The following is a 72,089-nucleotide window of genomic DNA, read 5'->3' on the forward strand; positions in this document are numbered from 1 at the left end:
GTGCAATGCTAAAAATTGAATATAATTGGTATCCCTCTTGGAAAACGTTAAAGTCAAAAATGCACAGAGTATGTCTTATTTAATGAAGCTTACAGGGAATATGGCACCGAAAGGGAGTTGGGGAGCGTTTGGGGAACATCTGTAACGGTTCCCGTTACAATTAGCACTAGTTATCCGTGTGTTCCTAACATTTTTTCACCGTTTCCACACCAAAACATTCCTTATAATTGTTGTCAATAGCCCTCCTGGCCCTAAAATTAAGATCAGAGAAAATTTCGTCTATTTATTATACTGCCATTTTGGTTTGCAAAATAATTCGGTCCAAAAGGCTTCGTGCAGATGTCACCTACGAGAGTACTTGATAGAGGAGTAAGGAATTGTTTGAAATCTATAGCTTTTTTGCGATTGAGATAAGAATTTTATATCATTAATCCTGAACTAAGCGCAACTTTTTGTGCGCAATTGTACAGTTTTTTTTTTCAATGGGTTGCACTGTAGCTCTCCGGTTTATAAATATATTTTTTTCGGCGAGCTTCAGTTCTGCAGCTACAGTCTGTGAAACATATACTATATATGAGGTATACAAATTACACGTGTACAACATTTTTCGTACTTGAACAACTTTCTTCATATACACGAAGGCTGAAGTTATTGTAGGATATTAATTCTTGCTGTACCACGAAGTGTACATTTTCCTGGTAACTATGAAATCCTCCACGAAGACAGCAATTTATTGTTTAAATAAAAGCACATGTTAATTAAAAATCCAGTGAAAAAAACTGACTTAGTTTGATTGCATTGTTTTTAGCAAACCTCTCGAAAATTTTTCACTTACATGGAGACGCCACTGCTTGCCGGTAGAGAGCTACATATGTTCTATACTCGACACACAGGGAAATTGACCAGTGAGGGATCTTTTTCGTGCAGAAACCTGTGCTGCGACAAGGGACATTGGTTTATCCGGTCTCCACGTCCAGCAGTGGGATTCGAACCCGTTATTTTAGTATCAACTCCATACTTCCCGACTTAAGAGCAGACGCTCTAACCACTGCCCCTAGCGGGCGACAATAAGAAAACAAGCTAATTCAGAGAATTCGGGTCCCCCGCTTAGGGAAAAAGTCGGCTCCCCCTGACTGAATTTGTAGAATTATTAAATGTATACATGTATACTGAAGGAAATAAAATACATGTATGTCAATATGCATATAAAGATTTGATAGCTTATTCTTTATTATGTGTATAGAAGATTTTTTTATATGGAATATTTATCACACTGTAATGATGATTTTATAACCTCATAAATTTTTCATTTCACATGCTGAATACTATCATTTAGTTAAAAAAAAAAAGTATTTAAAAAAAAGAAAAAAGAAAGGTTCGACCGAGATTCGATCCTGGAACCTCTCACACTTGAAGCGAGAACCATAACCACTACACCACGGAGTCGCTTTACATGAAGGGAAGTATATGCAGAACTGAAGTCACATACATATATATATTCATGTTTTCATGTTCGGTATTCTCAAAATTTTACACAATCCATGGTGTTTGATTTATTTAGCCTTTATTAAACAGTTCTAATAGATGTAATAAGAACATAAAGTCCGCCGAGAACCTGTTTTATACGCAATAACTCTCCTCATGCCCCTGGGCTAAAAATAGCGACATGTAATACTATAAATACTAATAAAACAAACGGGGCGGGGCACTTTGAGAGGGGCGAGAGACGTCCTAGGGAGTTTTGGTATAAAATTACATTGCATAAGCTCAAAATCTTCTTGAAATATCGCCCGGAAATGATAGTGTTACACACAGACAGAATGTATAAATTTACGACCTTGAACTTTGACCTTTTGACCTCAAAATCAATAGGGGTCTTCTTTAGGCCACAGGGAGTTGTTATGTAAAATTTCATTGCGATAGCTCAAATGGTTCTAGAGATATCGTGTGGAAACGAAAGTGTTTTAACAGACAGAATTTGCTTATTTATGACCTTGACCTTTGACCTTTTGACCTCAAAATCAATAGGGGTCTTCTTTAGTCCATAGGGAGTTGCTATGCTAAATTTCATAGCAAAAGCTCAAAGGGTTCTCGAGAAATCGTGTGGAAACGAAAGCGTTACAGACAGACAGAAAGACGGACGGACGGACGGACAGACGGACGGACGGACGGACGGACAAACCCAAATTAATATCCCCCACTTTTCAAGCGGGGGACAACAAGTAAAACTGATGCTAAGCATCAAATACGCTGCAAACAAAATGAAAGTATTTCAAAATGTACTTTCACAATTTTAAAATGATCCATAGAAAGACAGCACAAGAGTAGATATTCAAAGCTGAAATACTAGTAGTTATCATTTCTATTTCAAGCTGACTTCAAAGCAAAATAAATGAGTTAGACTTGTCCATGTTATTAATTTAATGATAAATAATTAGATTTTTTGTCGTGAAAATGAAGATGCAGGCCTCTCAAAGTGAATCTTTGTAACGTGAAAATACCCCTTAGGCTACAATCGGCAATCCTCGGCTGACTGTGTGCGAGGTACATGTACGAACCCCCCCCCCCCCCCCCCCCCCCCCGAGGATCTCTGAGTGGCTAGGCTATTTTCACGATGCAATTTTACTGTATTGAAAGATTTTTCTAAATTCTTATATTAAGTTAATATTTAATGTTTTAAAATAACTCTTTCTAAATTTTGGAGCTTAACAAATTATCTTCTGTATTGAATTTACGATTCTTAAATTCCATTGAATTATATTACCGGAGATTTCAGGTAATGCAAAGTGATTTTAAACACGTCGTCGGAGTTTGTCTTGGAACTGTTCAATAAGACTCAAAGCTAGGAAGGAATGCAATCTTTGGAATCTTCGGACAGGATCGCCAGAAAAGCTGGCAGAATCTTTGGGCATGCAGGATCGTCAGGGAACTCCAAGAGAAGTTCTTCAAGCGAGCAATAAGCCGTGAACGTTTTCTAGCGGTGTCTTATTCTAGCACAGTCCGAGTGTTGATCGGAGTGGTTTACATTAAAAATGTGCTAATTATTGTCATATACAAATTTCAATTGAAAAATTCCAATTTTTGTAGAGGACACTCATGACTATGCTACAAGGTGTGGTGCAAAATGTTGAAAGAAATATATTTGTGTCATTCGCAGATGTAGTCTACAGGTACATTGTATTCAAAAAAAAAGTGGTTGAACAACTTTTAAATTTTTATCACCATTCTATCACGACATTATTGTCCGGAAAATCATAACGATTTCCTTGCACATCTTACTTTCTCCAAGGGAGTACGTTTTGAAAATTCTTTTTGTTTACACATTATTAATCACCAAACCGATAACATCCTCGTCAAATCCTGGGAACCTGACTCTGGGCTGTCTCCGGAACTCTCAAAACATTGTCGGGGGGGGGGGAGGGGGGGGGCATCTAGATTAAGAATCACAAAATGTGCTGATTGATTTCCATCGATGACAATTACATTGTGTAATTTAAAAAAATAACTGTTTTACATGAAAATTTTCGGGTGATAAGTAGTAGAAGAGGGTAATCCTGTGTCTTGTACATAAGCGATTCCCATAAGCTGCAGAACTGTGGCTTTCCGAAAAAAGATATTGGCAGACCTGAGAGCTACAGTACTATTTATTGCGCACAAAAAGTGCGCTCGTTTTTCGGTTAATTCTTCCGATTTCTTACTCCTCTGATTAAGTGAAAATGGAATTTCAAGCAACGCGTTCAAAATATTGATAAAAATCTTATTTAAAAAACCTGTATATATACATCTTTACATGTATCACTAATTATATGGTTAAAGTTAAAAGACTTCAATGCCATTTGATGTCCAAGACATTTGATACACTCAGTATTCAGAAAGTTTATAATTTATTCTTTAAAAATTTTTGATAATTGAATTCTTCAATTCTGCTTTCACTACCTGGAGATTGAAACTTTAAAATCTAATTAAGACTACAAAAATGTCGTAAATAAAAAAAAAATCAGGAAATGGAATGAAGACGGCAGGCTAGCCTTCAATAGCATTTATTAGTGACACACTGAGTAGCTCATGTTCGGATGTAATGTGGATAGTTTAGAAGGACCGGAAACTGCGTCAAACTTGTTCTCTGTAAACTTTCGGTGCACATGTTACCCACAGGGGCCTGTAACATACTGTATTTGATTTTACGCACTCACTATATGTATACAAAAAAAGATTTTTGTATACATATAGTGAATGCGTAAAATCAAATACAGTATGTTACAGTCCCCTGTGATGTTACCCAGCCCCCAGCCCGACCCCCAAAATATATTTTACACACTAGTAATTAGAAATCCCTGTCGTTGCCTTCAATTTGGGATCTACCTGGTAGGTGTCGATGACGTTTTGGTTTAATGGTTTAAAACAAGTCAAAAGTGGCGGTAAATGTTGATGAAACAGCGATGTGAATACGGCACAGATCTGAGAAGATTTTAGTTCGATTGATGAAACAGCTGAGGGAATATTACTTTACCTAGAATGTTGTATTTTGATATAACATGCTGTGGGAAAAATAAAATATATACTTAATTTTTTTCAAAGTGTACATGTCTATGTCTTTGAAAGGAGAGGGGGGTGTGGGGTGTGGGTGAATGACAACAGACTGAGATGGGTATTGAATTATCTTCATTCTAGATACACTACATGTAAATACCGGTAAAAGTATTATATATGAATTCCACTCTAATGTAATATTGTAAAATACCAATGAATTTATGTATTATTATTATCATTATACAGAATTTGTGATCACGTTAGTCCGTCTGTCTGTCCGTTCGTTTGTAAACTTTTTAAAAACATCTTCAACTTCTTTTCAAGAATTACCACTGGGCCAATTTTAAAAACCATTTTGCCACTGGCAGAAAAGTTGAAATTTATGTGGAAGCATCCTGGGGTAGTGTAAATTTTAAATTGTTCAATTCATGACCCTCGGGGATAGGGCGGGGGTACAACAGGGAATCCAAGTTTTACATTTGAATATTTAGGGAAATCTTGAAGATTAATCCTTCAAAAACCACTGGGCCAGAAAAGCTTAAACTTATGTGGAATTAAGGGTTCTTGGGTAGTGTAGCTTTTAATTTTAAAAATCATGACCCCCCCCCCCCCCCCCCCGGGGGGGGGGTATCTTGGGGCGACAACAGGTATTACAAGTGGGGGAATATGGTAAAGATTGACATCACAAAAGTTACTCAGGTGAGCGATGTGGCCGAAGGGCCTCTTGTATACACCATGTATAATGTCAATCTTTGATAAATCATATTTTTAAAATGTCCGACATCAGCACATCATACTTTGTAATAAAATTTTCATTTAGATGTCGATGTGTAAAGTTTCATTAGATATGATGCAATAGAAGTGAACTTTATTCTAAAATGAATATGTTTTGTTACCATGGAATACACGAACCAATAAAATATACACTTTATAATCAGGCAGACGTCTATAAGAGTCTCAGTACTGTAATACTGCATCTTCAAGGGTTCCGGCTGAATTTTGGTATCTTTGAAATCTGCCCTTTGGTATTCATTTGAACACGTTTTTACTGTTAAAATTTGTAATTAAAATAAATCAAGCATTCATAACTTTTAATAGGTAAAGATGATTTACATTGAACACTTCATCTACAGATATTTTGCCCACTTCAATTAATAGTGACTTCTTGTTCATCAGTACATCGTATTGTCTTCGGACATCATTCCTGGGGAGAGACGTATATTATAGAGGTCACTCATGTCAGCAGAAAAAGTTTGTCAGTATTTTTAATTTTTTTAACCAGGTCACTCAATTTTCTCAGGATCCACGACAGGGAAGCAGATATCTTTTTCCATAAAGTTGCATTTATTCTTAGATAAGATTGTATTCATCCGATGGTTTCCTGGAGCTCGCAGATTGAGTATCAAAAGTACCATAACCTTTTACACAAAAAAACGAGTTTCGTTTTGACATACTATAGTATATCTTGTTTTCATCATCTTTTCCGATGATTAATCATGATTGCTTAAAAGGCACGCAAAAGTTATAGATTAGTATAAATATACTGAACGAACATTTGATCACGAAAGGGGGCACCTTACTTGCAATCGGCAATCCTCGGCTGACTCCGCTCCGCTCCATTCAAACCTCGGATGTGATTGGTGGAGGAATACGCAACAGATCCTTACATTTCTCCGCCGGAAACTGCCTTATCACTCATTTCATATTTCGCTCTGCATAACGTTCTTCGAAAATGTTTCTTAATTTATGCAATTCTTTATCGTAAACAGGTTTTGATTACATCCTCATGTTAACAGGCTTTGAAAGCAAGAAAAAACTGTTGAGTGTGCCACAAATTAACTCCGATTTCAAATGTATGACATTTGAAAGAAATTCAAATAAGATCACATGATTGAATCAGCAAGATGGTAGATCACCGTTGACGTCCGAGGTTATGTGCGAGGTACGAGTCATCCGAGGAACTCCGAGTGCCTTACTTGAAATCAGATTATTTATATGTCGTACTCTTTCAAGTCAGAATAATTATATTAATCAAATGACCAGAGATAAATTTCTTATTCTGATTTTTTGAAAAAAAAGTTTCACAAGCAAAAAAAAAAAAAAAAAAAAAAGGTGTGTGTGTGTGTATCTAGCTTTACTCTGAAATTATTTCACTGCAAAGAAGGGGGGTATGGCAGTTATGTCAGTTATACACATATGCAATGTATTTACTTCTAAGGACATTCGCTGTTACGATTACCCCCCCCCCCCCCCGTTGCTACGTGCCTGTCAAGTGCCGAGCACGTGCCAAAGGAACAGTTGCTACCTAATTTGTATAGACTAAGGGTTAGTCGATGCCGAGATTCGAACTCACGACCTCCCGATCACTGAGCGATCGCTCTACCGTGAAAGGTGCCACGTGTTTAGATGTACATGTTCATGTTTAATGCCCTGTCGTTTTTTGACATCAAATGTCCCCTCTATTTACTTTAGTTTTACTACAAAATATAATAGATTGCCTGCAGATTTCAGCAATCTGAACCTGAGAATTCCCAAAAACCTGTTATTTACATACATACAATATCATCAGTTTATCAACAAGTTTCAAAAGAAGGTCATAGGGCCATGGCAAAGAACTACGCACACTAACTTTCGATTCCATCCTACATTTAACACCCCCTGAGTTAAATAAAAATGAGAATTTTACTCCAACATGCGTTCACTATATATACATGAAGTGATTAAATTATTGTATTAAAACGGTGTCAAATTTTTAATTATTTTGAATTACAACTCTTCTTATAAAGGGGCTAGAAGAAATGTACTCGTATATATTGAAATCAAGCTTTTAAACTCCACCAGACTTTAGTACTCAGATTTCAAAACACTTATTATGAATATGGATAGATGATCCTTCCTTTTTTCCTTCACAGGTTTAACTCATATAATATCAAATATATATTTCTCTGCAAAGATACCCCCCCCCGCCCCCCATATTGTGAATCGACAAAAGCTTGGGAATGTATTTGTTGAATAACAATTCACAACAGCTGAAAGGGAGATTTAAAAAAAATATTTTCCGTTGATTTCTGTTGTGAAAAAAAAAAACAAGTTTTACCAAAAATGTAGAGATTCAGTAGGTATTTTTCTCGATACTTTTGATTTAACTTTCATAAACTTATTTCTACAGTTTCAAAAAACGACTTTGATTTCCAATGGTGCATTTTGCTATTTTGGCGCGATCATCTGCTCTGGTAAATTTTTTACATACTCGCTCGGTTTTATTTATTTTTTGTAACAATATAATCAACTCTCTCAGCTTCCTAAATATTCATACTTGTAATCCCGGCTAATCTCTAAAAGACTATTCAATGAGGGAGGTTTTTTATTTATTCCAAATTTTCTAATTTATCAAGTTTGATACACTTGTTTTAACTCATTGAGGACTGACAAAATTTATTTAGATAAATGCATGTAATAGTTCATCAAAATATGTTATAGATGTTATGTTATTCAGACTGTGAACTTACCCCCCCCCCCCCGCACCCTGGGAAAAAAGACCATCGTACAGTAAAAATTTTGCATCGTAATTTAATTACTAGTATAACAACTTAGTTACAGCACATGTATTAATACGAGTGTTCATGACTTAGGAACTTTTTACTGTTCAACAATTAATTGCAAAAGGTGAAGACTGCGACCAGTCATTGACCTAAAAAAATGCATTATTTCTACACCAGGGTAATGTACAGTATCTGATAAATTGCTATTATATTTCATTTAGGAGGATTATGAATTTTAGCAATCTCACCGAATTTTATTTAGGGACGCACCGTGTTAATGCTTTTCTACGGTAAAATAAATACACTTGAAAAATGTTGCTCAGGTGACACACAATACCAGAACAATTCTAGAACAGTACTATCCAAACACGGCCAAAATGTAAGAATCAGCTTCTATTCTAGAGGCAAACAGTGGACTAGGAACCATGGCTTGAGATATGATTTTAAATCACAGTACTGACTTACTTTCACACACCTACAGTTCTTACGATATAAAACAAATTTGCATGCAAGTACATGTATTAATATACTAGTATTTTAATAAATACAAAAGCATTGATTTTAAAACTCTTTATCGTTCTGTAAAAAAAAAATAAATAAACTGTAAAATTCAAGCTGGAATATAATGGGAAAACATTAATTTTAATTTGGGGGGGGGGGGGGGGGGGGGGAAGCCCTGAAAAAACAAAATAAAAAAACGGGTTTCGCAAAAAAAAAAAAAAAAAAAAAAGGCCTGGAAAACGTCAGATTTTTCGGACTACGTGCAACTCAGTGACGACCTCTCTCTCTCTCTGTTTGAAAATACATTTTCCCCTATTTCTTTTATTCAATGTCGCAGTGGAAATGAATTTCTGACGCTTATAGATCTTACATGGACGATAAAAGCTTTGTTCCCCTCTGTGTACATAAAAACTATGGTAAAAGAAAGGGAAATAATTCAAACGAAAATTTCTCGATTTTATTATCGCCTGATTTCCATTGCGTAGGAGGGGTGCCCACTTTTTTTTTTTTTGCAAAAATAGACATTATATAGGCATTCATCTATGCTAGCCAAGGGTTTCTGATATGCTACTCTACTCATGAATGAAAATTGGGATTTACCTTTTTTTGTTGGTTTAGCCCCCCCCCCCCCCCCCCCCCCCCCCCCCACCTTTCAATTTGCTTCCGATGCCCATGAATATGCTTGTATCGGTATTTTTTTAAATTTTAAATGATATGTAAGATGGTAACGATAATATGTAATTATTTGATTAATTGTTCTTAAGTACATGTAGAAATGACACAAAATCGATAGGGATTTCTGAAACGGGTGTGCGCAATCGGGGCACTGAGCAAACGACATTTACTACATGTGCATAATATCTCTCCCAAAGCTATGAAAAAATCATTTATTATGCTAATGACTCAAGTCATGTCGAACATTAACTCTTCTTTATAAATAAGTCATTTAAAAAAAATTAATCTGTTCCAAGTATCAAAAGAATCAGTTCGTCTTACATTGCGTTCTTTCACAATTTCATATGTAACGTCAAATGACGTCATAGAGCATTTTTTGTGTAGATCCAATTTTCAACAACAAATATCTCTATAACGAATGCATGTACCTTAAAAAGTTTGTAATAAAAAATGTAGGGAAGATTCCAAACTTTCGGGTAACGGCATTTTTAAAAATTAAATTTTGTGTTGAAATTTAGTTAAAGGCCACAGAAGATAGCACAACATCAGTCATTTATGCGTAATTTTATAACTTCTTAGTAGGATATGCAACATTGATTTCAAGTTTACGATAATTTCTTAGCATCATATAGAAAAAATTTGTGTAGCAAAAGTGTTCAGTTTCTTCTCTATTTTACGAAAATATCAATTGTTTTGTTGTATCCCAATCATTTACGAAACGCCAGCCGTTAAATGTCCGTGATGCTGAAAAGGCGTCAAATGGCGTCTCTGGGCGTTAAAGGGTTAAAAGCATTTTGAAAATCATTTTAGAACAACAATCACGGTAATAAACTAATATCTGTCTAAACGATGATTTAGGCACCCCAGAAGTACAATTATCACTCACCTTTTGGATTCAGTATGTACAGATAGCAGGTGACGAAAACAATAAACATTATATCTACCATGATATCCTGGCTTACCTGGATTACTCTGCATGTCGCTAAAGTGGACCGGAAGAAATTCCAAACACAAAACTCAAAGATGTATCAAATATGTTTATTTAATGGAACTCTGTGATTTTAATATAAGTTTTACCAGTCATTGTGCCTCTCAAACAAAAGGAAGAGACATGAAGCGTTTTTAATCTGCTGGTGAGAAAGTCAGGAAAGGAGGCATAGGCCTCAGAAGGGGGGGGGGCGGATTTGCAAAGATAGACATTGTATAAGCATTGAAAATGCGGCATAGGTTTACATGTAGGTCCGCCCTTTCCAGTCACGTTGCAGTATTGGTTAAACATGGGGAAAGTGGTAGTGTTGGGGGGGGGTATGGTACTGAAAATAGTTCGAACCTAACCTACCCCCCCCCTCCCCGAAATAGGACTTTCCTGATTTTTCAAAGAGCATATTATCCTTTTTTCGCTTGTCATTCAGTTTTCTTTTAAGGTTTAAAAAAATGTTTCCCCATCACTTACCCCCCCCCCCCTTTCAATATCCTTCCGACGCCAATGTTGGAGATAGAAAAAATGCTAATGTATTATCTTTCAAAAGTCTTTGTGGTTTTGCAATGATATTAGATCTATATATCACAACTCCTTCTGTCCTCAAGACCTCTTTTAATTTGATATCGCAAAACATAAAAGGAAATTTAACTGGCTGAAAATTTGTATCAACCTTAGATTTTGTATTGGGTAAATGCAATAATTTGATGTGATACACGTTTTTTATACGTATATACATGTACCTATAACACAGAATCTTAGATCGTCTAATATCTCCGATATGCTTTGCATACTAGTAATTATGTTCGTGGATTTATGAAGCAGCTGATTAAGGTAAAAAAAATTAATGCGTTATTTTATATTTTAATTAGCAATATGACAACAAATCGTTTTCAGCATGTGCCCTCTCTCTTGAAAAGGGATGGACTAAATTCATTTTTTTAACAGATTAGTCAGATTCCATACCGTTTTCCAATTTGAAAGGTTATCTAAAAAAGTGAGAGGATTTAGAAAGTGTTTAACTTTGATTGTTTTAATTAATTGACATTACCCCTTACGTGTACATGTAAATTTACCTACCTTCATTCATGCAAATCGTAAACGTTACACACATTCATTCAATTTAAATTCAAAACATATTTTATTTATATTATTTATTTTTTATAAATAATTGACCCCATCTGATTTTCTTGTAATATCTTGAATCCTCTGTAGTAAACAGGTCCGTGAGCGTGACGTCACAGAAGCTTGAAAACTTGAGACTTGCACACTAAATATGCACCTCTTAGCGGAGGCCAAGCACGTGGGTGGATCCTGGATCTTCCAATTTTTACAGCTTGTTTTCTGTACTAAAAACTTTTCACTTCTGTTTGCTTTTGTGGTATTTGATTTCTTAGGTAAAAGGGAATTTTTAGCACGAAGAATAATCTGTCTGTATTATTTCATAGCGACATAATACCTTATATTACTTACAATGCTATACCCCATTTTGCTTTAGAAAGTTCGGGAAAACAGAGTACCTGTGACGTCGTATTTTGAAAAGTGACGTCGAACTGCAGCACTGTGTAGGAACATTGGAGGTGTTAACATGGTCGCGTTTTTCTAGCTATTCAATGGATTTAAACGATGTTTAAGCTGTAAAAATATTTGTAAGTGTTTGCAGTGGTGCTAGTGAACATGTATCGGTATGTATTTTCGTTTTTCGTGAGCTATTTCTTTATGAAATCGGTAGTAGGCAAAACTGCTGGGTCATTCAACACAGCGGAGACTCGGATCAGACGCATGCGTAGTATGCGTAGTCCGTGCCCGGCACGACCACGGAACGTAGAACAATTTCAACAAGCACATAAAAGTAGACACATATACCCCAGTACAAAATAAAGAACAATGAAGAATAAAGTTATGAAAATAAATTACTCATACATGTACATGAATGAAACATATTTTATAAACAAAAAGATATGAATTATTCTTCTCCATTATATAGAAAGGGTTCTACGGCTAATTTCAACATAATTTATTCTTCTACTTTATTTAGAAAGGGTTCTACGGCAAATTTCAACATGGTTTATTCTTCTACATTATATAGAAACACTTCTACAGCGAATTTCAACAGGTAGATCTGCTTCTACAATCTACAGATATGTTCTACATTAAAAACCGACATTTTGTTAAATTCTGAAGCATAAAATTATTCCGAGATAAAATAATACCCTGTTATATGCTCAATTTCTTTGAAAAGGAATAGTTTTATATATAAAGATGAACTTCACAGAATATATCTCTTTCAGATATACATTCTGCAAAATTCATTGTGCTTAATTTAAAATTTAACTTTTTTACAGAAATTACAGGTACAATAAAATTTCTAAAATCATTAAATCTTTTCCTCTTGTTACAGAATAGTTGTTTCTCAAAACTGGACAGACACCAGCCCTCTTTGTATAGGAACCAGGGATAGACTGCGTGAACTACAAGTACGAAGTTGTTATGAAAGGCTTCCATTCTTTTGCTACAAAGAGGCTGATGTCTTGAGTTTTCGACTTGGTGAGTTAATTTTTCATTTTCCGACCTTACATGGATTTGAATCCAGATTCTGTTACAATTCTTTTTTTTTTTTTTTTACATAGACAAAAGTCTCCAAATCTCTATTGGGAATACATTTAATAAAGTCGATGAACGTGGGCACTGTTTAATCTAATCTTATAATCCTTTGGTTCTAAAAGCCTCAGTGTAGTCCATTTTTGACGCTTTTTAATTACTGTAGATCTGAAAAATTTTGCTGTAGATAAATTTTTAGCAAATTTGCGAGTTCATTGCATTCGCAAAAATATTTTTCTTTAAAATAAATTACCAATATTAAGAAAATGTAAACAAAGCAGTGGTAATCCGCAAAATTTTGAAACGTAAAAATTAATCAACGCCATTTTGACCTGAATTCGCAAAATAAAATCGAAAATCGAAAATTTCCAGATTTACGGTATATCGTTTTAAAAAGAGAGATCAATATATCTAATAAATGTTTGTTTGTTGATCTTTATTTAAAACAAGATACAATGGATCTGCATTCTTCTTGTTATTTGACCTTTAAGTAAATATGGAATTCTTTGACAGGACTCAATATTTGTCCCTCTGGATGGGTCGGTTCTGCAGATGTGAAGTCGTGCTATCTGATGATGAGCGCAGATTCAGCTGTGTCACAACCAGACGCATTTCAATACTGTAATCAAAATGGCGGCCAACTACTTCAATTAAATTTCCTTACAGATGGGCAATTGGCTGTGAGAATTTTAGGACATTATAGATTAATCAATACATCAGGTACTAAATATTTTTGTCATGGCCTGTAGCATTTCTTCTTATGAGAAGAAAACGTCTACACAAAGTTGAATTAATTCATACACAGAGTCCTCCCGATTTTATCAGACCCTGGCGGAAGTTTGGAAGGAAATAACAAACTTTGAATTTAACACACATGAATTTGTCACTGTGTATTTAACTGAAAGGTGGTCTCTCCAATTATTTCAAGATTGCCTGATGAGATAATTAAAATTTAGAGAAATTAATTTGGAAAAGATAACTTACAGCTGAATTTCTTTCAATGTCCCGCTTCAGGTATATCACTGCCCGAATTTGTATCACAATACCCCGTCCAAACCCCAAGCAAGTACTACTTAAAATATTTTTGAAGACGTGAAACAAATAATAGATATGAAAAACTCGTTTTAATTTATTCAATATTGAAAACAATTACTTAAATTTCCTAAGAAACTGCCAGGGGCCCGTTTCTCAAAAAGGTCTACGACCAGTCGTAAGCTTAGTCCGGACTAAATCAGTGACTAAACCCAAGAATCGGACTAAGTTGCGTTTCACAAAAAGGCGGAGACTTAGTCGAGACTAAATTTGGGTTTAAATCTAGGCCTGCTCATGAGTAGGCGTAAGTTCTTAGTCTGTACACAACTTGGAAAAAAAGGCATGTGTTTTAATCATAAAGAGTTAAAAGAATAACTATTTTATACGTATACGATATACATGTAATACCTATTCATATACATGTACATAATTATATGATAATGCAAAAAAATCGTGAAATATACAATATTGTGTATTATGTAGGAAAATAGAAAGGTAGTTAAATCCATCGAGGATGCAGACTTTTTTCCGTAAACGGTGAGATGAACAAGAAATTTGTAACTAAGAATTTTGAATTCAAGTTGGTTAAGAAGCGCCAAAATAAAAAAAAAAATGCAGGCACGCGTAGTGGCCACTATTGGGTGGGGCTGCAACCCTTCCATTATCTAATGCAGTAGTATGTTTTCTGTTTAAAAAAACTGTATAATTCATGGGCTGATTGCTTTCAGTATTTCTCTTCTCGGCTGAATACTTAGGTTATTCAATTACTTACCCTCCACCCGCCCCACTGATCCCCCATTTACATTTTTAAAACGATGCTAGGCCTCGGATATTTTTTTTTTTTTGAAAAGGATAATGTTTCAATAAAATCCTAAAACAATATTCATTTTTCAAAATATATTTAGATCATGAGAAATATAAGCCCTATGTTAACCAAACTTGCATGGATGATACATCTAAGAACAGGTTAAAGTTTTTGGTGCAGGTTTCATTTCCAAGTATCTGTAAGTCCTATGACCGTAATTTGCCATCAACCAAGTTAATGCATTTCCAAGTATCTGTAAATATATCTAAGGTAATTTGCGGATGCATCACACGGTTGAGTGAACAGGTTAAAAGTTTCATTTTTAATGCATATTTCCCCCTTTAATTGGAAACTTTTTTTCAATGTCAACTTCTTTCAGTACCAATTTTCTTGCATACAATACTACATTTCCCTGATATCAATTGACTGTAGTAAAATGTTGGCGGGGGGGGGGGGCAGCCTTTCAATGAACATTTTCAATAGTAAAAGTAATGTTTGGAAAAAAGTGGGGGGGGGGGCAGCCCCCCTCCCTATTGCTACGTGTCTGTTCTCAGACGAGTTTTGGTTAAAGGGGTCCTTTTGATAGATTTATGAGCAGATAAATAAATCCTATTACATTTGAAACAAAACTATTCAATAATGTGTTGTTGAAAATGCTTTATTGTAAATGAGATTAAGAAAATATCCAAAAAACTATTTACGAGTATGAAAATCACGACTTGTTAATATCTTTAAGTCTAGATTACATCTTCAAGAAACATCCTGCATCTAAAAAAATATTTAATGAAATATTCTCAATAGAAATTGAAAAAGAATGGCGGCTAGATTTAAGGAAAATATGTTGATGTTGAAATTTGTACCTTTTCCTATCTAAATAAATCTGATTTGAAAATATTCAAATAGAAATATTTCAGTAATTTATAAAAATTACTAGATTTCTTGCTGTAATGTAGATAACAAGAATTCGATTTAAAAGTAATGAAACTTTTGCAAGCCATTATTGAGAATGTGTGTGCTATAATGCAAGTGATGTATACGTACATGTATTTCTACATGGACTGATGAGTAAATTATTATATCTAATACATAAATGTAATACTGTATGTCCAAAGTGCAACATTATGAATACAGGTATATTGAAAAAATTGATTGAAAATATAAATTTATGACAACTGATAAATTTTTGAAAAATCTCATCCATGTTTTAATAATCATTATTAGTATGATATAATTTCGAAATTGTTAAATTATTCACAGTAGTTCTCCGTGTGGTCGGGACCTCCGCCCCTTCACTCTAGAGAAAAATTTCCTCTGGATACTGGTTGCCCCCTCCCCTGCCTTTGAAAATTGTTGCTCAACATAACATGTACAAATGCATGTAGAAATACTAGTATCACAATCGTGTACACGTTTATGTTTTTCTAATGTATAGATTTCACGTTTAAAATTTTTCTGACCATATCAAATTACCATTAATTATTTGATATAACACTTGTAGATGTAGAGGCGGGGGGATAGGAGGCCTGTGTCCAAAATAATAACGAAAGATTAACTCAATTTTTGGTGTGGCTGTGGGTCCCTTACCAAACCCTAATCTGTCCCTTTATCCGGTACTATAATGTTAATGCTTTGACCTTGAAAACACAGATGGGTTTGCGTAATACATCTGTTTGAAAACCTTTGAAAACGGAAAACATGCAAGCGCGCTTGTGCTTCCCGTGCTTTATATGCTGTATTTAAGTTTAAGTTTGATATTAATTTGATCAGCCACATGACATTGTAGTCTCTAAACCAAATAAATTACGATCTGCGCATGCTTAGTACCTAGCGGAGAGGTCTTCTTGGGCCCAGTCTTACGCCGCTTTCTGAAACGGGATTTAGGCCCGTCTAAAATTTGGCGTTGCTTTCTTAGTCGGACTAACTTAGGCCCAAATCTACGACTTTTTGAGAAATGAGCCCCAGAACTTACCTTTACTTTCACAGTGAACCACTGATGGAGATCATTCTTTTCTCGTTATCGTGTTGTTTCATGTTGTTGATGATGTCGACATGAGTTCATCTTTTATGATTCCTTGCTTGCTGTTTATTTTTTTTTCATTTTTGTGTTATAGTGTGGTTTGAAGAGACTGCTGGAACTATTTCCTGTTCGAGCTTATATCTCGATGAAAATATGATTCTAACTAGTTCAAGCAACTGTAAACAGACAGCTCGATTCGTCTGTCAAACCAACAGAAAAGATACCAAGTGTAAGTACCTGTAAACAGACAGCTCGAGTCGTCTGTCAAACCAACAGTAAAGATACTTGTAAACAGACAGCTCGAGTCGTCTGTCAAACCAACAGTAAAGATACTTGTAAACAGACAGCTCGAGTCGTCTGTCAAACCAACAGAAAAGATACCAAGTGTAAGTACTTGTAAACAGACAGCTCGAGTCGTCTGTCAAACCAACAGTAAAGATACCAAGTGTAAGTACTTGTATAGTTGCAAACAGCAAATTTCTCTGATGGAATATGCATGCCAAGATATTTTACGTGTTATTATTTTCTTAAGACATCTGAGCATTGCAATTGGCGATTGAAAGAAGATGGTTAATGTACATTTTACTAAGACTTCGTCCTTTACTAATTATTTGAACAAGAATGCTTACTTGTGTCAGAACAATACACGTCAGCATTTTTTTCAAAAAATTGATCATTTGTCTTAGATTCATCTGAGGATGTTCAAATTGCATTCCAAAAACCAAAAGTCTTAATCAATCAGACTCTACCTTATGTTGGAGGCGAAGTATCATGCACATTTCCAAGTCCTCACTTGGAGTTTGACAATTATACTATGTACAAGGGAGGCTACATAGTCAAACAGCTAAATGAATCAGAGTCCAGCTACTCTGTGTCCATCATGAACTGGAATCTAGAAGACAACAGTGATACGTCGTTTTTAGCCTCAGCAGCTAATGATGTAGATATATACCGGTGTGAACTTCAGAGAAAAGGCTCCGCGTATGTAGTTTCCAAGGACGTTTACGCAATTCCAAATGGTAATTTTATTATACTAAATCCATTGTACTCACCAGAGATAGATTGTGATTTGACAATAATTTCAACACGCATAACAACAGATGTATATAACAAAGGATCATTTTTTTTAATATGTAGAAATGTGATCTTTAAAGTAACGTAATCGGGTGTACGTGAACTTTTTTTGTATATAATCAATTACTTATTCTGTTTTTATAATTTTTTTTTCACAGATGACCGAGTGTCCATTTTTCACGCGAGTGTTCGATTATATGTTCCCATGAATACATCGTCCGCTCTACGGGCTACTTACAACTTGGGAGGAAGCTTACAAGATGCTTTACGAAGAGATATTGAAAGCCGATTTTACTTCATCTGGGCTTCCTTATTTCCTTCACGTGACAGTGCTTTAAGACTAATACGAATCAAAAATGTTTCGTGCGTACATGTCATTGTAACATAACAGTTTTTCGAAAAAAAAGTATCATGAGCATAATAACAAAATCAAAATGAAATACTCGTATGCAATTATTTATTAATCTAAGAAATCCAAGCAATTTCTGTATCATTTTACAATTTAGATTGAAGAGTGGAAAAACGGCTAATTTTCTGATATCATTTGTAACTCCGTCAATTGGTTGGAAGACAGCAGAAGGGATAGGAGAACTTTTGAAAAATATCACAAGAGAAGCTTCCACACCAATCCGGGAAAGTAGGCGGAAACGGCAACAGAGATATGTGGACTTTGGGACTTTGGAAATTAGAAGTGAAGGTCAATCTTTTATTAAATTGAATAAAAAAAGGAATACATACTAAGTTTACCAATTTGGAATAGCTTAGCAAAGTTGTTCGCCATTTAAAAGCATCCCTTTTAAAACTTTGTCAAACCCTATAAAAAAGTTAGACTAAGTTCTATATAATTTTTTAATATTCTAATATAATTCAATACACACAATATCTTTTAGAGTTTTGTACCCTTGGATATAGCCCTGACTTTCAATCCACGTTTGCCTTTAAAGCGGTCGGGAATGGATCAACAACTTATTCAGAAAAGCTGTGCATAACTGGTACGTATAGTTTAAATAAATTTTTATTGCAACTTTAACACAATATTAAAAACGGTTTTAAAATTCAAACAAGGAAAGGATATATCTGTATTTACCATTTCTTTTTTCCTAAGGAAAATAAATGCGACACATTGACATGACTATAAAAGATGCCATATTAATATATTTCCCATTTCCTTAATTCAATTTCTCATGTTGATACAACTGTAGTATTAATTTCTTGTTCTATGTTTAGAATCTATCCAAATAGTTTTCATTTGTTGGATTTTACAGTAGATTTCAAACCAGGTATACTTCTATGCCCTATTTTCATGAGAGATTCATGGAAGATGCTTTTAATTAGTATGGTTCATTGTATACCTAACTGCAATGTCTGCTGAATGTCCAGATAAATGCTTTTCCTGCAGATTAAAGCTTTTGGGCAAGTCTCATTTTGAAGTAAAGTCAAGTCCTATATTGACTAAAATTAAACTTGTTAGGGTGCACACTACTCGACTTGTTTTGGAAGCTGGATCTGACCTACATTTTTAGGAAGAGTGACCTGGTTTAAAGGTTTTTGGAACAGGTTAATTCTAAAATGATTACAAGTCCTATACTAACCAACGGTACACTAAACTCTTCAAGATACATTTATTAATGTACACTATCAAAGTTGCTTAAGATGCTGGATTCTTCCTAAATTTTCTGGAAAAGTGAAGTTTTTGAAGATGGATCATTATTAAGAAACTATAAGACTTATATGAAGTTATGAACCAAACTTGCATAGATGTTGTCGAAAATATCCTACGTTTTCCATGTTTTTCTTTTTTTGAACGATTACAATAAAACGTGCCAGAAAAACATCCGAAACGGTGCCATTATGGAAACTGAAAATTTTGGCGTCTCCAATCAGACTTTATTCTCGATTCTTATCAATAGCACAATGCTTTTAGTACTCACCAATATCGATGAGAGAAATCCACAGTTGACACAGACTTGCAAGATTTATTAAAATGCACGACATGAAAACAATTCTCGACGATCTGATGAAATATCTTCACCGGAGTCTATATTTAATTTATAAACGAACAATGAAAATAAAAAGGGATGTACAAAAGTATTGTATTATTTATATACGTTCTGAATTTGACATTCTACATTCGGTTCGCAAATATCGAAAATTAGCTCCGGTTGGAGAGGGCGAAATATCCAGTTTTCATAATGGCGCTGGTTCTTATGTTTTCCTGGCACGTAAAATATCAAAATCGTAAAAATCTTGGAAATCGTCAGGTACTTCGGACTAGCATTAAAGAATGCATTCAAAAATGCTTTTGTTGCTGGATATGAAGTATATTTTTTCCGATGAGTGACCAGGTAAATATTTTTGAAGCAGACTCATTCCAGTGTATGAAATTGAAATCTCTCATCGCATTTGTTCACATTTATAGATTATACGTTCAGTGTTGGACTCTTTCTTAATTTAATTAGCATTGTAATCTTTCTTTACCTATGTTTTCCTCTTAGTTTTTATAGTTGACTACATAATTTCAGACTTTTTTGCTGTTTTTGAACAATATCTTTTTATCTTCATTTCCTTATTGCAGACTCTAAGCCCCTGTTGACGGGACTCTGTTACACTAAGACCGCTGTCCCTGCTGAAATAAGACAAATGACCGTGAATCCTAACTGTAGATTTCTGTTGGATCCGGCATTCTCCGATATGACACCCTTAAAAAATTTATCAGAGGTACTTATATTTTCATTCTGTGATTATTTTTCATATAATTTTACCTTTCAAACACTTACGAAAATGGTTAGTAGCAAAACTTTTGAAAACACTCAAAATACTTTTAAACAAATCTTATCCGCAACTCCTCCTATGTACCACTGAATAAAATTTAATGATACTTCCACAATTTCTTTTTTACAAAATGCCATGGTGCACCTCCTGTTTTGCTTTTTGATCTGACACTTATTTTGGGTCACCCAGAGCAAAACACGGACTTTGCCATTATAATCATATGGGAGGCGGGGATTATAACTTTGTAAGCCCAGCGCGCACAGTACCTCTAGTTTGTTTAAATCTTGATATATTACTGAACTGAATTATGAATAATACTTTTACATAGATTTCATAATACTGGGTTAATTGTATGTAGTGTGAGAGTACTGTTGTGAGCAAATATAAACTTACCTTTTGCCTGTAATATATTTGATACAAACTAGATTTCAGCAAACATAAGCAACTTAGAGAACATAGCTTTAGACGTATCCAATCTAACTGCCAATTCCTCGGCGCTAACTGTCCAAGATGTCGTCTACACATCAATCATACTACAGAACGTAGCCAGCATCCCGACGATATCTCAAAAGGTAATGTTACTACCGTGTTGCTATTCTTAAACTTGAAGAGGAAATACAAATGAAAAGGTTTCGCTCCATCTGAGGTCCGTTTGCACACAAAAACGCAATTTTCAGTAAAACATAGCAAACAACAAGGTTCTGAAAAGACGCATTCTTTGTTAAACAAATGAATTTATACTTGTTTTCATTTTCAGATCATGAATACTGTATTAAACACGTTTTCGAATATATTAGAAGCCCCTGGGGATGTATTAACAGCGGCCCACGACAAAGGAAGTAGCACAACAAGGTAAAAGACTAGGACCAATATAGAAAAAAAACTTTTCATTTTTCTATAAACTTTAATACTGACATCCTAAAAGTAAATCCTCTGTAATAAATACCTGCTTCTCATCCTGCAGAATATTAGAAAGTGTTGAGACCATATTAAGAAATGTCACACTCAATGGAACGATTTATCGGAACTTTCAGAGAGGTTATGCAGTATCTGTGGTGGATATATCAGCTGATGAACCTCCCGTAATAGGTAAACGATCCATGTATCGATACTGTCATAGGTAAACGATGCATATATATACACTGTCATAAATAAAAGATAATGTATATCGATAATGTCATAGGTAAAAGATACATTTTTTGATACTTGTAAGGATTCATCAAATTTTAATAAACTTTGCTTCCTAGAAACTTTAATGACAATTATTTGCATTTCAGGGATTCAGCTAGAAGATACAGATGAAAACACTGCTCTTTCCAATGAAACTGTTGATCTGGTTACCAATCAAACAGATATAGCGGCCAATATAACAAACACAGGGATTGCCCTTCCTGTAGCCGCCATTCAGGGTACAGTAAAAACTTTCTAATCCAACACCTGAATAATCCGACACACTGTGAATTCCGACGTTAAATTTCTTTCCCAGTTTGCTATTTTCCACATTTTTAACACTGTGCAATCAGACACTTTGTCTTATTCCGACACAACATTTGTCTCCCAGTGCTTATCGGATTAGACAGGTTTCGCTGTATATACAATGTATTGGGAATTTCAACAATTATTTTTTTCTTGGGGAATGGGTACTAAGTTTTTGTTTTCGTTAAAAGTTGTCAGCATGTTATAAGTATGAACATTAAATCTGCAATAACGTTAAGATACTGGTCAGTGAACCTGCTATCATTTCTTTTTTGAAAGTCAGTATCTAGTATTTTATCCTTCAAAATGCATATTTTGTTGATATTTGTTAACATAATTTTTTTTACAGGGAAAACAACCAGGGTCGTCTTATCAATCTACGAAAATACAAACCTCTTTCAAGTGAAGGCAGCCAATAGTCGATACCAGTTAAATGGAAAAGTAGCATCAGCAACTCTTATAACAAACGGACAAGTTGTCACAGATCTCGGGGGACGATTTGTCACGTCTGTGTATAAACCTGACAATGTAAATAACAAAACACAGTGATTCATATCCAAGAAGAAAGATTCTGTTGATTCTGAAAATTATTATATTTTATATTTGATTTATAAGTAATCAATCAAATCATGCTATTTTTTTGTATCGTTTTATTCAATAAGAATTGATGTATGCTCTGTATCATAGGATACAGCTGACTCGGTGTGTGGGTTTTGGAACCACTCTTTTTACGATACTTCTGGTGGATGGTCGACAAAAGGCTGTCAGAGAATAGGAGAGAAAAACGGACGAATCGTGTGTCAGTGTGACCACCTCACCAATTTTGCCATTCTTCTGGCAAGTTTTTGATACAACATTGTCTTCGTCGAAAAGAGTTCACAGAAAATTTTGTGATAAATACAATGAAATCATATTTCAAGAATGTCAGTTGAAGATTGAAGGTTAATTCTATTATATTCTGTAGGACGTCAAAGGTCAGTCTGACGTGATTGACAGCGGTAACACACTGGCGCTTTCTGTGATCACTGTCATTGGACTCAGTCTATCAATCTTAGGACTCGGACTGACTGTCTTATCCTTCATCCTGTTCAAGTAGGCATTTATAACCTCTGGTTAATGTAAACTTAGGTTATAGGATTAAAGTTTGATGCCATACTAGTATTCATTTGTTAAATGAGTTGTGATAAATTGTTTCTTTTTAATAAATTAAGGACGCTTCGAAAAGGAAGAGGACAACAGACCTTATTCAACCTGGCTTTGGCTTTACTGTGTTCAATGATCATATTTTTGGTGGGAATGGATCGTACAGAGAGTTACTATGGTTGTATTACTGTAGCGGCGCTGATGCATTATTTCCTGTTGGTGTCCTTTATGTGGATGTTGGTAGAGGGATTCCTTCAGTATCTGAGATTTGTACGTGTGTTAGGTACTTACATACCTAGGTTTATACTGAAGGCAGCCATTCCAGCATGGGGTAAGCCAAGGAAGAATTTAATACGACCATTTGTTGTTGTCATTGCTTTAAGATTTCTTGTATGGTATGATTTGTTCTTTCGCATAAAAACTTGAAATATTATTCAGTATTATTCAGAGGTTGTTTGATTTGTATGATTTTATTTTTTATTTACAGGTTTACCTTTGCTTCCTGTTATCATTGTACTTGCAATTGATTACGATTTATATAAGGGAGGCAACCACTAGTAAGTTTTGAATTTTTAAAATCTATGTCACGCTTCATTTTATATTATATCCAAGACGCTTGGAGTTAATTTTTTCCTTAAAGGTTGCTTACAAATGATGGTTATTTTGTTTGCATCAAGGGAACACAATTTTACCATGTTTTATTTGTAATAGTTTTTCAGCAATATTGGTTGTTCAAGTGAGAATGTAAAATTGTAATTGTTCTTGTTTCTGTTACAACTAAAATTAAGTCTTGATTTTTTAAAATAAGCTTTGTGTGGTTATTTTTTTCCTTGTAACTTGAAGACAATTCATTTTTAATACCCCTGACAGGTGTAAAATCATGAAAACTGTGGTTGCTGCTTCCATTCTTCTTACCATTCTTTCACTAATCTGAAATTCTGTAACTAGCTATTTATTAAAGATGCTTTATCAACACAAAATTACGATAAATATTATGCTTTCCTTGAACATCATATATTTAACGGATTCATTATTAACAAACAAGACCTGAAGTTACGAGTTTGGGGTTACAGTAACAGCACAGTAATATGGCAGGCAGGTGTATAATTGTATTATGGTAAACATATATTTGTTTATTACAGTTGCTGGATGTCGAGGTCCCCATTCTATTTCGCCTTCCTGATTCCAGTAGTTCTAATAATTCTACTGAACTGTATCATTTTTGCTGTGGTTTTGAAAAACCTGCTCAATCGTCCTAAAGGCCTGCAGTCAAATCAGTCTGAATCCAAAATGGCCATGATGAATTTGAGGGCAGCTGTATCAATATTCATTCTTTTAGGTAAGTAGATTTAATTGAAACCAGTCACATCTGCTTAATTATTGTAAAATTATACTGTGAATAAAATAAATACATAATATTATTATCAAGGGTCTTACACGATTTACCAGCAGTTAAAAAGGTATCAAATTAAAGACAAAAAGATCGTAAAACTATAAATGTATAACAATTTAAATTTATTTAAATGTATAATATTTTAAATTTATTCAAATATAAAAAAAATAGATATTCTATTCTTTTTATTTTTTTTCTTCTTTCAGGACTGACCTGGATATTTGGTATTTTGGCAATAGAAGATGCCAGGGTTGTGTTCGCCTACATATTTACAATCTTAACGACTTTTCAGGGATTCTTCATCTTCATTCTGTTTGTTGCCAGGGAGAAACAATTTAGAAATCTGTGGAAAAAAATATGTTGCCAACATTGTATTGAAAACAAGCAAAAGAAATATAAACAAACAAGTTCTAGTGAAGGAACAGGTCATGGTCAAGCACCATTAAAGATCCGGGATGCTAACTACAATAGCCAAACAGAATCCACGGATTTTTCTCTAACATGAAAAAAAGCCCACTAAGAGTTGTTTTCAAGTTTTTGTGACTTGTTAATTATTTGTTCACTTTTTTGATAATTTAGTTGCATTTATTTAGTTGTTTAATTGAATGATTTTTTGTTCACTTTTTTGATAATTTAGTTGCATTTATTTAGTTGTTTAATTGAATGATTTTTTTTTCAGTGTAAATATTTCTCTATTTTTTTTCACGTTCTAATTTTTTTGTGTTCAACATAAGTCGATAGATTTGATAACCTTGTTGTGAATTGGGTTTTATCATTACCTCATTGTCTTGGAGGAAGATTTTTTTCCTGGATAAAAAGGCATACTTGCTATGAAAACTACCTCTCAAAGACCAAAAAAAAAATTCATGAGTTTACGAAGTGTTCTTTAATGCAATAAATCCTTCTAAAAGCATAAAAATCAATGGTTAATTAATTTATTATACATTTTAAAACAATTAAAACACATATAAAGCTTCATACATTTTTTAAAACAAATCAAGGGTATCTCTTCAATTTCGGTTAAGGTCAACCATTCGCAAATTTCATCGCCAGTATCATGCAGACGTTAAATGCAAATACAATAATTCACTGGGTATAGTGTTGACTTAACGTCTTTCGTACAAATTGTTAAGCTATTATTTTCCTTCTGAATTTACCACAGATTTTTCCGTTACACGATCATGACAAACAGTGCAATTTGGGTGTTACAGGTCGACAAGAGAATGCTTACTCCTCACTCCTCCATGGATCCTGATTTGAAGGGTTTGTGCTAAAAATTATATTGTCTCAATAACCACTTGGAACTGATACATATGTCTACATTATATAACTTAGCCAGGTTCAGTTTCTATGAAGATAAGGAATAATATTCAAGCTCAAAAGTTCATTTACATGTAACGTTACAAATTAGTATTAGAGAAAACACGGACCTGTAAAACATCAGAGGTGGGATCAGGTGCCGCCATGAAGGAGTAAGCACCCCTTTCCAACCGGCCACACCCGCCGTGTGCTTCTTGTTATGATCGAGAAATAGCGAAAAAAAAAGCCGTAGACAATTCAGTGTGAAAATAATGGCCTAAAAATTGAATGAAAAAACTCAGCATTTTACTTAATGATAGATTGTATTTGCTGACGTCATTGTTTCGACCATAGAACTTACGATATGATGACTTTAAGAGGAGGCAGCTAATATTCTTGTTTCATCAACTTGTTTGTCAATAATTTACCTCGTTTTAGAAATTGTTCATACTCAGAGTACACTCTTGCATATAGCATCAACTGAGAGATATACATTAATTCCGATAAGGGTATATTGCTGCATAAGTAAGGGAAAGTTGACGATTGAAGATTTTAAGTATTCAAGTACATCATAAAGATCTGTTGTTAGATTACCATTAATATCTTTTTCATGGAAAATATCCAAATATGAAATAGATGTGTCAGACTCTGTGGTATCTTTTATTATAAGCTCAAGACATATTCCTGTATATCCTGTATTGTTAATTGACAAAATATTATCGCTATAACCAGTTGTCGAGTTGAGGGCCACAGCATTCGCATAAAAGATTATTAGTAAACACAATTGTTTTTCTTCCTTCCTTTCTACTTTTGTCCTCATATAGTAAGGTCACCGAGCGATTGTTTACTCTGCGCTCAAAACGAAAGAAGATTGTATATTGGTCGGCTTGGTGTAAAATGTGGAGGATAGATGCTCCAAAATGGAATGTAACAGAGTGCAAAATTGGTCACTAGCTCAAAATGTGGACACTAGCTCGTGTCAGTTTTAACGCATTTTATCTGTCAATCAGATTAAGATCATACGCAACGTAGTTTGAACTTTATTGGGCTCTTCCATGGAGTTGAAGAGTTCTTCTAAATCAAGGACCTGTGTGCAATACTTGTAATGTCTATATATAGATTTGTACATCTCTTCTTAAACAAATTTTGATGGAAAAAAAAATCTGAAATTTATGTTTCGTAATTTTTGTAGATTTTTCTTTGAATAATGCAAAAATTTTCATAATTTGATATCTTCCAAAACATCCTGGTAACACATGCTGATTTTTTTGTCTATGAATATTTGATGGACTATATTCTTAAATTAAGAATATCTTGAAAAATTATCAGTATGTAAGGTACCTTACGTATGTCCTTAAGATCAAAAACCTTATTAAATTTTCCAAGGCTTCGTGGGCTACTATCGGATAGTAGTACGGGACATACTAGTAAATCTAACAAAAGTTTAGGTTTTTCTGTTGCAAACGACATCTCTGATAAACAATCCCCTGTACAGCCCCTTTTTGGTTTTGATAGATAATGGTTTTTGAGGTGGGAAGGGGGGCTCAACGTATTGTTTCTTGAATATTTCGGATTACTTTTAAAAATGACACAATGCAGCGAAGGATAAATTTGATGCTGTTTCCTCTTCAATAAGTCTTTGTTTCCTTTAAAAACTATGTGAAGGTCATAGTTAATTTTACTTTTTCCTGTTTCTTTGTTTCTCGTTATATCATATTTCATGATGCTGCCAAACAGTCCAAACAAAATTGAGTTTTAAGGTAGGATTCTTCTCTGGTTTCTGACTAGATAGAATATGCGAAGTACATTTGTTGATATGTCTTATATATTTAGATGTAAGAGATTTAAAAGACCATATTTTTCTTTCCTCATCACAATTATACAACTTTAAATAGTCCGTCGCTGAGTACACCTTTCCGTAGACAACGAGAAGAATTTTGGATTAGAAAACTAGGGACAGCCTTTCCCTATGGATGTAATGATAATGTCGATAGTGTTTGAAATCTTTCCAGTCCGCAGTGTAATAATGATAATGTGATGGGACTTTTTAACTATACTCAGAGACGTAAGCGTAGTCATGGGCATCGTTCGTACAATAAACCTGCAACAGGTCGGAGAGAATACCCGAAATCGGGTATTGTCCGTGAAATCGCGTATAATACCCGATATTAGGGTATCGTTGAATCCGCGAAATCGAGTATTTCGTGCAACTTTCTATAAAAACAAAAGAACAAAGCAACGGCGCATTATGCCAGTTACTGTTACTTGTACATCAGTATCTTGTGGATTTACTTTTATTAAACCTAATTCATACGGTTGTCAAATAAGTTTAAAATCACACGACAAACACTGCTGGGGTAACAAAGAGGACACAATGGCGTTATAATTTTTCAATATAATTTCTAAAAACAAATAACTACACTCCGTTTGTCTTTATTTCCCATTAAAGTATTCCATATACTTAATTTTCTATTTTTGTGCAATATTCACGAAACTTTAAAGAAATTAAACGACTAACGCCGTTTTATGTATTTTTCCTGAAAAATGTATGGCGTCCCTTTCACGTGAAATATAGATTATTCCTAACAGTTAGAGAGTAAAGTATAAGCGAGTCATAATTGTGTATCTCTGCCATAATAGAATACCAACGTTATTATAAAGAAGAAAATAAAATAAGATCAAATAAATACCCACGGGAAAACAGTTTGAAAATAGCTAACTGAAGGTGAGTATCTTTTTTTATGTCAATTAGCATGGAAATTCATATTCAAAGACAGTAAATTTTTTGGTTGCATTTTAATCGATACAAGATATGCTATTTTACCTTTAGTTTATGCATATGTGTGAAAATTGGGAGCGAGAAGTCATATGAAAAGGGTTTTCTTGTGTGGTTTTTTTTTTTTTTTGGAAGGGGGGGTATAAATAAAAGACAAAAGTGTACATCTTTTTATGAGCTTATAATACATTGAATTTCTCAATATAGATCGAGGCACAGTCATATTGAAATATGAATTACATAGTCAAGTTTTCACATTCCTTATAGTTTTTACGTTTATGAACATGTTAATGAACAAACTGAAATAATGGAGTGTTCAATTGCCTTGGAAACTCTTGTCTTACTTCTTGGGAATATAATTCCTCATCGGACATTAAAATTTCATAAAAATTATAGCCACTTCCTTTTTTATTATACTATTGATAGACAGGGTAAATTCTACCGCTTTACATTCTAGAATTTTTTTTATATCACTATCTTATACCTCATTATAATATGCTAATACAACGCACTATCTGATTGGTTCTAGGCAGTATGTCACAGTTTTCTTTTAGTTATTTTATCTTTGATACTTATTACTCATGGCAATAACTTTTCCTAATATTCATCTATAATGAAAAAATGTGTTAAAAAATAAACATAAATTCTAGTTATTGTAGTCTCATATTGTGTTAGAAAATAACAGATTGTTTTTTGTTTACCTATATGATTTTTATTTGACGAATAAATCTTCCTTACAATTAAAAATATATAACCAAGTTTCACCGACCGTGACATTCAAAGAGAGGTCTCTTGGACACATGTAGAACACAGTCGAGGTTGTTTTGTCCGAGGTGGTCAAGAAGCCTTTAGCCCCCCCCCCTTTTTTTTAAGTCGCCAAGAAATGGTAAAATATTGATGACTTAGCGAAATTAAACGATCAACAGTTATGTTCTCTCATAAGCTGTATTCCTGAAACTATCACTGTCTCTGCTAAAATGTTGAAGACATATTCTGCAAATATGTATGAATGATAAAAGATTTTCAAAAAAAAAAAAAAAAAAAGAGAAAGAGGTTTTTTTTAGCCGAAATTTTAGATACTCAGTATTTTTATCATTACATTGTTTATACATTCATAAACAAATTTGATTTTATGCACAAGATGAATGTGAAAGTAATTAATGACGCATAATTAGATACGATAGACAATCCCTTGTTTATACATGTCATCACATCTTGTGTGTGAAATGTGTTTCCGTATAATTTGATTTATTTACAAATTGTTCACGTTTGTCGTGTTGATGTGGAATTATTATAAATTCCCGAATTCTGATACTTTACCATTCTTTTGTGTTGGGAATGAACATTAGGAAGATGCACATACTTTCAACATTATGAAAAATATAAAGCAAATCGAACGCCTTTTTGTGTGCAGATCATGAAATGTACTGACCTCCACGGGTATTTGTTGTCCTGAGCGCATTAATCTTGACGCCCAAATTCTTACTTGGCTAGTGATACCTTTAGAAAACATGTGTATCTAGATGAAAGTTAACTCGGCAACATGGCGCCATCCCATTGTTTAAGTTTTATTAGGTGATTACACCTCCTATACCCGATTTCGCGGATTCAACGATACCCTAATATCGGTTATTATACGCGATTTCACGGATAATACCCGATTTCGAGTATTCTCTCCGACCTGTGCAATACACGATGTCTCTTTTGATTCATTACTACCTTATGTAAATCAACAGTTAGGTCTACATCATATTCGAACAAAACTTTACTCTGTCCCTTTGAAACTTTTAGATAGTCTTCTTGAAAAGGCCAAGGAACGTCCAAGTTTTGATTCCTCGTCACCTGAATATAGGCTCGAATCTGTGATTATGGATATTGCATATCATAGGCTTTTTAAACCCGCACGTTTCACGGAAGAAAATGCAGCTAAGACAATCCTGCTTTTCCTTAAACTCCAATATGCCAATAAAGGAATTGACGCGGTTAATATAAGTAATATTCTTAATCACAAAAGGGTCCAGTCTTGTATTCCACCATATTTCAAGTTAAAGACTACACCTTGTATTTCCTACAAATATAAATCGACCATTGCTTCCAAACTTTTCAATTACAAAAACACTTTACATGGCCTGGATACCGACTATCTGAAACATAATCCTCATTCGTGTTCATGTTCTTCTTCGCCCTATAACTATAGTCCTGCTGGACACGTTGTTACAGGTGACGTAAATGTAGTTAGTAATGAGGACCTTAGATCACTTATATTAAAAGGTCCTAAATATAGGGAACCCCGATCCTTCAACTGGCGTCGGAATTTCATAAATATTATGGATTCTGTTGAAAATTACGCCAGACGATGGGCCAGATATGAAAAAGAGGACGTTGACACCTTATCAGAATGGATAATATGTATTAGATCTGTGTTGAAGTCGCGTATTAGGAGATTGAGGGGCAAAATGAAAACCATCTATCCTTCTGTGTTCAGTAAACCAGAAGTGAAAAAAGAATTAGATAGATTACATGATCAGTACGTACCTGGTTCCTGCCGATAAAGCAGGTAACAACATTGTCTTCGTTTGTAAGGTTCATTATATAAATTGCATTCTAGAAGAACTTGGATTTAATTCTACAAATGGTAATCCTACTTATACTCATACTTCCCTTTCTAAGGAAGAAATTCTTCAAAATCACGTGTCAGTTTTGAATATTTTTAATATTTCACAGAGCCAAAATGAATTTGAACTACCTTATATATATTGGATTCCGAAACTTCATAAGAATCCTTACAAACAAAGATACATTGCATGTTCCAGTAAATGTTCAACCAAGCCTCTTTCGTTACTCCTCACTAAGATATTGAAAGTAGTGAAGGAAAAACTTCAAGAGTACTGTGCAACTATATATTCAAGAAGTGGTGTGAATCAGATGTGGATACTAAAAAATTCTAAAGAACTCTTGAACAATTTGAAATCACAAGACTTTACAAAAATCACCAGCTTAAAAACTTACGACTTTTCAACTTTATACACAACAATTCCCCACGACAAATTAAAATGCAGGCTTTTTGATATCATTGACAGCTGCTTCTTCAATAAAAATGGAACTCGTAAATTTACTTACCTCGTCATTGGTCATTTGCAAAATTATTTTGTTAAAACAGATTCTGATTGCACACACAAGTACTCTGAAGTTGACATCAAGAAGATGCTTGAGTTTCTGATTGACAATATCTATGTGGTTTTTGGAGACCAGGTATTCCAACAATCAATTGGAATTCCCATGGGTACAAATTGCGCTCCGTTATAAGCAGACTTATTTTTATATTCAGAAGCAGAATTTATGCAAAATCTTATGCGTGAAAAGAAGAAAACACTTGCTGTGGCCTTCAACTCTACATTTAGATATATCGACGACGCATTGTCAATTAACAATGGTAATTTCCATTCCTACGTCGATACGATATATCCTGGTGAGCTTGAGATAAAAGATACCACAGAGTCTGACACTTCTGTTTCATATCTGGATATTTTACTTAAAAAAGACGCTAATGGTAATCTAACAACCAAACTATATGATAAACGTGATGACTAACTTTTCTTTCGTCAACTTCCCTTACTTATGCAGCAATATACCTTCATCACCTGCATAAGGAGGATATACGAGAGTTGTCCGTAAAGTTCGTGGACAACATTGATAATTAAGGACAAACATTGACAAAATATTTGAAACTATTATTTTCATTAAATTCATGTTTCATTTTATAAATATGCAAGTTTTCAACAAAGACAAAGCACAAATAGTTATAATTTTATCAGATACAAAAAAGACACACACTCATACCCGGAGCACTTAAACGAAAATTGTTGACGTTATCGACATCAAAAGCTAAATATGAGCAGTAGTAACTTTTTTCAACATAGTCACCGTTTAATCAATACATTTCTTATGTCGCTTTAACAAGTCATAAAAATGTGCAAAAATGTTCTGGTTTCATACGTAAAATAATATTTAACAATGCCTGTCTCATATCCTGCAATCATCCAACCATTGTCCGTGTAAAGACGATTTCATTTACGGAAATACGCCATGATCACGTTACGAAATTCATATTTTAAAGCACTGCAATCTCGGAATAATGGTTTTCCTTCACGCATGTCATCCTGTAAACTGTTCATTCCGTCCGAAAATATTATATGCCACTTAAATACTAGTGAATGACTTCTTTTACTATGTTTTCCCGATTGTTTACAGAATGTATTGGTCTCTGTAGGTGTTTTTCCGGTGTCAACGCAGAATTTTATCACTGTTCACTGCTCCACCTATTCCGAAAACGTCTCTTTTTTGAACGATTCCGATCCTGTCTTAATAAGTTCTAACGCTGATTGCTCAGCCATTTTGAAACTTTGAACGTTCATATTTTGCAGGGTTGACGTGATAACTTCTGCCAACCTCATGATGTAAAATTCTTTCAGATTTCCCAAGAATTTTTTAAAATACAAATGAAATTTAAAAAGTGATAAATATTTTTTTAATTAAAATTTTGCGGTGCTCCGGGTCTCCATTCCAAGTCTAATTATGAAGCCATAATTGTAATTAAACATTTGAAATTGAATAAATTTTTACATTATTCAATTCACATTAAGTAAAGGATTATAAATATGCCAATAATAAATATCAATGACTCAACTTTTATTGAATTTTTAGGCTTGTCCACGAACTTTACGGACAACCCTCGTATATCTCAGTTTATTCGATACGCAAGAGCATGCTCTACGTATGAACAATTTCTGAAACGAGGTAAATTATTGACAAGCAAGAAGAATATCAGCAGTCTCGTTTAAAGTCATCATTTCGTAAGTTCTATAGTCGATATAATGACCTTGTTAGCAAATACAATTTATCATTGAGTCAAATACTGACTGACGTTTTTCACACCAATTGTTAGTCCATTATTTATACACGGAATTGTCGACGGATTTTTCCCGTTATTTCCTGATCATGACAAGGAGCACACGGCGGGTGTGACCGGTCGGCAGGGGATGCTCACTCCTCCATGGCACCTGATCCCACCTCTGATGTTTTGGGGGTCCGTGTTTGCTCTGCTCTTATTTTATATTTTTTTATGGACTTTGAGATTGAATACTGTTTGTTATCTCCGTATCCTTCATATGGCAAACTGCGTTTGAAAACTAGCAGGGACTATATTTTTGGCGGAATGGTGGCGTATGAAAATATTTTCTTTTCTGCCTCTCAAAATTATTATAGAACATTGAATTTAGTTATAATTTTTACGCAATCGAAGACTAGATGAAGTTAATGTAAGTTAAATTAATAATAAGGGACTAAAGTTTCAAAATATATCAAATAAATAAGATTTTTCACAAATACTAGAACTATGTTGGCTTTTAAATGCTTCAAATCTAAGAATAGATTTGAGCCAAAAAATCCGTAAAAAGTGTTATTTCTCTCTTAGTAAACGATCAAAAGTTTTAGTTTTTGTATCATTTTGTACCTTTATGTGACAACTTTACTATATGTGAAAATTGGAAAAAGTTAAATATAGGAAGCCTATAAAAATATCTAATAAATCCTAAAAAAAAAATTAAGAAAAGTAGAGGAAATTTGGATTAGGAAATATCCATTTTATTTAAATTATCCATGTCAATTTGGTAATATCTTATAGGCCCTATATGGTAGCATCTTTTTATGCAAAAAGAAAAACATTCAATCTTTTGAATTACACGTAGGGATTGCATGTTTGGAAACAGTATTTTTTTTTATTCTTAATGTCCAGGGAAAAGGTAATGACCTTAACCTGACCTTGCCTCTAATATTAAACGGTCAAATTTAATCTCAATGCTGCCATCACTTTGTGATATTGTCCTCTTCATTCATCAAAAATTTAATTAATTTTTAAATACAAGAAATGTGAGAAGAATCCTACCTTAAGACAAAATAGATTCATCCCGTCAACTTGAAAGGTTTGTTTCTTAAAGATATTTCCATCCTCCTGTGATAGCCTGGGGTTTGCAAATACTGTTATTCAACTTCATACGCAATAGAAAAAATATCTTTTGTAAGGTTGCTTTAAAATAAGTTTAATGCAAACAATTATAAAGTAAATAATTATAAAAATGAATAATTTTTTTATTCAATCAATTTTTCAATCTTAAAAAATGTTGCCAGGGGAAATATCTGCTTCTATCTTCATTTAAGCATTTTCTTTATTGTACTTCTAATGAAAAACAGTTTCCCTGACATCCATAATAACATATTTGTGAATAAGCTCTTTCTATGAATCGTTTAGCATCTGAATTATGTATTTAACCAGTTTTTACATATTTTTGAAGTACTAATCACTAAAAAAATTTTTATGCTGATATGCACTTCTGGTTTATATTGTCTTACGTCTTAAACTTTAGCTAACCTATATATTTTTGCAATAACTAGTTAACTTATACTATACTATTAATATTCATTAAAATTAAATGCAGTTTTTTCTGTTTTGAACCATTAAAACTGTGAGGGTGGATTGATTGATTGACTGTATATTGTTTAACGTCCCTCTCGAAATTTTTTCATTCATACATGTATGGATACGCCACCACTTGCCGGTGGAGAGCTGCAAATTTTGTCAAATACTCGACACTCAGAGCCATTGCGTAGTGAGGGATCTTTTACGTGATAACACCTACTGTGACACGGGACTTCGGTTTATACAGTCTCATCCGACGGACCGGTCTCCATGTCCCACAGTCCAGTCGGACTTGAAACCGCGACGTAAGGATCAATTCCTTACTTCGCGACTAACCATTTCACCACGCGAAGAAGAAACACCTTCAATTTTTGGATAATGTGACAAGTATTCTTTAACAAGTTCTCATTAAATACTGGAAATTTAGATTTTCAAATGTAATAAGCAAGAATTAGTGCTTAAATTGCACCAAAATGCTCCACCTGTTGGACCATTAGACTGACTCAGAAGAAGTTCCATCCCTTAAACTTTCTAACACTCCATTTAGATCCTCCAGCCTCCACATTTTACACCAAGCCTTATAGGTCAATTTTACTGGGTCTACTTTGAACGAAAATTCATGCTTTATAAAATCCTCTCTGGAATTGCTTTGGCAGTATTCACTGCTTTTATCATAGAAATGGTGTAAGTATCAAATATATATATATATATATATATATATATATATATATATATATATATATATATATATATATATATATATATATATACATGTATTGCTTTTTGGGTAAGTGGGTATCCATATAAAAAAGTGAATTTCTTTGTGCTCTCTCTCTCTCTCTCTCTCTATATATATATATATATATGATTTCAAAGTAAAATCCTCATATTATTGAAAATTTAATTAAGCACTCTAGTGCAGACGTATCTTGCTTTATTTCAATGCTACCAGTAACAATTTACAATTTTAGAGTACTATTAAGAGAACCTTTTCAGTTTTAGTATTGAATGCATGAAAGTGTCAATTACGCTAATATTAAGTATCAAGACACTTAAATCTTTGATTTTTCCGCAGTTTGTACCTGGACTACCACAAAACCCTGTGGAACCATAGACCAGGGAAATGTCACATTGTGGAAGGAATAGGTAACACAGTAACATAGGATACAACTGAGCTCGCCAGATTTCATTTGCTGCACATATTACAGTAAAACTTGTCTAATCCGGCCACCAATGGTTAAAAAAAATTGGCCGGATAAGATAAGATTCCGGATTACATACGTGTTATATCATTAATTGCTTTGTTTGACATTTTCTCTTATCTCCCTTCGATAGAGTCACCGTATATTATGATTTCTAAAACCTATAACATTTATTTTTTAATTTGTAGACCATGGTTCTGAGGACATGCAGACCACCAAATCAGGCTTGACTTTTATCACCTCTGTAAGTTTTTTTTCAATGAGGCATTAATTTAATTTTTATATAGATATCATATGTTTCTTAACTTATCTATTATTTTGAAGGGGGTAAATGGAGTTTTATCAGGTCGAGTTTATCAGGAATATTACAAGAAGCATAATGTTAGAGGGCGGATCATGTTATTTAACATGGAGAAACCAGAGGAGGGGGTCAAAGAACTGAGGATTACTGGAAACAGGTTCAGTTATGACGACTTCTATCCCCACGGAATCAGTGTGTTAGAGGACGAAGGTAGCTTTATTTAAAATATGTACAGAATAAATCTTGTGGCCAATTCATTTATACAGATATGTTATAGATATTTATTATTGTACTATAAAATATCATTTACTTATTACGAGCATATATTATCACTGTTTGCCACAGATAAGATTTTAAGGTATTTGTTTACATTACATCTACCCTCAGTACATTACTAACACAGCATATTTGCTCTGATAAAGTTCTTTTCTCCTAAAGCGAGACACAGATTGTCTTCTTATCATTTATAAAACATTTTGTAAGAATTCTGCACAATAAAAATGGCAAATATCCTAATACCATACATCAAATAGATGAACTTAAAAAAAACACATTAACATTCTGCATGAACTTGACAGAATAAACAAAATTCCATATAATAATTATCTTAATTAGATTTTATTTTTCCCCCCGAATTCTTTCTTTGTCCATCACTTCAGATAAAGTGTTGTTGTTTGTTGTGGTCCATCGGAATGAACATGATACTGTGGAGAAGTTTGAATTCCTGGAGAAAACCTTAGAACTGAAGCACCTGGAAACTTACACTGGAACCTTAGTTCACACGTATGCACATAAATTACACTCATCGCTACATTATTATTCAAAACTGCTCATTGCAATTTCTTATAAATAATAGCTTCTGGACATCTGGACTATCTTTGATGGGTCTTGAGACAATTTGCATTATTTTTCAGACTCAATGACGTAGTGGCTACAGGACCTGACACGTTTTACACTACAGACTATTTGTATTATCGTGATTCTAGACATATCTTAGAGATCCTTTTTGAGCTTCACTTTGGACATGTCTTGTATTTCAATGGCTCAAACTTTATCATTGCTTCAGAACCAACATATACAGCCAATGGAATTGCTCTCTCCAAAAATGGGAGGTAAGTGTAGATAAAAACCTTTTTTTCTAACTTTAAGAATTTGTTTTCGTTTTGTTTTGTTTGTGAAAAGAGTGAAACCACAGGCTCCTGACGTTACTTATTTTTCTTTTCATAAAAAATATATCACTACCTAATAATAAGCATAGATAAGGGTATATTTTTTTATTAAAAGAAAAATAAGTAACGTCAGGTGCCTGTGAGTGAAAACTTCTGTGTTATTTTTGGCCAATTATAGACTTGTGTATGTCGCTAGTGGAAGTAAGAAAATTATGGTATACAAAAGAGAGCTGAATGACAAACTAACTAAAGTCAATGTAAGTTATCCTTTTTAATAACTTTTGTTTTGTAATGCAAACATGATATTTCACGACCTGGGTTTATCCACCATATTATTAATTCAGCTTTTAAAAAACTGTTTTACATTCATTACAATACTATTAAACAGCTAGTAAACTGCTACAATGTAAAAATGATAAATTCATTTTAAATTTTCATTTTTACCACGTGTTTAGGACATACCACTACATACCGCCCCCGACAACTTAATGGTGGATCCCAAGAGTGGGGATGTCTTGCTGGGCTGCCACCCAATACTATATAAAACTATGAAGCATCTTGATAACCCAGAGGAACCAGCAAGTTCGCAGGTAAGAAGTGGTGATGATAATAATAATTGCGAAAAATAATTATCAAATTTTGATAGAGCGATCAGCCAAAGACATCACCAAAGTAGCTCTAGATGGACACCAGAAGAAAAGAGGAAAGCTGGTCGGCCAAAGAACACCTGGTAAAGGACTGAGGAGAAGGAAATGAGAGACCACAATCTAACATGGGGAGAACTGGAGAGGAATGCTCAAGACAGTGAAAAGTGGAGAAGTCTAGTCCTTGCCCAATGTCCTCCTCGACATAAAAAAAAAGACAAGCGGAAGTTGGGAATGCGATAGCTTCGTGGAAGGTAGTGGATTCAAATCCCGGCTGCGACTGATCTCAGTCGATAAAAAATACAGTAGATAGCAACTGCTCCTTCGACGAGTACATGACACTTTGAAGTGAAAGGTGAAGTGAAGTGAAAGGATGTTGGTCTTTCGGATGAGCCTTTTAAGTTTTTAGTCACGACAGATGTTGGCATAAATAAAGATCCCTGCTAAATGGCGCTGACTGCCGAATTAATTTCTACATTTGCAGTCCTTCACCTTTTTATGATGAAGCCTTTCGAAGTAAAATTCTTTGTACAAGATCTACATGTATCAGATTACATTTGAATTTCTTTATCTCGAACATCGATGTCTCGAATACAAGGAATACAAGCTAAGGGATATGTCGAAGTGATTTGGCAGTCCCAACTGGTTTTTTCTTCTTGTTTTACCATCGTTATCTCGAATTCTTGGAATCTGGGTCCTGCCTTGTTTTGCGGTAGGTAGATATAGTCCTCTTGAGGATGTTTGGACGTACAATTATTTTTAAAATTCGTTTCTGTTTTAACTACATGTACATAGATAAACATATTATTAGGCCACCTAAAGAAAATTGTTTGACTGCCCTCTCCGACTCGGTCTTAAAATATTGGATCGGTAGGTAGGTGAGACTTTTTTTTCAGAAAATGTCAATTCCATTGCTATTTTTAAAAATTCTTTGTTCCAGAGTCGTTAAAAAAAATATTAACTTCTTGTGGGTTACATATAAAAAAAGTTTGAGTCGGGCCAATTTTAGTCGGTCGGGAGAGGGCAGCCAAGCATTAATTTTTAAAGATGGCCTTATCAAATGTATATTAATATATATATTAGTAATTTTATTCATCGAAATTATGGTTTTTAAAACGAGATAATTAATTCTACATATAATTACAGATGCTGTCTTGAGAATACAATTATGTAGTATTCATAATTTTTTAATATAAAACAACTGAAGAAAAGGTCAAAGGTATACTGAAAACGTGTTGCACTTTATAATATTTTCGATAGTCAGACAACCTTCTTAGAATTAATTTAGATGTTCCTTCTCTAGCAATTTAACAATGAAGTGTTGTTTTATTAATTGCTTCATTTCTCACTCATGTTGGGCCTCCATCAAGTGCCACTGGAAAGTTGCAGGTAAAACCTGAACTCATCACTGGGTCTTTTGTGTGCCATCGCTTACTGCGAAACGGGGCCTGGCTATATTTGGCTTCACCTAACGGAACGGCCTCCGTTTAACTATGGATTCTAACCCGAAGATTGCAACAATTAAACAATTTTTAAAGGCAAGCTATTGGCAAACAAGTTGATGAAACAAGATATTAGCGGGTTATTTAAAGTCATTATTTTGCAAGTTCTATGGTCGATACAATGACCTTGTCAGCAAATACAATCTATCATTAATCAATGTTGAGTCATATTAATTATTAAGTCATTACTGTATACAGGGAAATTTCGGGGCGAAAATAACCCTGTATATAGTATTTACACATTGAATTGTATACGAATTTTTTTTTTCATTTTTCTTATCGAGACAAGGTGCATACGACGGAAGAGACCGGTCGGCAATGGATATTTACTCCTCCATATGGCACCTGATCCCACCTCTGATGTCTTTAACAGGTCCAGTCCAAAGACTATTTCTACCTACGTAGCTATTAAAAGCTACGTAGGTACCGTATATACTCGCCTATAAGTCGGTCCGCCTATAAGTCGGTTCTATTTAATAACTAATATATTAGAGGGACTGATCTCATATAATACCATTCATTTTATAGCTCGCCTATAAGTCTGACATGTAGTTTTGGACCAGAGATTAACTCCAAAAAAATCCGACTTATAGGCGAGTATATACGGTATTTAAATCTACCCGAAATAGCTATTTTACCTACTTTCTGCTTTACTTGCATTTTGTGGCCAAACGCAGGAACGGCGCAACATGGCGAGCACTGAATTTTTTGATGCAGTCACACTGATGATGGATATGACAAAAATTTGGTCAAAAAATGATTACTTCGTATATTATCAATTTTGCATAGAAACTAATGTAAAATTGCCGATTCAGAAAGTAATCAATTTTTGGTCAAAATTTTGTCTTATTCATCATCAGTGTGACTGTATGAAAAAAATATGATACTGACCATATGGAACGCCGTCACTGCCTTATAGCAGAACACTACAATTGCATTGTGTCAACTTTCCATTACATTATGTCAACACTTTGTGACATTTAATTACAGTACTATTGCGTTATGTCAACTTTCCATTACACTATGTGAACACTTTGTGACATTTACTTACAGTACTATTGCATTGAGTCAACTTTCCATTACGTTATGTCAACTCTTTATGAGATTTACACACACTACTATTGCGTTATGTCAACTTTCCATTACATTATGTCAACTCTTTATGACATTTACACACACTACTATTGCGTTATGTCAACTTTCCATTACATTATGTTTTAAGTCTTTATGGCATTAACTCGCACTTCAATTACATTGCGCCAATCTTCCATTGCATTATATCAGCTCTTTATGACATTAAGTCAAGACAATTTTACGTGGTGTAAAGATGTTTTTTATATAATTTCAACTCATTATTACTTTATGTGCACTCTCTACTCTATGGTCTAAGTAGTTCATTACATGATGTGAATTAATCTTTAATTCAATATCAAGTCGCTATAACACGATGTCAGAATTTCATTACATGATGTGAAAAAATTGTCACATGTGGCCAATTCTTTACTATATTATGTCATCAATATGCTATATGACAACGGGAATCTATTACATGATGTCAATTTTCCCTTACTTTTTGACAAATCATTATTATGTTATGCCATTGTATCTTTACATTGTGTCTAAAATGCTTAGCCTCTTGTCAGTATATCTTAGAATATTTCAACTCTTTATTGTGTGATGTAAGGTTTAGGTTATTCCTAAAAGTTCGTTTTGTGTTTTCAATATTACATGCACATATGTTAAACATGCAAATAATTTAATTTAAACATATCAAATATTAAATTATACACAAGACTTAATTAATCCTTAATTAAATATCAGGTTAAATTCATAAATAGGATCATATGGAACGCCATCACTGCCTTATAGCATAAAACTATGCATTCATTATGTCAGTCTATCATTACGTGATGTGAACATATCCTTACGTTATGTTAATTTTTTATGAGGTGATGTAAAAATATCTGTACATCATGTCAATGCTGCATTACATGAAGCAAACACATTCTTCCATTATGTCGGCACTTTATAACTTGAAGACCAAAGTTCATTATGTGACGTGAAAATATGTTTACATTGTGTTAAAACTTTATGAATGTTTCTTTATATTATTTCATTTCTTTAATATGTGAGGTCAAAATTGCATTACGTCAAGTTAATTTCGTTTTACATATGTTCTATGAATAAATTTATCATTACATTAAGTCAAAGTCCATTCCCTTTTGTGAGTGTATATTTCTATTATAGCAAAGCATTATTACGTGATGTTAATGTGTCTTTATTTTACGCCGAGGTCATCACAATGTGAGGTGAATACATCTTACCTTTATGTCAGTGCTTTAGGCTGTTTAAAGTTAATTCTACGTTTAACGTCACATCTAAAGTTCAAAACCTACGAGGGAGGGAGGAAAAAAATAAACAAACAAAATTTTCAAACAATTGTGAATTTATTCAAATTAACCTATTCAGTACATTAAAAACATTACAATTAAGTAATAAGAGCATTTAATTGAAATAACACCTAAGATTAATTTCCTTAGCAGAGTTTTTCCTTAGTATGTAAATCAGTTTGAGTCCTATTGTTAGCAAACAATGTAGTCTAAGACTGAATGTGCAGGAAAATGGCTTTTAACTAGGCCTCAGTTGTCCTTTGGATTTATATTGCCACACGTCCATGGTACCCTGGAGGCAAATGCTTCTTCTTGTGGGAAAAGTTGATCAATATCTACAATCAAAATTATTGATGACAATATTTAAAAGTGTTCATGTTGAAATATCCTCAAATTGAATTATGTCATATTTTTTCTTAGTAGTAGATCTACTAGCATTAAGTTTTGAAAGTGTGAATACTAATATTTGGACCATACTGATAGCTGTTAGATTATCTTTAATACCTTGAATTCCACACAAAAGACAGGATTCTTCACATCTTGGAATACCCCAACCACTTTCCTTACTCTCCTTCACTTGAAAGGCCCTATCTTCGGTAAGCTTCTCCCTGCTCAAATGGTTATGACAAGTATATTATCTTTCCCATAAATTGTAGCTATTTGTAGGTACATAAATTATGAAGAAATCAAGTACTTTACTCATTACTGTTCCTTTCGATTTTTACAGAAATATTTTTAATATGAAACATATTAGTAAGATTTAAATGATGCTTTTCACTGTATATAAATCTTGGTTTTTGACACAGTTTCCACTCAGTAAAAAAAGTTTTTCGAATCTCTCCAAAATACAATGAAAAGTTCAGCCAATAGAATCACGAACTGAGAGTCTGTTACTGTCAGTCTGTACATATGATTCGAAGACTGACAAAAAAAATCAACAAACAAGACTTTGTCATTAATATAATCATAAAATAATCTATTTTTTACTTACATTTATGGTCCCAAACTCTTTAATTCTCTAGTTTTCATTAATAAGAGTTAAAGACACCAACTGCCTTAACTGCGGCTATCAAAGCACATTTTCTATCACTACGGGAAGCAGAATTCAGTCGCTAATTGAAGAATCAAACCGGAACGGACATACGGAATTCCGAATTGTTTGTTTTTTTCAAAGACGAATTTCTCATAAACCTACGCGCGCGGGTGACGTTAAACGTAGTTTTAATTTTAAACAGCCTTATTACGTGATGTAAAAAAATTTATAACATAATGTGAATATATATTATGGAGACAGTCCCGGCGTTCCATATTATATCAACACTTTATTACATTATGTCAAAACTCCATTCCTTTATGTGGATATTTAATAAGAATATGTTAACTTTTTCTTATGTGATTTAAAACTATCTTTACATTGCGTTAATTCTTTATCATGTTGATTAAAAATGTTCATTACGTGCTGTAAAATACATTTACATTATGTCAAAGTTGATAACCTTGTTTTCACGACTGGGAAGGGGGGGGGGGGGGGGGGTCCCGATTAATTAGGACGAATTACAGACACATTTTATGGGGGGGGGTCTGACTTCCTCTTTTTTCCGACATAATTTTATCATAGAAAATGTTCATTGAAATTCAGCCCCACTTTTTGCTGAAGTATAAGGGGTAATGAAGTATATTTGGAATTTTTTTTAAGGACTGATCGAAATTGGACTCCCCCCCCCCCCCTTTCACCCGAAATAGGATTTTCGAGTTTGGTTTTAGATTTTTTTTTTCTTTTTCTTGTACGTTATTTTTTTCTGGCTGACAAACCTCCCCCAACTTTCAAAAACGATCTAACGTCACTGGAATTAGTTATTTTTCAGCCATTCCAGGACCAGAATTCTGTTACAAAAATCTACCAGTCCCTCACTTGAATTAATTGACCATGCCTTAGAAAACATGGGCTCATATCAGTGGCGATCTTGGGTTCTTGAAAAGAGTAGGGGATGATATGGTGTCTAAGTTGGGGACCAGGGGGTGAAAGCCCGGAAGCTCTCAGGCTTTAGATTCTTTTATAAGACGTTTCAACTTATTTCAGTTATACTTTATGTAAAACTAATGCAATGTCCTACAAAGTAAAACTAATTGATTAATTTCGTGTATATTTTAGTCACTACAGATGGGACGGCGGGACCCCCCCTCTCCCCACCGACCCACCAGTGCACATATGAAATACGATGTGTTTGCACTTTTTTAAACAAAAAAAAAAAAAAAATGGAGGGTTAAAGACTGATAAAAAGCTTAGGACAGTGTTTTGTAGTTAGATCAGAAGTTTCGGACTTTTCAAAATAATTCAAAATAAAAAGAAAAATATTGCTGCATGACACATACTATTTGATTTGCGATAATTATGAGATTAAACGAACATTGAATTTCGACGTTAAAAAAAATCGTCAATAAAGATTCCATGGGAACATGATCCTATTCATAAACTTAACCTGATATTTAATTAAGGATTAATTAAGTCTTGTGTATAATTTAATATTTGATATGTTTAATTCTAACTATTTGCATGTTTAACATATGTGCATGTAATATTGAAAACACAAAACGAACTTTTAGGCATAACCTAAACCTTACGTCACACAATAAAGAGTTGAAATATTCTAAGATATACTGACAAGAGGCTAAGCATTTTAGACACAATGTAAAGATACAATGGCATAACATAGTAATGATTTGTCAAAAAGTAATGGAAAATTGACATCATGTAATAGATTCCCGTTGTCATGTAGCATATTGATGACATAATATAGTAAAGAATTGGCCACATGTGACAATTTTTTCACATCATGTAATGAAATTCTGACATCGTGTTATAGCGACTTGATATTGAATCAAAGATTAATTCACATCATGTAATGAACTACTTAGACCATATAGTAGAGAGTGCACATAAAGTAATAATGAGTTGAAATTATATAAAAACATCTTTACACCACGTAAAATTGTCTTGACTTAATGTCATAAAGAGCTGATATAATGCAATGGAAGATTGGCGCAATGTAATCTAAGTGCGAGTTAATGCCATAAAGACTTAACATAATGTAATGGAAAGTTGACATAACGCAATAGTAGTGTGTGTAAATGTCATAAAGACTTAACATAATGTAATGGAAAGTTGACATAACGCATTAGTACTGTAAGTAAATGTCATAAAGTTTTGACATAATGTAATGGAAAGTTGACACAATGCAATTGTAGTGTTCTGCTATAAGGCAGTGACGGCGTTCCATAGGATCATGTTCCCATGGAATCTTTATTGACGATTGTTTTTTTTTAACGTCGAAATTCAATGGTCGTTTAATCTCATAATTATCGCAAATCAAATAGTATGTGTCATGCAGCAATATTTTTCTTTTTATTTTGAATTATTTTGAAAAGTCCGAAACTTCTGATCTAACTACAAAACACTGTCCTAGAAGCTTTCTATCAGTCTTTAACCCTCTTTTAAAAAAAAAAGTGTAAACACATCGTATTTCATACGTGCAGTGGTGGGTCGTTGGGAGAGGGGGGATCCCGCCGTCCCATCTGTAGTGACTAAAATATACACGAAATTAATCAATTGGTTTGACTTTGTAGGACATTGCATTAGTTTTACGTAAAGTATAACTGAAATAAGTTGAAACGTCTTATAAAAAAATCTAAAGCCTGAGAGCTTCCGGGCTTTCACCCCCTGGTCCCCAACTTAGACACCATATCGTCCCCCTATAGCTACTCTTTTCAAGAACCCAAGATCGCCACTGATATGAGCCCATGTTTTCTAAGGCATGGTCAATTAATTTAAGTGAGGGACTGGTAGATTTTTGTAACAGAGTTCTGGTCCTGAAATGGTTGAAAAATAACCAATTCCAGTGACGTTGGATCGTTTTTGAAAGTTGGGGGAGGTTTGTCAGCCAGAAAAAAAATAACGTACAAGAAAAAGCAAAAAAAAAAAAAAAAATCCAAAACCAAACTCGAAAATCCTATTTCGGGTGAAAGGGTGAAGGGGGGGGGGTCCAATTTCGATCAGTCCTAAAAAAAATTTCAAATATACTACATTACCCTTATACTTCAGCAAAAAGTGGAGCTGAATTTCAGTGAACATTTTCTATGATAAAGTTATGTCGGAAAAAAGAGGAAGTCAGACCCCCCCCCCCATATAATGTGTCTGTAATTCGTCCTAATTAATCGGGACCCCCCCCTTCCCAGTCGTGAAAACAAGGTTATCAACTTTGACATAATGTAAATGTATTTTACAGCACGTAATGAACATTTTTAATCAACATGATAAAGAATTAACGCAATGTAAAGATAGTTTTAAATCACATAAGAAAGAGTTAACATATTCTTATTAAATATCCACATAAAGGAATGGAGTTTTGACATAATGTAATACAGTGTTGATATAATATGGAACGCCGGGACTGTCTCCATAATATATATTCAAATTATGTTATAATTTTTTTTTACATCACGTAATAAAGCACTGACATAAAGGTAAGATGTATTCACCTCACATTGTGATGACCTCGGCGTAAAATAAAGATACATTAACATCACGTAATAATGCTTTGCTATAATAGAAATATACACACACAAAAGGGAATGGACTTTGACTTAATGTAATGATAAATTTAATCATAGAACACATGTAAAACGAAATTAACTTGACGTAATGCAACTTTGACCTCACATATTAAAGAAATGACACAATATAATATAAAGAAGCATTCACTTCACGTAATAAAGTTTTAACACAATGTAAACATATGTTCACGTCACATAATGAACTTTGGTCTTCAAGTTATAATTAAAGTGCCGACATAATGGAAGAATGTGTTTACTTCATGTAGTGCAGCATTGACATGATGTAAAGATATTTTTACATCACCTCATAAAAAATTGACATAACGTAAAGATATGTTCACATCACGTAATGATAGATTGACATAATGAATGCATAGTTTTATGCTATAAGGCAGTGATGGCGTTCCATATGACCATGTTGCGCAGTTCAGTCTTTTGGCCACAAAATGTAGAAAATAAAAAAAGTAGGTAAAAATAGCTACTTTGGGTAGGTTTAAATACCTACGTAGCTATTGTAAGATAGCTACGTAGGTAGAAAAAATCTTTGGACTGGACCTGTTTAAAGGTCCGTGTTTGCTCCGCTCCCAATATGTATTTTTCCCTGGACTTGGAGCTTAATAAGTCTTCGTTATCTGCATATTTTTTTTCTTTTTTATTCCTCTTATTCCGGACGTCAACAAATATGTTGAAAGTTTCTGGAAAAAAGATTTTCCCACCTACCTACTGACCCAATAATTTTATACTCTGAGTCGGGAGAGGGCACGCAAACATTATCTTAAAGATGGTCCAATCCTTGTGGACTTTTCGGTATAGTAAACTTTTTCTCTGTAGGTGCTGATGTTACACATGGATAGTAGTGGTACTAATACGACAGGTGTTACGGAGCTCTTCTCAGATGACCTTGAACTTTATTCTTCGAGCGTGGCTACTTTGTACAAAAATCGTATGTTAATTGGTACAGTGTGTCACAAAATGATGTACTGTGAAATTAATTCATTATAAAGCATGTGTTTATGTCAAATTCTCCCCTAGTATTGAACAATCTGTGTGCTTTACGAAATACATCTACCTTAAATCTGGAAATTTTTACGTCGATTTTATTTTGCGAATTCGGGTCAAAATGCTGTTGATTAATATTTACGTTTCAAAACTTTGCGAATGACCACTGCTTTCTTTACAGTTTCTTACTGGTGATTTATTTTTAAATATTTTTGCGAATGCAATGAACTCGCAAATGTGCTAAAAATTTATATACAGCAAAAATTTCCAGATTTACGGTATTTACATGCATTCCTATTTGTCAGTGATAGTAATAGAAAGCTTAAGGACATACGCAACATACCTTACCTACTGATTATTTTTCAAGATATTCTTAATTTAAGATAATAGTGCTATCAGATCTTTGTAAACAAAAAATTAGCACGCATTACCAATGATTTTGAAAAGAAATCAATTGATGACAATTCTTGTATAATTCATAGAAATATGTACAAAAATTAAACATGTATTCTCGGTGTTTTGTTTATCAGAACTTGTTTCAAGAGAAGTGAACAATAGGATATATAGACAATAAATTGTAGCACACATTTCCTTCATGTATTGGAACTCTTCGACTCCAAAGGGAAAAAGCAATAAAGTTCACACTATGTTGTGTATATATAAATATAGCTGCAATAATGTAGCCCTCTCCGATTTTTTTTATCTGACATTTAAAAAAAATAGGGAGAGAGCTACATTATTGCAGCTAATGTAAATAGGGATTCCTTAAGTGACAGAGGGCGAGATGATGTCCGTGGCAACGAATACAGACTGGGATGAGCCGTTGCCCGCATTCCTACATGATGAGGGGTCATCTTGGGTTGAGTCTCTGTGTCAACTGGAAAACTTTCATGTATTGTGTTAATCCGAGATTCCTCTGACTCTAACCCCCGCTTTTATATTATGACTTGTGCGGGGGAGAGTCAGAGCGGACGCCATATTGAAAACTGGGAATTCGGCGAAACCAACTGGTGTCGCAACTCTGCCTACCTTTTACAACTTTATTTCGCGGAGCTAACTCCCGAGGCGCGAGAAATCAGTAAAATAATTATTTTCCTACTTGTTAATTGTCTCTAAAAGGATGCTTTCGCCGTTTAAACGGTCCTATCATGCACCGACAAATGAAGCATCACTTGAATTAGGTCGCCTCCTCGCCATTCGACTTCTTTGCGCATGACGTCACACACAAATACGCAAACAAACTATCACGTGAAAAATATTAGCATAGAAGTTGTTTTTGACAGTTGCTTTCCTTATCAATAAATAAATAAAACATCACTATGTTGTTTTATTTGTTTTTTTCACAACACTTTCATATTTTTCCGAAAGCCCCACACGTGTTTTGAGTACGTGTTACTTTCAAACTGAATAGAATTTTGTGTATTTGTGTGCTGACGTCATGCGCAATGAAGTTGAATGGCGAGGAGGCGACCTAATTCAAGTGATGCTTCATTTGTCGGTGATAGGGCCGTTTAAACGGCGAAAGCACCCTTTTAGAGACGATTAACAAGTAGGAAAATAATTATTTTACTGATTTCTCGCGCCTCGGGAGTTAGCTCCGCGAAATAAAGTTGTAAAAGGTAGGCAGAGTTGCGACACCAGTTGGTTTCGCCGAATTCCCAGTTTTCAATATGGCGTCCGCTCTGACTCTCCCCCGCACAAGTCATAATATAAAAGCGGGGGTTAGAGTCAGAGGAATCTCGGATTAGTATTGAGTAAATAAAATTATGTCAAAAGAGTTTCTATACTCAAATATTCACGGTCTACACGCCTGCTAATCGATCAATTGCACAACCAGCAGTTGCGTATAACAATCAAAAGAGATCGATTTCCGGTTGTGCATTAGATGCGAATAATTCCGGCGCACAGGTAGTAAATGGACCCGATTCAGGCAATAATTGATATCTTTATTAAAATATAAGAATGTGATTCCATGAGCAATTTATTTTTCTTTAATTTTACACTCTCATAAAATGCAGTGATTGTCGATTAGCGACTATATTTAATTTGAAGCAAGGGCTTGTAGAGCGAAAACGCTGATTGAAAATAGTATTCGCCGACTAAAATTCGTTTTAATCTCAACAAACCTTGAAAATTCAATGTCCACAGTGAGTATGCTACAAGTGCATCCTATCCACCAAAATTGGGACTTCGATATGTGTATAATTTGACAAATATTCGAGGAAAATAACATTGCTGATGCATGCGATCATTCAGTTGTGAAAGAGATCTCGGGTTATGCATGAGATAAAGGATAAAAAGTTACGAAAGTATTATACAATCTTCATTATTCACCTCTTATACTATTTAATTTTGGTAATTATAAAATTTTAAGTATTGGCTATAATTTGAAAACGTTGCAGGGGCAGATCCAGCTATTTTTGAAAAAAGGGGGGGGGGGTTCCAACCCCAGGAACCACCTTCTAGATCCGCCAATGATTTTCAATCATTTTTGCAAGCACATTTTTCAGCAGCAGCGACCGATCTCTTATATATAGGGAAATGAGACGTTATTTTTCATTAGTTCCTTAAACTAATCTTAAAAACTTGCTTTAAACTGAGCATTTATTGTTGTTGTTTCAATTTCATTGTCATTTCTGATAGGGTAATTAGTAATATATGGTTAAATAGAAAGAGTTTACAATAGGTACTCCCCAACCAGGGAGTGTTCAAGATATGAAAGGAAATCGTCGTGATTTTCCGGATAATAATGAAGTGGTAAAAGTTGCAAGGTGAATAAAAATTGAAAAAGTTTTTCAACAACACTGTATTAAAAACTATTTTGAATGTGCTACAGATGTGACAACAAAAAGATTTTTCTTACATTTTTTCATCATACTACGCGCCTTGATTAGCATACTGCAGAAACCATTGGTATTATCACGTGACGAAGATCCAGGGTTTCAGCATGTGGTTCATCTTGAGAGGTCTACATCTTCATTCATAAATCATTGGCGTCGGAAGCAAATTGAAAGTGGGGGAGGGGGGACTGAGTGATAACAAAAAATTATATCATTAAAAAAAAAACTGACAAGCAAAAAAAAAAGGGGGAGGGGGGGATGCCTATTTCGTGTGTGTGTGTGTGTGTGTGTGTGCGGGGGGGGGGGGGTGTTAGTTCGAACTTCAGTACCAAATTTTTTTTTACAAACACCACAACTTTCCCCATTTTAAACCTATATTGCGACGTGTCTGTGATTAGGTTCGAAGTTTAGTTCCAAAATTTTTTTTTACAAACATCACAACTTTCCCCATTCTTAACCTCTACTGCGACGTGTCTGTGAAAAGGGGGGGGGGGGTTTAACCTACGAAACAATGTTCAATGTCTACACTAAGTATATGTTTGGAAAAAAAGTGGGGGGGGGGGGCTAAGCCCCCCCCCCCCCCGGTTCCGACGTCTGTGCATAAATTCTTATTATTCATCATTGACTTTTTTATTGATTCATTGATGACTCCATTTGAATAATTTTTGAGTAATTTTTGAAATTATAAACTTTGCGGCCGATTTGATGCTTTGCATCAATTTTATTTGGAATGTTTAGTTGTGTTATTTTTTATCGAACGATTTTTTTTTGTTTTTGACGATTTTTTCTCCTATGGTATACATGATGAATAAATGTGATAAATATAATTTGTGAGAAAAAAAGTGTCCATCAAGTCCGGGGGTTGAATATCGGGGGGTGGGGGGGTGGGTCCTGTCCACAAGCACCTGTGATGTGGTGTTGTCATCTTGATCCTTTCCATCTCGATAACAAAATTCAGGATACCCAGCTTCAAAACACCAGGAAATACTTACCCAATAGCAAACACATATCATCGAGAGCCTGCCTCTTATTTTTTTCACAGACAGCACTTTTTACTATAAAATATATATGAAATGAAAGTATGAAAAATTCTGTCTTTCCCTCCACTTTTGTTGCAGTACTGTCAAATAAAGGTAAGGTATGTTTGAGTTTAACAATTTCGTACTGAAAGAAGTTTATTTATATGCTGTTTTTTAATTTTTTTATTTTATTTTATCTCTTTCTTCTTATTTTATTTTATTTTTTTGCATACGGAATAGTCATATTAAAGATGCATTGGATAATTCACTCAAGATTGATGATTTAAATGATACACACATAATTTTTTTTAATGTAATAATATTGATTGTTACTGAAACTTTAACCCCCTCCCCTAACAGATCTACTTCAACAGTTTACTTATCTTATATCTTTTTTCTCACAATTTCAACCTATTTGCAAGAAAATCCTATAATTTTATTTTTTAAATTTTGTAAGACTACGTTATAATTATATAATATTTAATTTTATTCATAAAGTTTGAAACTTTTTGTCCTTCATCTCTTGCATAACCCAAGATCTCTTTCACAACTGAATGGTCGCATGCATCAGCAATGTTATTTTCCTCGAATATTTGTCAAATTATACACATATCGAAGTCCCAATTTTGGTGGATAGTATGCACTTGTAGCATTCTCATGGTGGACAATGAGGTTTGTTGAGATTAAAACGAATTTTAGTCGGTGAATACTATTTTCAATCAGCGTTTTCGCTCTACCAGCCCTTGCTTCAAAATCAATATAGTCGCTAATCGACATTTACTGCATTTTATGAGAGTGTAAAATTAAAGAAAAATAAAATGCTCATGGAATCACATTCTTATATTTTAATAAAGATATCAATTATTGCCTGAATCGGGTCCATTTACTACCTGTGCGCCGGAATTATTCGCATCTAATGCACAACCGGAAATCGATCTCTTTTGATTGTTATACACAACTGCTGGTTGTGCAATTGATCGATTAGCAGGCGTGGGTCTAAGCCTTCCCATATATCCTTGTCAGCTTTCTCTGAGTTCCGTGAATTTGTCGCTCGAATATTCTCAGCTTGAATTGTAGATTCTGGTCCAAGATGATTCACTAATGAGTCCAAGTGCTCTAGTGTTGTTGCACTGATTTCACTTGTGACATTCATGAAACTGTACTTCAATGCGTCAGGTACCTACCCGGATCATCATTCAAGTTCCTGAGTCTCCTTAGCAGTAACTGGTTCTTGGCAACTAATTTTGCTAAGACGTTGGCTTCAGTTGAAGTTTAGGAGCTTAGGGGTAAACGGAACAGCTGTTGGGTTCAGTTCATTTATATTACTGTCCCCCGCTTTCGCGAAAGCGAGGAGACATTAAATCTCATTCGTCTGTCCGTCTGTTAGTCTATCAGTCCGTCCGTCACAAAAACTTTAACCTTGCACATAACTTTTGATTTAGTGGAGCTATATTTCACATATGTAATACTTATGCAAAGACCTTTTATTTGATATAAAGAACTTTGCTTTAACTTGGAGTTTGACCTACGTTTTAAACACTTTAACTTTGGCCATACCTTTTGAACTGTTCAGGCAAGGGCCTTCATACTTCACACATGTTATAGTTGTGGCAAGACATTTCATTGGATTTAAAGAACTTTGACCTTGACCTTAGAGTTTGACCTACTTTTTAAAAAATTGAACCTTGGCCATAGCTTTTTAACAGTCTGGGCAAGGGCACATTGTACATGTAAAATAATGCATTTTCACCATATAATCAATAAAGCCCCACCCGAACACTAGAATCCCCGACTCTGGTGCCATGAAATTGACAATTTTGGAAAAAGCACATGGGCGTCGGAAGCAAATTGAAAGTGGTGGGTGGGGGGCTAATTGAAAGTGGGGGGCTAAACCAACAAAAAAAAGGTAAATCCCCATTTTCAATGCCTATATAATGTCTATTTTGCCGAAAAAGTGGGGGGGGGGCTAAGTCCTTCCTAGCCCCCCCCCCCCCCCCGGTTCCAACGCCTATGGAAGCACCCTTCCTCGTCATGACTATGAAATTAGTTTGTTTAATACCCAGGAGCAGATTAGAAACTAGAAAAAAAAAATTAGACCGGGATCGGAGTATCTCAAATTCTTTCTCTTTGCCCTGGATTTGAAAGGGACGAAAGGTATACAGGGATTTTGTAGCAGACAGAGTTTTAAAAAAAAATATTTCAAAAACATTTTTTTCCTAAAATAATGTCATAAAATAGTATCGACATATCTGATTTGATGATAAGACGCATCGATAGATTATTCTTTTTCGGGATAATGGACGATTGGCTTGGATGGAAAAATTCCAATGTGAGCACGTGGCCGAAGGCAAACACATTTCAGGATTATATATCAATATCATTTTGTGTTTTTTAATTAAATTGGGCATTAATGGTACAGATCTTTATTTAAGATGATTAGTGAGAAGGAGGGGTTGTGAGTAAAGAGGATCAAAACATTATAATCAGGCCTTTCATTATACCCTTAAAAAGCGGGAGGGTGTTTGGGGTGTATGTCTTGCTGTATGTACGTCCGTCCGTCTACTCCTCCTATACCACTGAATGAAATTTAATGAGACTTTCTTGGAATGTTTGTTACATAGTGCCATTGTGACCTCTTATTTTATTTTTTTGATGGGACACATAGTTCTGGTTTCCCACTCCCAGAGCAAAACATGGACTTTGCCATTATGGCAGACGGGGTATCATTTAGTGAGCTAACAGGTGACATATCTTAAGTTTTTCGGACAAGTCCATTACTTGTAACTTGTAACTACAAGCTGTACCTAGACCGAAATTGCATATTTAAGCTTTAAGGATAGGGGGGTTATACTGATTTACCCTTGTGTGTCTGTCAGTCTAGCTGTGTGTATGTAACAAATTTTTGCTCGAAGTTTTCTCAGCAACCATTCATCGCAGATGCTTGAAATTTTAGCACATTCTTTGCTGAGGCATTCATTTGCTATGATTCATTTTTGTTGAAATATGTCAACTTACTGTTTATTCGTGCGGACGCTGTAACATACATGACAGATTTTCGTCGCAGTTTTCTCAGCAACTACTCGTTGCAGATGCTTGAAATTATAGCACACATTGCTGAGGCATGCCATTTGGTGGGATATTTTTGTTTAAATCTAATATAAATTTCTCCCTGTTAAAATGTTTATCCGTACATTTGTCCGTACCATTACATAACAAATTTTCGTCGCAGTTTTCTCAGCAACTACTATAGTACTCGTTGCAGATGCTTGAAATTTTAGCACACTCTTTGCTGAAACATGCCATTTGGTGTATGGAAGGGAATTACCGCCAAAAGTCTATGTATCTTGCTTTTATTCTTATTCTGCCTATTTCTTTATGCTTTGTTATTATTGTAATTTAATATGTCACTTTATTGTTTTCATATTCATCTTTATTACATTTCATTTGACTTTTATCCTTCTTCATTTTGTCCTTACTTCTATGTTGCTTTATTCTTGTAAATTCATTCTACTTTTTTTTTTAAACTTAAACAGTTTCTTAAATAAATTATTCAATCACGCAAACAATGAAGCATATTCAATGAAGACGAATGGAAGTTGTCAAACCGTCAAAATTTAGTGCGGCATTATAACGCTAGGTGGTGTGGTGTTCGCTACGAGTGTTGGTAAAACTAGGTAACCAAACCCGGGTCGGGTTATTTGAGATTCTTCAATACGCCTTAGTACTTTAATTATCAATCGAACTTCTGAAGGCTGGATCCAATAATCCGATCCAACAATGGAAACTTCATATTTATTTTCTCTGGGCACACAGGAATAGCGGCCTCTTTTTTCAGACATAACTTTATACTATACTGTAGCTGCAGATCTGTAGCTCTCCGAAAAATATATATATTGATAGACCGGAGAGCTACAGAGCCAGCCATCGAAAAAACTGTATATTTATTGCGCACAAAAAAAATGCGCTCGGTTCTCGATTTATTTCTCTATGTTTTTAAAGCCCTAATCTCAAAATATTACTAACCGTGTGTTCCTAACATATTCTTTGACTCTTTCCACAACAAAACATTCCTCATAATTGTTGTTAATAGTCCTCCTGGCCCTGATATTGCAATCATCGGACATTTCGCTTATCTATACTGCCATTTTGGTTTCAAAGATAATTCGGTCCAATGTGCTTCGTTCAGATGTCAAATACGAGAGAACTTGATAGAGGAGGGAGTAATTTTTTGAAATCTTCCATTTTTTGCAATTGAGGTAAGACTTTGGAAGAATTAATCAAGAATCGAGCGCACTTTTTTGTGCGCAATAAATATACAGTTTTTTCAATGGGTGGCACTGTAGCTCTCCGGTCTATCAATAATTTTTTTCGGAGAGCTACAGATCTGCAGCTAACTATACTGAATATTTTCATTGAAAGGCCGACCCACTTTTTGTAAGAGTAAGGGTCAAATAAGTTTATGTAGTACGTATAGTAGGAAGAAAATTTAAATTTGATTCTATACAAGAAGTTGAATCTAACCCAAAACTCACCCCGCCTTCGAAATAGGATTTCATTGGCAGTGGAAGCAAATTGAAAGTGGGGGGGGGGGGGCTAAGTGTAAGAATTTTTTAAGACCTTAAAAAAAAACCTGACAAGCAAAAAAAAAAAAAAGAAAGAAAATAAATGTCCATTTTCCGAACTCAAATATTCAATTTCGTCGGGGTGGAGGGTGGGGGGTAGGTTCGAACTCCAGTGCCAAAGTTTTTTTTCCATACAACACCACTTTCCCCATTTTAAACCTATACTGCATCGTGTCCATGGCAAGGTGGGTGGTCTAAACCTATGCAGGAACGTCTGTACTAAGTCTATCTCTGGAAAAAAAAGTGGGGGCTAAGCCCCCCCCCTCCACGGTTCCGACGCCTAGTATGTATTTTCAAGTTTGGACAATTTCCTGGGTTTTTGCGCTTGTCAAGGTGCTTTCAGCCGGGTACTTTACTATTTATTCTCTTGTTGCCCCCTCCCTACTTTCAAAAACGTACAATGCTACGTCACTGTTCTCTCGCCTGAAAACTATAACTCTATTAAAGTTAATTGTTCGATAATTAATTTCCAGTTTAATTGATATAAAAATGTTCAATATTTTGATACTAGTTAACCCTCATAAATTGGGTTGTTTTTCAGAACCTTCCACTGAACTGAACTTCTTTTCACGACAGATAGTAACTGCTCATGTGCGTGATTCTAGGGACATGGCTTTGCAAAGGAGTGAGGAGCGTTAATATGGGTAGGCAGGCGCGGATCCAAAAATTTTTTTCCAGGGGGGGGGGGGTCCACCCCAGTCTAAAAAAAAAAATTCCAATCCCAGAAATTTCTTGACGAGCATAAACAAAACCTAAACTCGCCCAAACGTCAAAATCCTATTTTGTAGGGAGCGTTTAACATTTTTTCCTTGCTTTAGTATATACATTTTTAAACCTTGTAAATTCCAGGGGGTCCTAACACCCCATGCACCCCCCTCTAGATCCGCGCATGGTAGGCGAAGTAGGAACTAGGCATCATGCATCCAGACATACTAGAAACTCCCTGGTCTTATTTTCAGCGTTAATATTTTATATTAAAATAGCACTTAATTTTCAATAAAGAAAGAATTTATATCTTTAGTACGCATCGTATTTGTGATCAGCCAGAAGAGCTAAAAAAATTCTTAGAACTCAAAAATTCTGTTTGGTGGTGGTGAGGGGGGAGGGGTCGTCAACTTTTTTTCAGTACTAAATTTTACTCATGCAAATAAGTACATGACTTTTAATATATAAACTGACTATTAGTACAACAATAAAAAGGGTAAGGGATGGGGGCAAAAAGCCTTTCGCTGAACTTTTCCAGTAGTAAAAAGTTACGTTTAGGAAAATGTTTCGTGGCCACCCACCCCTCTACCGGCGAAACTTACCCCATAGGAGGTCGTCCACCCGGAAGTCAGTATATATATATTGAGACTTTGGTGGTTTGATTGTACATTGTATAATGCCCCTTGCGAGAATTTTTAACTCAAAAGGAGAAGCCACATCTTGCCGGTGGAGAGCTGCAAATTTGTCCTATATACTTGGCACTTATAGCCATTGAGCAGTGAGGGATCTTTTTTCGTGCCAGCACCTACTGCGACACGGGACCTCGGATAACAAGGTCTAGATCTCACCCGATGGATTGAACTCCACGTCCTTCAGTGGGATTCTTACCCACGACGTATTGATCGACTCCTTACTACTGTACTTCGTGACTTTAGACGCCGTAACCACAGTGCCACGCGGGCGACTTAACCCAGGGGGAGGCGGGGGGGGGGGGGTCATTATCCATATGTACTCTTGAAGATTATCTATGTTTAACTATTGGTTAAAATGATTTAATTATAAAGCACTTTTAAAATAATATTATTTAAATATTTATTCATACATGTATCATGTGTATAGGACGGATTACTTTTCTTCAAAAACTGAAAACGTTCGTATATATAAACATCGTTTTACGATTAAAAAAAACTATTCGGGGGAGGGGTTGCTATGAAGTGGGGGCGAATTGCTATATATAGCGAGATTTCCCACGGAAGACTAGCTATACCCCGGGGGAATCCCACTGTATAGTCTTCCGAAGGAAGCATCACTATGTAGTCAGTCTTCCAGGGGAAATCTTACCATCTAGCGAGACTTCCGAGGGAATGGCATGTATCGGGTACATACCTGAACTAATAACAAACATCATTCATTTGAAAATTTAAGTTCGATTGATAAAGTATTAAGGCAGAAAATTGGAAAAAACTCGAATAACCACGGCCCGGTTTGCTTACCTAATTTTACCAACACTCTTAGCGAACACCCCTGCCACCTAGCGTTATAATGCGGCACTAAATTAGGACAACTCGTATTCGTCTTCATTGAATATGCTTCATTGTTTGCGTGATTGAGTTAACGTTCGTAATAGAGATAATCATTTAAGATACTGTATCAATTTAAAAGAAAATAAAATGACTTAACAAGAATAAAGAAACATAGAAGTAAGGACGAAATGAAGATGGATAAAAGTCAAAGTGAAATGTAATAAAGACAAATATGAAAACAATAAAGTGACATATAATTACAATAATAACAAAGCATAAGGAAGTAGGCAGAATAAGAATAAAAGCAAGATACATAGACTTTTGGCGGTAATTCCCTTCCATATTGGTGGGATACATTAATTTTTGTTTAAATCTGATGACAACTTCTTATTTTTTTGGCATTAGCCCGCAACTGAACTTGTGTATATTATTAACACTATACATGTATAAAATTATAGATGTATATTTACTTCAGAGCGGGGGTATTCTTGGTGAGTCTCTTCACATACTTCTTGCTTAATTTTGCATCTAAAGATGTCCCTACTAGATAATTAGTTTAATTCGAGACTTTTACCTTACTAAAGAATAAAGTGTTAAAATAATGTCTGTAATCTCTGCTCACCTATGTTAACATCAATAATCTTATAACTAGTATAAATTTACAGCTGCACTCAGTATTCATCAAGATCAGAATGTAAGAATAAAGAGAAGTATAGATCTCTATTAAAGCTTTCTATACACCTCTTTTATATTAAAATTATTTGAGTTAGAGCAAAATTGTAATTAAGGAAGACTCGTACATATACTTATAAAAAAATCTTTATTTAAAAAAAATTACGTGGACTGTGTTTTGATTTATTCATACCTCCCTCAAGGCTAGATTTTTGTCATTAATATGGATTTAAAGAAAATTTAAGCAATCAAAGAGGAAAAATAAAAATTACATCTGCCAGTTAAGAACAGCATGATCAAGGGGGAAATTGTGATCCCTGTGTCTCTTGTTCTAATCAGACCAATAATGTCAGAAAAATTAAAAGATAAGTATTTCTTAAAATTCATCATTTAAGAAAGTAAAAAAAAAAAAAATTAGATGATCCAGGGAGTACAGAGCCGGGGAAGGGGCACAGAGGCCTGTGATTGATGTTCCACTTTAAAATTAAATTTATTTTCATTTTGATGTAGGTAATAATGGACCATAGACCTAATAATTGAATCCAGTTTAGGTCTATGAATGGACCTACCCTAATAAAGGTTGTTATGTTCACTTTCTAAGAAGCAAAAAGCGAAAGTATCATATTATGCTCCGTTTAATTGCAAAATCAGTTTTCCAAAATCAATGTCTAAACATAAAGACTTTGGAAATTCCGACTTCGAAAATAGAATTGCTTAATAAATACATTGTACATGTATATTAAAATCGCCAGCAAATATGTTATCCAAAATAGTGTTCAATCAGAATATAACACGTTGTCCTAAGGAAGCTATAATACCGGGTATAAAAGCTCTGCCGGGGTAAAGCTATCAGTTGGCATGTCACACTATATTATACATACATTTAATTAGCTTTAAAAGATTGATAATTGGAAAAAAAAAACTCGTACTGTAGTATTTTCTTCAGGTAAAAACATGAAATCTTTGGCTAGAATATTGCTGGTGATGTTGTTCCTTGTGCTTGTGGAGTTTTCATTCACGGAAGGTAAGCACATTTTATCTTAACAAATTTCTTTTTTGCAAAATGAATCTTTTTTATAAATACTTTGGCACTTTGACTCTCTGTTCTATTTATTAAAAATTTAGTTAGCAAAAATTATTAGGTCAATTCCAATATCATACAGGTCAAGGACAATTTCCTACAATTATAAAAATAAAAACAGGGGGTATATCTTTACTAATGTATCCATCATAAATTTGGCACATAAGACTGTATATACATGTAAACATATTGTTGAAAGAGTCAGAGATAGCCATTATCATTATTATTAAATACAAATAAACATGCATGTTAAATCCGTCATTCTCCATTTGAATATTTTTGAAGATCAGATAAAAAAACATTTTATAAAAAAAAAATTTGATTTTATTATTATTACTTCGAAGGGGGGATTTCTTTCCCTTATTTTTATACCCCCTTTGAAGAAAGGAGGGCTTATATTGCTTTGCTGCTGTCTGTCGGTCTGCCATTAGTTTCCATTCATTTTCTTAGCAGAGATTGCACATATTGAAATGGAATTTGGTATACAGGTAAAACATAGAATATCTAGGTCAAGGTCTGTTTTTGGTAACGATCGACCTATTTTTGACGGAATTATGCCCTTTTATTATTTGGGGGAGGGGGGGGGGCATAAGTGTTTTACAAACATCTCGTTTTTTTTTGTTTGTTTGTTTGTTTGTTTTTTTTTTTTGGCAAATATTAGTACATGTAATTATAATGGCGATTAAAAAACAACACTTTGTTAAGGTTCATAAGCTTTGGTCACTCGTATAAAATGTTGCTTGATTCTTAATGATTTTCCAAAAGAGATGTATTTTATAAGTAAAATACAAACAATTATAGCATAGCTTGCGGAGCAAAACTGGACAAAAAGACACTTCAACTTGGCAGATTTAGAAAGGAATAATAGACAATTATGTTATTAAGAGTTATCTCTCTTATCAGAGTATCAATGAACCTTAATCGTGTTTCCTTTTAACAGCTGGCTATGTGTGTCAATTCCTTGTTGGAGGAACTACCTTTGTTGCGGCTTCCTTAGTTGGACCGTGGCTGGGCATTTTCACTGGACCTGCTGGATCAACCTTAGCTGACAAAATTTGCAATTAAACTTAAACTAAAAAAAATGTATAAGGCTATACATTGTATTCTATTTTGTGGGCTCTAAAAAGAATCAGTAGGAATAATACATAAGAAACACATGTTAACATAGTATATATTGGTCTTGAACCACTTTATGATAAATTTAAATAAATTAAAACATGACGGTGCTGAGTTTTGTTTTATTTGTCCATACAACCAACCAAGCTCTAAATGACTCTACAAAATAAATGATATATTTAAGTGTCTCCATGATTAAAAATGCTGTTTCATGGTTGGGTTAGACTTTTCCACTGGGCGAGCAGAGTTTTGACGCTATTTACGGAGATAAACAAGATGTGTTTGTGAAACACTGATGCCCCGTATGGCAACATAGCAACTGTTAAATTTTCTCAAATGCAAATCAAACTTGATGTTACCCAAAGTAAGGCCTTCTCACAAGAAATACAAATGTAAAATATACAAGCAAATTCAAAGAATTGTGGTCCCGCTTTCGATGTCTTTGTGGGTGAGATGTCATTTTTTATGGCATATTTTGTCAAATATGAACGCCCTAGCATATGTCATTTAGAAATTATCACCGAAGTTGATTTCATTTAACAATTAGGTCAATCATGAAGGTCAAGGGGCCAGAATTCATAGCATGCTCGGAAATATCTTGTCACAGGTAATGCACATACCAAAAAAAAAAAGAAAACTCTATCTCTTCTCAGTCAAAAGTTATAAGGAACAAAATGTGTTTGTGATACACTGATGCTCCCGTATGGCAACATAGTGAAGGTTAAACTTTTCTTAAATGCAAATTAAATAAAATTGGTATCCAAGGTAGAGTCTTCTCACAAGAAATACGATTGTGCAGTATGAAAGCCCTAGCACCACCTGTTCAAAAATTATGACCAGGGATAAGTTTTGGAAAGGTAGGTCAAACTATTGCCGAGGTTAAAGTTTTTGTGACGGACGGACAGACGAATGAGATTTAATGTCTCCTCGCTTTCGTGAAAGCGGAGGATAAAAGCCCTAGCACCACCTGTTCAAAAGTTATGGCCTAGGATAACATTGTTTAATGTAGGTCAAACTCCGGGGTCAAATGGTCAAGGTTATTGTCTTCTAAAGAAAGGCCTTGTCACAAAGATTACGTATGGGAAGTACGAAAGCCCTTCCCCTGACATTCAAAAGTTATTGCCAAGGTTAAAGTTTTGTAAAAGTAGGTCAAACTCCAAGGTTAAAAGATCAAAGGTATCCAATGAAAGGCCCTGTCACAAATAATACATATGTAAAGTTTGAAAGTCCTAGCGCCAACAGTTCAAATGTTATAGCCAAAGTAAAAGTTTGGAATTTTGGAGTAAAAGTGTGTTAAACTCCAAGGTCAAGAAGTCAAATTTGATGGTACCCAAAGAAGGTCTTGGTACAAGAAATACACCTGTGAGATATATGAAGCCATAGTCCCACCCAGTCAAAAGTTATGGACAAGGTTAGAGTTTTTGCGGACATACGCAAAAACTTTAACTTTGCCCATAACTTTTGATTTAGTTGAGCTATGACATTCATATTTCACATGTGTATTCTTTGTGACAATACCTTTCTTTGGATACTACTGGGACTATAAATTTTGAATGGTAGATATTACGACTTTCATACTTCACATTCATGGGTTTTCCTGGCTTGTTTTTGGGTCCGTTTAACGGACCCATTCCCAATCAAAAATTCAGCCATATTTTCCCAATTTTGAATCTTTTTTTCCCAATTATGTATCCATGAGAAAAAAAATTGAGAGTTCAGAAAGAAATAAAATATTTGTTTGAATTGTTTCCTTGCAAGACGTCAATAAATCACGACATGATCAACACTGATCGTATCATTGAGCTATAAAAATAAGTGATGCAACACATCTGGTAAATCACCAACTATGTTTAGTGATTAGTTATTTAATCACTTTTGACTTTTTGAGTCATTAAAGTTACCTAAATCCTATAGAGAAAATAAAAAAAAGGATTGCAGTTATCACAAAAGTTGTCAATGTGCAGTTCTTGTATTATCTAAAAATAGCAAGGGTTAGACTAATTTGCCTAAACGCTCAAAATCTTTCATCCAACTTTTTTTTACTTTCTCATTAAAATAGGCCTATTCTGAGAAATATTTTCATTACTTTTTGTTACTATACATAATAAAATCACTGGAAAACAACTTATTCCCAAAATATTATTTCCACAATTGGTTTTTTTTAATTTTGTTTTTTTAACTCCAGTCATGAATGTAAAGTAAATAAAATTATACATTTGTCAATTTTTTCTCTCCCTGTAATTTTTATTATCCATTTTAAAAAAAATATGCTCACAATGATTGGTATAATAATTAAAATAATAATAATTTTATTAATATTTTAATTTTTATTAATATTTTAATTTTTATTAATATTTTAATTTTTATTAATATTTTCCATTATCCAAATAAAAAATATTATTTCCTCTGAAACTTTTTTCTTCACATCATGCAGTCATGAATAAATCTAAATATTTATACCCCCCGCTTGAAAAAAGGGAGGGTATATAGTAATCGGTATTTCCGTCCATCCGTCCGTCTGTTACGCTTTGGGGTACCCATCTCTTATCCGCAACTCCTCTCATACAACTGAAGGAAATTTAATGAAACTTTCACATATTGTTTATTACATATTGCCATTGTGCACCTCCTATTTTACTTTTTGATCTGACGTATATTTTTGATTTTCCAGAGCAAAACATGGACACTGCCATTATATTCATATTGGAGGCGGGGGTATCATTTAGTGAGCTCATTGCTCACAGTACCTCTAGTTTATTATACCCCCCGCTTGAAAAGCGGGAGGGTATATAGTAATCGTTAATTCCGTCCGTCCGTCCGTCTGTACGTCCGTCCGTCTGTCTGTCCGTCCGTCTGTTACGCTTTGGGGTACCCATCTCTTATCCGTAACTCCTCTCATACCACTGAATGAAATTTGATGAAACTTTCACAGAATCTTTATTACATATTGCCATTGTGCACCTCCTATTTTACTTTTTGATCCGACACATATTTTGGGTTTCCCGGCCACAGGAAAACATGGACTTTTTCACCAGTTATAACCATATGGGAGGCGGGGGGTATCATTTAGTAAGCTCATCGCTTACAGTACCTCTAGTTTTCCTTGGAAGTTTTCATTACCCAATTGAAAAATATTATGTCAACTTAATTTTTTTTTTTACATCAGTTTGTCATAGAATTAATTAGGCATATAAAACATTTTTTTTATCATCCAATAATTTATCAATAACTCTGTATATCTATCTACAGTTGTTCATTCTGTTTTAACACAGACATTATTAGTTATCCAGGTTCAATCAAGGGAGTACGGGGATTTACCCCGGGTTTTATTCCATACACCCTTCGGCCTGCGGCCTCAGGGTGTATGGAATAAAACCCGGGGTAAATCCCCGTGCACCCTTGATTGAACCTGGATAACGAATTTATTTCCTTTGTACCAATAAAAAAAGCTTTGTAAACATCAGAGTGTGTCTCAATCTATTGATTAGATAACTACGTACTGAGAATGTATGCATTGTGACGTCACGTTTTATTTACACCCGGCTCAAGTCGGGTGCACGGATATTTACACCCGACTTTGTAACCAATCAAAGCTCGTGTTACAAGCTAGATAGGAAATAAGAGCTTTTGCCCCATTCATTTTCATTTATCTGGAGAAATAAGAAAATTTGACCTTTTTAAAATTTTCCCAATTTGACCATATTTCGCGTCAATTTTCCCAATTCTGCCGGCCCCGGACCCAGTTTAAAAATGGTAGGATACCAACAACTGTGACCTTAACCTGGATACCAACAACTGTGAACTAAACCTAGAGGATTTTCGTACCTATGAAAAAACTTTAACCTTGGCCATAACTTTTGAACGGTAAGGCCTAGGGCTTTCATACTTCTCATATGTAATCCTTGTGAGAAGACTTTCATTGGTTTCCAAGAACCTTGACCGTGGAGTTTGAACTACATTAAAATAACTAAGGGCGAAACGATTACACGTGTAAACGGCGACGTTTCGATTATATGCTCTAAACGTTTACAGATTGAGTAAACGTTTACACGAAGGTCATTATCAATGTCTGTCAGAAATAAAGTTTTACACAAACAAATTGTTTCATTTCATAATTTACAAAAGAAACACCATCTTTGACCATTTGATAAATCTATACCGGAAACATATTGAATAAAAATATTTAAAACCCGATACGGTCTAACATATTTAATTCCGATTTCCGAGTTGCGAATACTAGCGATGTTTTATGACACTTGAAATATAAAACTTGATATATTTTGATTAAATAAATATAATACATTGTCACAGGTCTTTGAAAAGTGTTTCGATACAGTCAGCAGGTCTTGTTTTACTTTTTTCGAGATTAAAAGATCCATCTAATTCTTTAAAAATTCTTTACAATTCTTTTTCTATGTCCGGTATGTAGCAAAAGAAACCAATACAGTTGGGTGACGATGTAGAAAGTGAATGAGTTTAATGCGCCTAAAATTCTTACATCATAATGACAAACAATGGAATTGAAATAACTTATATTATAGAGAAAGAATTGATTATTAAATTCGAGTTTCATAGTAAGTAGCCATAAAAATCCAACATAAAATATCTCCCGTTTAAACGGTACCGTTTCGTTTACTGCTATCCGTTTAAACGTTTACAAAATTCAGTAAACGTTTCACCCTTAAAAATAACAAACCTTGACCATAACTTTTGAATTGTTAGGGCTATGGCTTTCATACTTCACATATTTAATCCTTGTGATAAGACCTTTCATTAATATTAAAAACTTTGACCCTTTGACCTTGATCTTTGAGTTTGACCTAAATCTTAAAAACTTTAACCTTGGCCATAACTTTTGAACGGTTGGAGCAAGGACTTTCGTACTTCATATATATAATCCTTGTGAAAAGACCTTTCTTAAGAAAGCAACAACTTTGACCTTGGAGTTTGACCTACCTTTCAATTACTTATACTTGGCCATAACTTTTGAACAGATGGCGCTAGGGCTTTCATATTTGAAATTCACAATTGTATTTCTTGTGAGAAGACCCTACTTTGAGTACCAATGTATTTAATTTGCATTAAAGAAAAGTTTAATCGTCGCTATGTTACCATACTGGGGCATCAGTGTTTCAAAAACACATCTTCTTTGCTTCAAGGTGTCTCCTTAAATTCTCCTAAAAAGTAAAAAGCAGGTATTTAATCACATGCTTACAGTTTGGTTATCAATTTTCTGCAATAAATTATTCCAGGCGTTCGTTGTCGAGCCTTTTTATTGTAAACAACTCATTTATTCCTCGAATATTGTCTCAACACGTTTTTGTAAATTTATACTTAATTTGGGTTTTTTTAACGATGTTTCGATGTAATTAAAGCCCCCTAATGGATTCTTCGGAGTTCCATTACTTAATTGTTATACCAGCTTCTAAATATTAAATTCAATCAAATTTTTCTCATTTCAATATAAAAAAAAAAAATTATTACTCCCGCTATATGGTTTTATTGAATATTGATTTCTACGAGGAAGATATTTAATGTCATTTACAGATGTAGTATTAACCCAGCCCAGTAGGAATTGAGCAATTTCAGTTTGGAGGCGGGGGGAGGGGGCACAGCCAAATACATGTATATATAAAAAAAAGGTCATCAGACGTTTTAATTGAGAAGGCACGAGCATATAGTAGCAATGCCGCTTCTATAGTATAAAATATTGCTTCTTGTTTCTGTAGGATACTGTATGCTTTCTACAGTATACTATATATAGGCAAAATAAGGGAGCACGCCCCCCTCCCCCTCGATCCGTACCCCTTTCCCAGTTCCTACGGCCATGAACCCACCTTTTAAATTTTGATGAAGGAAAAAGGCTACGTTGATAAGTGAAATTCATGTAAAGAACTGCTACTAAAATAAACGTACACGTATAAAACTTCTTTTTAAATTCACCCCCCCCTCCCTCGCTTTTCCTCTGTGCGTGTGTCAAGTTCTCTTTAATTTGTATTGTAAGAATGTGAATTGGATACTGTTTTTATATCGTTTAACCTATAAATAACCCTGAATTACATTATATTAGGATTACATGTTTATTTAATGAATTCCATGTTACTTATCATTACCAAGTATAAGATGAATTTTATATCCATGTCACATACAGGGATGAGATCATTGGTCGTGGACAAATTACATATTTATATATTCAGCGGGTTCCTATAAATACTAGTAGTACATGCTCGTTAGAATTTTGCGAAGATAATCACGTGTTAAATATGAACATTAAGGTACGAGACATTTTTTTCAGATTTATTAACTAAATATTTTTTCTTAGGAATTTTAGTATACTTTCAAAGTCTTTCTTTTCTAATTATCTTAAATAAATATAATGGTGTTATCACAGAGAAAAAAAGTAATAGAATATTTTTTTTTCATTTTGAACTTAAATTTCAAAGAAGCCAATCGTGTCCAAAATAGTTTTGTTTTCTCAAAAATTCGACATATTCAAATATTTTTTGTGTTTAGAAAAAAAAACTTAAACAATGACTGTATTGATTACATATACATATGTGTTCCCATAAAAACAATAATTTTACGTAAAGAGCATCTGGATATTCCGAGTATATGAATCAGCTATGTAAATGTATAGTCTATAATAAAAAATATTATTTTTGTTTTCTTGGTATGTCTCCACGCAGAGCACCTTAAGGAGTGTCCTATACTTTGCGGTTATAACATGGCTTCCGGTTTACGTCACGGGAGGGGATTATGGTTACAGCGGCTATGGGGGAGTTGGGTTTTCTGGCTACCCAATGCCTCTCATTTATCCAGCCTTGTATCAGCCCTCTGTCAACTACCTGCCCTACCAAACACCGTCCTTTTACAACCATTACGACCCATCCCTCAGTTATTTCCCCTTCTCTCAGCAGTACTACCACAGGAATCCCATTTTTATCCCCACCCAGGATTTGTATGGAGGAGGAATATTTCAGGATAACCTTGTTTTAAACATACTTCTGATATGTAAGTTACCTTTTGTCAGTTTAGTTTTTAAACAAAAGAAAAAAAATACATACATCATACATGTATATATATTACGCTCTGAGAATTGGCTTACTCACTAAAATTCATTTTTCTATATTTTTCTTTTCTTGTTTATGCAGTTTTTCTGTTGGCTGTATTCGCACCTATGTTGATTTCATCTTTGACGATGAGCAACGACATCCTTCAATAAAAACAACCAAGTATGTATTTTGTAATGATTTAAATGTGCGCGAAAAAAATAAGTTTTAATTAAAAAGGAAGAAATTCTTCTCAAAGTTTTATTTAATTTCATTTACATTTACGTATCTTTTTCACTCAAAAGACCTGAGCCCTTGAGTTAGCGTGACTTTGACTTTAAAACCTATTGTGATACAGTGATTGTATGAATGATATCCATTTGTAGTTTCATGGGATGCAGGTCGTGACGATGATGATGATGATGATGATGATGATAAAATGATGACGCTGGTTTTATACAGTACATAACGAATCACCAAGCTGTATTTAAGTTTACTGATCTAAAATAAATATAATTCCTCTTTTCGTCGTGAATTGTCTTTATTAAGAAAAGGTTCCTGGCAATACTGGGGAGACTAGAAACATTGATTAAGTTATTATGTTCCCCAAACGAAGTTGGGGAACATATTGTTTTTACTCTGTTTCTTATTATTATTATTATTATTTTTCTTCTTCCTGGGAAAATCTTTTCCGCGAATGATCTTGTAAACTATACGTCTGACTAAGGTGAAACCTTTTTAGGGTCAGTAGGCATGTTATGTAGATTTGCGGAACGAAGGTCATTTTGCGCGCACGTGCTTGCAAGAGCGCGCACGTGCAACACTTAAAATGACCAAAATAATAGATGTAACCGTAACTTTTCTATTTTTTTATTATATATTTAGATACTCATAATATAAGTATATATAAGTATTTTAGACGTGATGACAAGATCAAACTAGCGAGATCTCACGCGCATGCACGTGCGCTTCGCTCTGATTGGCTGAAACTAAAGTCTCAATATCTCTCTTGTTTAACGTCATAATCCTTTGAAATTTGGAACTTTGTCACACATTATGAAAATCTACAGCATGATATATAATAAATTTTATGAAAGCACGTACATGCGTGTGTGCTGGCAAGAGTGCGCACGTGCAACATGTGAAATTACCAATATAATGGATGAAGCCGTAACTTTTGTATTTCTTGATGGAATTTTTTGGAACTCACAATGCATGAATATATTAGTAGTATAGACAAGATGACATGGTCAAAATTACAAGATCTAACGCGCATACGCGGGCGCTTTGCTCTGATTGGCGGAAACTAAAGTCTCAATATCTTTCTTGTTTTACGTCATAATCCTTTCAAATTTTGAACATAGTCATACATTATGAAGATCTACAGCATGATATATAAGAATTTTCATGAAAGCAAGTACATGCACGTGTGCTGGCAAGAGCGTGCACGTGCAACATGTGAAATTACCAATATAATGGATGAAGCCTTAACTTTTCTATTTCTTGATGGAATTCTTTGAAACTCACAATGCTTGGATAAATAAGTAACTTATCAACAAGATGACATCGTCAAAATAGCAAGATCTTACGCGCATGCACGTGTGCTTCGCTCTGATTGGCTAAAACTAAAGTCTCAATATCTTTCTTGTTTTACGTCATAATCCTTTGAAATTGAACATAGTCAAACATTATGAAGATCTACAGCATGATATATAAGAATTATCATAAAAGCACGTAAATTTACGTGTGCTGCAATCTGATTGGCTGAAACTTTAAATGCCTATAACTTTCTTGTTTCTCAACAGAACAGATTGAAATTTAGAATATGAATAGTGATAATGAATTCCTACATGATACTACTATCAAAATTGAATGCAAGGACGTGCCTGCATGTAGTTGCACAAGCGCAATGCGAAAAATCTACAATGTATTTGGAAAATGGTAACATTAATATTTTTATGACTTTTTATTTGGAATATAAAGATATGTTAATAGCTTAGACAACATGCCATGGTCACCTTGCATGTGCATGCACGTGCGTTTGCGTGCAATGCGTTAAATGACAAAAAGTTGATACCATTGTAGCTTTTAAAATTCTTTTATGAAATCCTGTGATAACTGAATATATTAAAAAAAAGTTTTAAAGGAAATTGGCACTAAAAGGGACTTGGGGAGCGTTTGGGGAACATCTGTAACGGTCCCCGTTACAATTAGAACTAGTTTAAAATGATTCTCACACGATCAAGGAAGCCCTGAACAGTGCACACTAAAGAGCTCTACTTATAGGTAGTTTTATGCATTTAGAGTGATCTACCCTTAGAAGTAGGATTATTAAAATTGTTTACGATTAATAACACGATTTGAATCAAATAAACGATACCGAGGGGAATGCCTTGTAATAAGACTATTTTTATCTCAAGTACCAAGTGTTCAAAAGGTAAAGCCATGGTAAAAGTTTGTCAGAAGAAGGTAAAACTCCAAGGTCAATAGGTCATTTGATATTCAAAGAAAGGCCTTGTCTCGTGAAATACACCAGACCTGTGAAGTACGAAAGCCCTGGCTAAAGTGTTCAAAAGTTATGTCCAAGAATAAAGTTATTTTTAAGCGGGTCAAACTCACAGTCAAGGTCAAAAATATTTATATCAATGGAAAGGTCTTGAACATTTGTACGGAAGCGTATTAGTGCCACTTGGACACTTCACTTTTTTTTAATTTCTACACTTTAATGTGTAAATTTTACACTTTAATGTGTAAATTTTACACTTTAAAGTGTAAATTTTACACTTTAATCTGTAAATTTTACACTTTAATCTGTAAAATTTATACTTTAATCTGTAAAATTTACACTTTAAAGTGTAAATTTTACACTTTAATCTGTAAAATTTACACTTTTATGTGTACATTTCACACTTTAATCTGTAAATTTTACACTTTAAAATGTAAATTTTACACTTTAATCTGTAAAATTTACACTTTAATCTGTAAAATTTACACTTTAATGTGTAAATTTTACACTTTAATCTGTAAATTTTACACTTAAAAGTGTAAATTTTACACCTTCATCTGTAAAATTTACACTTTAATGTGTAAATTTTACACTTTCATCTGTAAAATTTACACTTTAATCTGTAAAATTTACATTTTAATCTGTAAATTTTACACTTTAATCTGTAAATTTTTACTTTAATCTGTAAATTTTACATGTTAATCTTTAAATTTTACACATTAAAGTGTAAATTTTACACATTAATCTGTAAATTTTACACTATAATCTGTAAATTTTACACTTTAATCTGTAAAATTTACATTTTATTTGTTTATTCAGATAGTCAATTTAGCATCTTCACACATCCTCAGTAACACATTTCTAAGACAACAGACCGTGTTTCGTGCATGATAAAATTTAATTCTGATGTTTTATATTAAAGTAAAACTTTTCTTTGAATATAAAGTGAAGAGCATATCAAACATATATGCACATATTCCTGATCACAGGTGCTTGAGGACCCCTCCCCCCAATATGGATTCCAGGGCCTGTTAGACTTTTTTCACAT

At 34.2% G+C, this 72,089-nt stretch overlaps 2 protein-coding genes and 3 long non-coding RNA genes across 5 annotated transcripts; 4 read left to right on the forward strand and 1 right to left on the reverse strand.

The window, feature by feature from the left end:
• Nucleotides 1–12,628: 12,628 nt before the first annotated feature.
• Nucleotides 12,629–25,403, forward strand: LOC134273643 (adhesion G-protein coupled receptor G4-like; the record flags this gene model as incomplete). Its single annotated transcript, XM_062755826.1, has 19 exons — nt 12,629–12,774; nt 13,342–13,548; nt 16,777–16,911; nt 17,369–17,701; nt 17,915–18,119; nt 18,263–18,453; nt 18,647–18,748; nt 20,332–20,474; nt 20,954–21,100; nt 21,286–21,380; nt 21,493–21,617; nt 21,806–21,937; nt 22,354–22,532; nt 22,692–22,841; nt 22,969–23,096; nt 23,216–23,478; nt 23,635–23,704; nt 24,290–24,486; nt 24,747–25,403. Coding segments are annotated over 19 exons (3,247 nt in total), but the record flags the coding sequence as incomplete, so codon positions are not given.
• Nucleotides 25,404–35,664: 10,261 nt separating this feature from the next.
• LOC134273629 (serum paraoxonase/arylesterase 1-like) lies at nt 35,665–48,091 on the forward strand. Its single transcript, XM_062755815.1, has 9 exons — nt 35,665–35,774; nt 36,166–36,236; nt 36,481–36,536; nt 36,617–36,803; nt 37,253–37,376; nt 37,508–37,705; nt 37,941–38,019; nt 38,218–38,352; nt 47,741–48,091. The coding sequence occupies exons 1-9, from the start codon at nt 35,710–35,712 to the stop codon at nt 47,909–47,911; spliced, it is 1,086 nt and encodes a 361-aa protein (XP_062611799.1). The 5' UTR covers nt 35,665–35,709; the 3' UTR covers nt 47,912–48,091.
• On the reverse strand, nt 42,257–43,369 carry LOC134273630 (uncharacterized). Its single transcript, XR_009993459.1, has 3 exons — nt 43,290–43,369; nt 42,803–42,906; nt 42,257–42,633 (listed from the first exon to the last, which is right to left on the reverse strand). It is a non-coding gene; the product is annotated as an uncharacterized LOC134273630 (long non-coding RNA).
• Nucleotides 48,092–60,017: 11,926 nt separating the features above from the next.
• On the forward strand, nt 60,018–61,592 carry LOC134273631 (uncharacterized). The gene is made up of 2 exons (XR_009993460.1): nt 60,018–60,313; nt 61,311–61,592. It is a non-coding gene; the product is annotated as an uncharacterized LOC134273631 (long non-coding RNA).
• Nucleotides 61,593–68,087: 6,495 nt separating this feature from the next.
• Nucleotides 68,088–69,006, forward strand: LOC134273632 (uncharacterized). The gene is made up of 3 exons (XR_009993461.1): nt 68,088–68,497; nt 68,638–68,718; nt 68,922–69,006. It is a non-coding gene; the product is annotated as an uncharacterized LOC134273632 (long non-coding RNA).
• The last annotated feature ends 3,083 nt before the right edge of the window (nt 69,007–72,089 follow it).

This window comes from Saccostrea cucullata, unplaced genomic scaffold (assembly GCF_032062105.1).
Source record: "Saccostrea cucullata isolate Sc308-1 unplaced genomic scaffold, CSIRO_AGI_Scuc_v1 ctg211, whole genome shotgun sequence".
Classification (NCBI taxonomy): domain Eukaryota; kingdom Metazoa; phylum Mollusca; class Bivalvia; order Ostreida; family Ostreidae; genus Saccostrea; species Saccostrea cuccullata.

Excerpts from the sequence above, each read along its gene's own strand:
- LOC134273629 (XM_062755815.1), top strand. The coding sequence starts at position 35,710 with ATGCTTTATAAAATCCTCTCTGGAATTGCTTTGGCAGTATTCACTGCT. Across the intron at positions 35,775-36,165 it reads GCTTTTATCATAGAAATGGT|TTTGTACCTGGACTACCACA; the intron begins GTAAGTATCAAA and ends ATTTTTCCGCAG. Across the intron at positions 37,706-37,940 it reads GCTCTCTCCAAAAATGGGAG|ACTTGTGTATGTCGCTAGTG; the intron begins GTAAGTGTAGAT and ends GGCCAATTATAG.